Below are 72,089 nucleotides of genomic sequence, written 5' to 3'. Positions count from 1 at the left end.
CTTTAGGCAACTCAACCAACTCCCATGTTTGGTTGCGATGTATTGAGTCCATCTCCACTTGCATGCTCTTCGTCCATTCTTCTTTGGATTCATGTTGCATAGCTTCTTCATATGATTCCGGCTCTCCAGAATCTGAGATCAAGAGATGGTTGAAGGAAGGAACAAACCTTTCTGGAGGTCTACTTGATCTTGTAGATCTTCGGGGAATAGGTTGAGGCTCCTCATTTGGTTGAAGTTGTTGCACATTGTCACCGTTTGCAGTCCTTGAGTCTTCACCATCCTCAAGCTCCATGTACTCATCACTTGTTTCTTTTGTTTGTTTTCTTTCCAAGTACTCTTTGTACATATTTTATTCGTTAAAAATTACATCCCTAGTCCTTAAGATTTTACCATCTTCAGGATTCCATAGGCGATACCCAAAGTCTCCTTCTCCATAGCCAATGAAGAAACACTTTTTGGACTTTGCATCTAACTTTGATCTTAGGCTTCTATCTATGTGCATGAAAGCCTCACACCCAAACACTTTGAGAAATGCATAATTCACCGGTTTACCTGTCCATGCCTCTTCTGGAACTCCCCCATCCAATGCCGTTGAGGGTGACCGATTGATTAAGTACACAGACGTACTTACAGCTTCCGCCCAAAGCTCAAGCCGTAGGCCTGCATGTAGCCGCATGCTTCGTTCTTGTTCCATGATTGTCCTGTTCATCCTTTCCGAAATCCCATTTTGTTGAGGTGTCCTTGGGGTTGTCCTTTGCCTCCGAATGCCATTGCTAGCACAAAAGCTTTCAAAAGCTTGGCTGCAATATTCGCCTCCATTGTCAGATCTGAGGCATTTAACCTTGGTACCTATTTCATTCTCCACAAAGGCTTTCCACCTTTGAAATATGGAAAATACATCGGATTTATTCTTCATGACATAAACCCATGTTTTTCTAGTTGCATAGTCTATGAATGTTATATAGTACAATGAGCCACCAAGTGATGGTGTACTTGCAGGACCCCAAACATCAGAATGAACCAACTCAAGTTTTTTATTTTTTCTTTCATTTCCTTATTTTTGAAATTTTACCCTCTTTTGTTTACCATAAACACAATCTTCACAGAACTCTAAGTCCACTTCTTTCAAACCTGGTAGAAGCTTCTTTGTTTGAAGGATTTGCATTCCTTTGGCACTCAAATGCCCGAGTCGGTAGTGCCACACCGCACTGTCAACTTCTGTAGTTGCTGCACAAGGTGAAGGTTTCGTGCTAACAATACACAAGTAAAGTGTACCGACTTTTTCACCCTTGACAACCACCAAAGATCCCTTTGAGATCTTCCACCGTTTGTTTCCGAATGCAATTTTGTGACCTTCATCGTCCAATTGTCCTGTAGAGATCAAATTTTTGCGAAGAGAAGGAACATGCCTAACATCTTTAAGCTTCCATTCATTTCCGTTAGCAGTTTTGACAGAAACTGTACCTTTGCCGACAATCTCACAAGCTTCATCATCTCCCAAGTATACATACCCAAACTTACCTTTGGTGTAGTCTTGGAAATGTTGCTTGTGTGGTGTCGCATGGAATGAAGCCCCGGAATCTACTATCCAAGAATTAGACACATTGTCTAATGAGAGAATTAGAGCATCTTTCTCTACTTTACCTGCCACATTGGCCTCCGATGTTGGCTTGTTGTCTTGAGACTCTGTCTCCTTCTTCTTCTTGGACCAGCAATCCTTCTTGACGTGGCCCTTCTTGCCGCAGTTCCAACATTCAAGAACTGACTTTGTGCGTGACTTGCTCCGCCTTGAGCGATCACGACCCTTTTGGTTTTTGAACCTCTCCTTAAGCCTTCCTCTTGTTTCCACTGATAGTGCAGCACTTGATGATTCTCCTGTGCTTCTCCTTCGCATTTCCTCGCTTAGGAGAACACCCACAACATCATCAAACTTAAGAGTATTTGTGCCAGAGATAGAATTACTTACAGCCATCACAAGGCTGTCCCAACTATCCGGTAGAGATGATAGTATAAGGAGAGCTCGCACTTTGTCATCGAAATTGATTTTCACTGATCGAAGTTGACTTATGTTTGTGTTAAAGTCATTTAGGTGTTCTGCAACTGAACCATTCTCTGCCATCTTTAGATTGAACAAGCGCTTCATAAGAAATACCTTATTGGATGCCAATGGTTTCTCGTAGAAGTCGTCAAGTGACTTCATCAAGTCCTCCGTGGTCTTCATCTCCGAAACATTGAAGGCCACCGTTGACGCCAAGCTTAACCGGATTGTTCCTAGTGCCTTTCGATCAAGGACAATCCATGCTTCATCTGCCATTGTTGCGGGCTTCTTCGCAAGACCGCCTAGTGGCAAATAGAGGTCCTTCTGGTAGAGATAGTCTTCAATCTGCATCTTCCAATGTTGGTAGTTTTTTCCGTTGAACTTCTCAATCTTGAGCTTCCCTTCCTCCGCCATAACTCCCACTCAATTCCAGGAATCCTTTCCTTGAGATAATTTAGCTACGAGCAAACCTTGCTCTGATACCTGTTGTTAGGAAATAAGACGTAGCTAAATAGATAATTGAGTAGATTACTTAATGGAGAGAGAGAGAGAGAGTACACACGATATACGTGGTTCACCCAATGTGGGCTACGTCCACGGGAAAGCTGCCACTCAATGGCTTTAGTACTTCAAAACAAGAAGTAGTTTACAAAGGGATTATACCCTTAATGGAGCTCCCGCCTTGCTTCACTCTCACCACCTCACACTCACCTTGTTGCATCAACTTCACACTATGAAATGTGTGTAGAAATGGCCTCCTTTTATAGGCCAAAAGGGCTGCCCTCTCTTATGAGAGACAGCCATGTGTAGCCGCCCTTGTGCGAATAAGTCCAAATCGGACCCTCCAATCCGCCCATGTGTGGCCGCCCTTGAGAAGACAAGTCCGCTTTTGAATTCGGCCACCAGCCACCGGCCATTGACTTCCGACCACCGGCCATCGGCCATTGACTACCGGCCACCGGCCAACCGACCGGTTGTTTTCCGACCACTTTTCGATCGCCGTCCGGCCATAATATTCCGGCAAAAAAGAATATTCCGGCCATTGACTTCCAACCATCGGCCATTGACTACCGGACACCGGCCAACCGACCGGTTGTTTTCCGACCACTTTCTGGCCGCCGTCCGGCCATAATATTCCGGCGAAAAAAAAGTCTCGGGGGCCTCCGCCCCCGAGGCCTTTAAAGTTGCCCCTGATTCTTGTCCGTGAAAATTTTGGTTTCCGGTGAGTGATTTTCCTTCACGCACGATGGCTTCTCCTCCTAATGGGGGCCTTACAAATGTGCGCTTTTACCACAGAAAATTACAAGGGTAAATCAGGCTCCATACTTAACAGGTGAATCCTCCAACAATTGCACCATACTTTTTTGAGGATCAGTAGCCTAATAAACAATTCAACATTCTAATCCTTCATCAAATTTATTTTGAAACTCCCGTAGCAACTCTAGTGAAGATAAATTTTTATTTTTCTTCTACACCCACTTCATGACGCTCTGTCTGGTTATCCTTTTTGCAAATACTCAAGAAAATATTTCTCCTATAGCACCTTCTTGAATTCCTACCAATTTGGTCCTTCAGCTGCCTAAATCTGTTTAATTTGGTCCCTAAGTTTTGGCACCGCAATTAAATGAAACCCTTCTACTGTATTTCAATTATCCATTCCATTATCTTCCATTGCTTGCTCGTAGATATTGCAAAATTTGCTAATATCCCGATATCCCGAATTTCAAATCACTGTAATTTATATGTGACTGTCTGCCGAGATTTACAAATCCGCTCTTGTAGATTATAGTGTTGTAGTGCAGACAGTTGTTGTTGTATATATGTTGTAAACTACTGCATCATCTATTGCATGGCTGCCTCTTGCGGTGTAGACATCTTTCTCCACAAGTTCTTCCCACCCCGGCTCAGTTTTGCGTCGAGTTCACCAAGTTGTTAGAGGATTAAGGGTTCGAAGGCGAGCCAGGTCAGTGCCATGCTGCTAGCTGTGGGAAAAGAGAGGACAAGAAGAAGCACCACACCGTACAATAGACCAATAGTTGCTTTTAAATGAAATTATTTACGAAAACAGATGGATTTGCTAACATGAACGAGATAAGATTCACATTGCCCAAGCAACATCATTAACGGCACCACAATGTAATTAAATTGTAGATTATGGAATTTAAACTCCCTTACAATGGGTTAACCCGGTTGAATATAGATACAATAGAGAAATAGCTAAAGAAACTACATAGAAGAAGTGAAAGTAGATGGAGAGACCACTGCGATCTTAATGGTGGTCCGATTAGCCGTCGTATCATCCTCCCAAAAACTCCCTCCTCTTGATCTTCTGTGTCCTCCAAAAGCTCTTTGTTCTTGATCTCTCTAAGGAAAAAAATTCTCTGCTCAATAATTCTCCAACAACACCCAAAAAAATGCCAAAAAAAATTATTTTATAGCCCATCTACTCATTTTTTGGTACACCTTAGGAGCACCGGACACTTGTCCTTTCAATTTTGAGTTTTTGCATGTGGAAGTGCCCCTTATAGGGGAGTGGAATCCTTCTCCCTCTCTCCGTACATGACTACTCCCCTCCTTGACCATTAGCGATATTGCTTGTGGTGGGAGAACTTTGCCCTCAAAAAGGTTAGTGCCCCTTAGGGAGCAGGACTGAACCTCAGCGGGCTCCCACGTCAACAACGGTGCGACACCAACATAGTCGATGACAGCTGCAAGACCACACGGCCACGTGCCGCCTTCCAGTGCCAAAATCACGATCGACAAACAGCTCACACGGTGCGCACATCTCTATCGCCATGACCACCACCTGAGAGAGCTCTCTATCCTCTTCACTTCCCTACAATGGGTCACAACTTTAGCTATAAACCCTTCCACTACACGTTTTGGTTTTTCATGTGAGATTATCTTCCCTCCTTCCTTGCCACATGGTTGCAGCCCATGGAGGAACCTTTCAAGCCCCCAAAATCACCACAAGAAGCAAAGAAAAAAAAAAGTTTTTGTCCCCAGCTTCCACTTTCTGCAGAGATATGCTCAGAAACTAGATAGTTGAGCCATCATGCCCCGGTGAAACTCTATCACCCCAACTTCAAACCACTTGGCCCTTGCTGACTTCCGACTTTCCCAGACCCGCCAACTGGGCAAACAAAATCGAGAAAAGTCATTTCTTCACCCCGTTAATAACTGACGGCGCCTTCAACTCGCAGTATCTTGCCGATCGGCACTTTGATTGACAAGTCGTAAATTCCTATAGCCGTCACTTGCCACATTCTTTGCATACAAACCCTGACAAGGCTTCAAATCCTTCAGATGACACATTAGCCGAGGCGACCAATCTGGTACAGAACTGGCCCCCTATAAAACTTAAACTGGTAGTATCTTGGTAGCCAAAACTATTGATCTAGAAAGACCGATGCGCTCCACAAAATGAACACTTAAGTTCCATGCATTCGCTTCACCTTTAATCCCTCATCTGTAGTTGCCCAATCCGGTACAGATCTGCAAACCTCTCAAACTTCAAATTGGCATAACTTCCTATCCATAGCTCCAATTGACAATCCATAAAGACAAGCTTGTAGAGAACCTTGAGTACTGCAATTCTAGTCTATAAACTCCCATTTGTGATCACTTCCACCATACTCTCTTTTAGCATTAACAAAATAACTTTTTGGCTCTTTAAAGCCGCATCTGGCATACTTTTAGCTTAAAATTGACTTGTTATCAAGCCCTGACCACTGATCACTAAATACATAGCCTTCAAAGAAGCTTAATCTTCATCCCTCTGCTCACTTTTCCTCAATGGAAGGGAGCTACACGATAGTGCTTTAAAAAAAACTTTTTGGCCAATTTTTTGGCACTAGAAGGCCAGTAAGATGCCTCATTGACATGCACAAAAGGAGTGGGAAGTTGATCCATACAACATTATTGGCATCTCATCCAATGAGAAGGCCCACATCTATTAGAGGGTCACCGCGATGAACGTCTATAGCATAGCTATCGGTTACTAACATAATGTCAATACTCAGGAAAGTGACTCGGATGGGGCACGAAGACTCTTTGAGATCATCAATCTCAAGAAGTGAACCTTAACAACCTAACTCACCAACTCAACAAGCAAACCAACACTCAATGATTAGGAAATCTGCTTATGTCCTTTCTCACAGCTCTAGGTCATCACACCATTTTGGCAATCGAACGGACTCGAAATGCAATGGAACTTTAAGAGGAGGTCTAGGGCACCTAGGGGATCTATCCTACCAAGTATGGTCGCAATCCAACAGGGTACCAAAAACACACTTCATCATCAAAAAGGTCTTGAAAACTGTAACAGAACTATCCAAAAAGGTTGCCTTGTGGTCTAGGAACACTCTCCTATGGTCAAAATGTCATAAAATAGTGATTTAAGCACTCAGATTTGCAATTAAGGCTCACAAACGTGTAGTCACGAACCACAACAAAAGTATTGACAATGCTTATACTTAAATGAAAGAGCAAAGAGAGAAGAACACAATGCAAGTTTCGAAATAAAAACTGATTACCCAATCGTTAGAAAAGTTGATTACAAGTTGGAGCAGCTTTGTAGCTTGAGCGTACGTTTTTCAGAGCTCCTTTATTAAAGATAAGCCCTCTTTCACATTAAAGTTATTGACCTTTATACCTAGGATATTCTAAATGGCCAGTGGCCGGTTCACATGGACTTTTACGAATGTCATGGCGGCATTACAACTCATGAAATTGACCTGCTAAGTCTCTGGAATTAGGATTTACACATAGTATCACTACACTAGCTCAAAAAACTAATAGAGTACAAATGTGGTGTCCGGCTACACCGTGATGGACGTCTATAGCATAGCTATCTGGCACTAACGTAATGTCAATACTCAAGGAAGTGACTCGGATGGGGCACGGAGACTCTTTGAGATCGTCAATCTCAATAAGTGAACCTTAACAAGCAAACACACCAAATCAACAAGCAAACCAACACTGAATGATCAGGAAAATTTGCCTATGTCCTTTCTCACAGCTCTAGACCATCACGCCATTTTTGCACTCGAACAAACTCGAAATGCAACGAGACTTTAGGAGGAGGTGTAGGAAACCTAGGGGCACTATCCTACCAAGTATGGTCGCAATCCAATAGGGTACCAAAATCACGATCCATCATGAAAAAGGTCTTGAAAACTACAATAGAACTATCCAAAATGGTTGCGCTATGATCTAGGAACACTCTACTATGGTCAAAACATCATAAAATAGTGATTTAATCACTCAAATATGCAACTAAGACTCACAGACGCTGATGGAGCAAAAGACATCGTGTGCACACTCACACACCCAAACATCTCAACACCACACAAGGAATTTGCTTAAACTCCAACCCACACACAATTCAACTTCCAAACACCTCGAGCTACAAGCCCTTGGATGCCCGCAAACACTACAAGGTGAGCCGAGTTGATCAACACTTGATATCACACTTGATGGTGACCAAGATATACAAGAAAAACCATCCAAAACTCAAAAAATACAACCACAAAAGGCCTCTCTCAAACCATTGCAAAGCCTTCACCAAACTCCAATCTGCTGGATTCTTTGGAGTGGCGTCAACCCTAATGGCAACGATACAGGGTCACATAGTCTTGCAAAAAGCCACACCTTCTTCCCTCAATTCCTCGGAAACACACATCCATGGAAATCTCAGAACTTCCATAGACTCTCCCAAGTGCAAAATTGAAGTGAAGAAACTCTCATTCACTCCTCCACACACTCAAAAACAGGACGCGAACGCGATGGGACTGCATTAGACCACCTGTAGGAACCGTGCTTCCTCCCACACATAGAGAGGTGAAATTGTTGAAATTACACATCAAAAGTTCCCTTGCCTCAACATTCAGAGCACTAAGAGTGATGTGTCAATTTGAAGCCTTTTCACACCATTTTTGGTCATTTTTTGACCTTATTAGCCCCAATTTTGACCGTCGACGGACATTTTTCGCGGGAAAAACCCCAAACGGACTCCAAAATTTAACAAACTTTGTACACTTGTTCCTTAATACCCAAAGTCATTTTCCACATCCCCATATTGCATTTTTGACCACTTGTAGGGTGGTGCATGCATTACCGTAGATCAGGCACCGCAAATAGATAGTTGCCATTAGGGTTGACGCCACTCCAAAGAATCCTTGCACACATAGAATTCATCTGTATCACCTTCATAACCGAACACCTCTTCATCATGACCACTAGAGGGTTGCCCAACCCCGAGCGCTAGTAAAGAACGTGGACCCAAGGTCACATTAACCATCATAGAATCATCCTCTCCTACATCATCTTCACTTAATGTGGAAACTCCATGGCCATAGCCCATGATCTCAACGTCAAAGCAAGCATCCATGTCCTGTTGCTACAAATCTCCTTCCCAAAACATACGTCGCTCTTTGTGCAACACTACCATATCCTTCAGTGGATCTAGTGACTCTATGTCAACATCGCATACATCATCACACCAACTCTCACAAGCATTAAATGTGTCACCATTGTAGGCCGTCTCATCCTTGTCAATTTCACTCTCATTATCTTCACTTTCCATGCTAGTGCTCAAATGTTTGCATTCATCTACTATGTCCTTTCCATTTTGCACCATAGGCATGTGTATGGTCTCCACAACTAAGTTTACATACTTCATTTGCATCGACCTTGAGCATATGGGCATTTGCACCTGTCTCCAAGCTATTATCCTTGCTAGCATGAGCATATACAATCATGGATTTATGCACATAAAGGTCATCCACACTATCAATGCTGGGTATAGAAAAAGGGCACTTCATGCCTGTAGCAACACACAATTTTCTCTCTTTTTGTAGCACTATCTTCAATGCTTCACACATTGATTTGGGCTCTTTCTCTTACATTTTCATCTTAAAGACCGGTCTCAACAAACTCGTGAATACTTTTACTATTTGGCTATTTGCAAAAGGAGAATGAAATTCCTCTTTAGACATGGCTTCCACATGCAATAGATAATCTTTCCAAACTCTCCAAGCATCATCAAACTCTTCACCAAAAATCTACAACGGGCTCCTGCTCTTGCATAAACAAACTAGTGACCTATTTCCATGCATCTTGGTGAGGGATCACCTTCTTGAACCGCTTCAAAAAGCATCTCTTAAACATGTCCCAATTGCCCTTCTCATCTTGTCACAAGCTATCATACCATTCTTAAATCACCTCTGACCACTAGATTGATGCCTGCAAGCTTTTGCGCCTCACTTGGAACTTTAAGTCTCTGGCTTTGGTTTGATGAGATTTGGGTATGGGGTTTGTTCGTGGTCCAAGATTGTGGCATTTTCTTCAGGCTCTTAGGGTCCTAAATGACATAGATGTGAATGTTCTCCACTTTGACCACATAGGGGTGATACAAGGACTCATGCCCACAATTGCCTGGGGTCAAATCCATTATTATGGGGCCGCTGGTTGCACTATGTGGGAGAAAATTACCATTTTCCACAATTGGCTTATGAATTCTATCAAACTTGGTAGGCTCGTTTCTCTCGGTGTTTAGAGGTTACTGACACATCTGTAGTCTAAAGTTGAATTATTGGGCAATATGTAAGTCAATTTCAGTCTTTTGACCAAGTAAAAAATAAATAGGATGAGATGTATATTTCTAATGGGTGTCAAACCTTTTGGGTAGGGTTTGATGGCATAGAGTATCATATGTGTAGCTTCAAAACTCACTTTGATGTCACATTGGCACTTCATAAGGGAAAATCACAATTTTCTCCCTGACTGCCACATCAGAGCTCTGAATGAAATCATATACTTGGTCAACCTCTTTTACTTGATGATTTAAGATTGTTAATCCTTTTACCCTTTAATTTGGACTACACACACTAGATTAGGGCTAGTTTCAAACTTTGATTCTGTGAAAATTCCATTCTGAGACATCTGTAGACTCTTTTTTCATGGGGTTTCCTCTTACAGCTGGTTTTTACCCTAGATTGGACATGGGTGTCACTTTCATAGCCTAAGTTACTTATTAGTGACACAGAGTTAGGAGGAAAAAACGTGATTTTTGCTCTATTTAGCACAAAAACAAACTTTTTCAAGATTCATTGGTTCAAACATGGTAATACATCCTTTGAATCATTTCTAACGTTGATGGATCAAAAGACACCGTGCGCACACTCACACCCAGATAACTCAACACCACACAAGAAATTTACTTGAATTACTCACCACAACTCAAGAGCTCTCTAAAAAATCTACCCTCAAGCTCGATTCAAACTCCAAACGCCTCGACCTACAAGCCCTTGCCTGCCCGCAGACACTACAAGGTGAGTCGAGTTGATAAACACTCAAAATCACACTTGATGGTGACCAAAATATACAAGAAAAACCATCAAAATGTCAAAAACTCCATCCAAAAAAGGCCTCTCTCAAACCATTTCAAAAGCTTCACCAAACTCCACTCTGTTGGACTCTTTGGAGTAGCGCCAACCCTAATGGCACCGATACAGGGTCACGTAGTCTTGTAGAAAGCCGCACCTTCTTTCCTCAATTCCTTGCACACACACATCCATGGAAACCTCATAACTTCCATTGACTCTCCCAAGTGCAAAATTGAAGAGAGAAAGCTCTCATTCACTCCTCCACACACTCGAAAACAGGACACGAACGCAGTGGGACTGCACTAGACCACCTGTAGGAACCCTGCTTCCTCCCACACACAGAGAGGTGAAACTATTGATATTGTACTTCAAAAGTTCTCCCTCAGCCTCAACACTCACAGCACCGTGAGTGATGTGTCAATTTTCAGCCTTTTCACACCAATTTTGACCAGTTTTTGACTTTTATGGGCCCAGTTTTGGCCAATTTTGACCCCGAGCAGGCATTTTTTGCGAGAAAAATCCCAAACGGACTTCAAAATTCACCAAATTTTGTACCCTTGATCCTCAATACCCAAAGCACTTTTCCACATCTCCACGTTATATTTTTTACCACTTCTAGGGAGGTGCACGCGACACCGCAGATCGGGCACCGTAAATAGACAGTTACTGCATGTCCCAAAGTTCTCGGGCGGGTTAAGGGTGCCCATACCTCCCACTTGCATTATTACATTCTAGAAAGATCAAAAATATTCCCTAGAACCAAAAGAGGGCACTTGGAACCTTATCCAAAGCCCCAATACCCTATCCAGGCATGTACGTGTGTCCGATTGTGCTGGCACACGAACCTGACTATTCACAATGTGTACATGCTGCATCATTTTTAAAACTTGAAACCGCTTTTTAGATCTCCCAAATGCATGTATTTACATCCTTTTGTACATATGACCATGTATATACGCACTAGTTTGTACAGACCAAAAGTGGTTTATTATCATTGACCAACCCCTAGTTAAGCATTTATGCTCAACACTTGCATGAAACTGTGACAAAAACCTATAAAAGTGATTGCAAACTTTCTATGGATCATAGGGAAACTTACACATCTGCATAGAACCAACTAGATGCTCCAGCAAGCCACCCCTATCAAACGGAAAAGCATCTTTTTTCTTGCCAAAATTCCAGCGCCCACCTAGATCCCAACAATAATTTGAATCTTCTCCAAGGTTGGCACATGCCATGTTGTACCATACTTTGTTCCATTCAAGAAAACCCACAAATACCTCAAAATGCATCTCATAACTAGAGCCCATTCAATTGACAACCATAAGTATCACATTATCTTCATGATGCATTGACTGCTCTTCATACCCCACACCCAAGAGATCATCACTCCAAGCATTAACAACTCCACTCCGAAATTGATGCTCTTCAAAAACACTATCACCAACACCTTCTTCTTCCATACAAGGCATCTTCCACTTGGAAAGCTTGAAACATGCATACAAAGCCACACAAAACATCATAACCAAGACTTCATCATGTCCATAAGATCACTATGCAAGCAAAAGGTCACTTTAACCTCCTTGTCGTCCACATCCTCAAGAAGTTTATACTTAACAATCGCATGGCGCATATCATCATGGACATCCCTTGGAGATGGAACTAGCATCAAATCCTTGCACATATAGAACTCGTTTCTATCACCTTCATGACCCAATACCTCTGCATCACAACCACTAGAGGGTTGCCCAACCCCCAGCTTTGGTAAAGCACATGGACCCAACATCACATCGACCATCATAGCATCATCCTCTCCTGCATCATCTTCACTTGTCGATGGAGAAAGTCTTTTTCCATAGCCCACCATCTCATCATCAAAGCAAGCATCCATGTCATGTTACTGAAAATCTCCTTCCCAAAAGATATGTTGCTCTTTGTGCAAGGCTACCATATCATCAATGGATCTAGTGACTCTATGTCATCATCGCATACATCATCGCACCAACTCTCACAAGCATCAGATGTTTCACCATCATAGGTTACCTCATCCTTGTCAATTTCACTCTCGTCATCTTCACTTTTCACTCTAGTGCTCAAACTTTTGCATTCATCTACTATGTCCTTGCCATTTTGCATCATGGGCATGTGTATGGTCTCTAAAATTGCTTCACATACTTCATTTGCATTGAATTTGTGCATATGGGCATCCACACATGTTATCCAAGCTATTATCCTTGCTAGCATGAGCATCTGCAAACTGTGACTTTATGCACATAAAGGTCATCCACACTATCCATACCACGTATTGACAAAGGGCACTTCATGCCTATAGCAACAAAACAACTTTCTCTCCTTTCTTAACGCTAACTTCAATGCTTCATGCATGGAACTAGGCTCTTTCTCTTGCAATTTCATCTTAACAACTGGTCGTAACAAACTCGTGAACACTTGTACTCTTTGGCTATTTGTAAAACCAGAATAGAAATCCTCTTTAGACATGGCTTCCACATGCAAAAGAGCATCTTTCCACACTCTCGAAGCATCATAAAATCTTGACCAAAATTCTGCAAGAGACTCATGCTCTTGCATAAACAAACTAGTGACCTGTTTCCATGCATCTTGGTGAGGTATCACCTTTTTAAACCGCTTCAAAAAGCATCTCTTAAACCTGTCCCAATTCAATTTTTTATCCTGTGACAATCCCTCATACCAATATCTTGCATTACCTCTGACCATCAAATTGATGCCTGCAAGCTTTTGCGCCTCACTTGGAACTGCACGGCATAAACATGTCAAATCAAACTCATATGATGCAAGCCAATCGTCTGCATCATCTCAACCTGTGAAAATCGATGGTTGGAATGGCACCACCATCATGAAACACAGATCCAAAATGTGCATACATCACTGCTCAAAATCCCAATTCTGGTTGCACAACTAGCAATTTTCGCTCCCCAGCGAGATCGCCAAAGGATGATGGAGCAAAAGACACCGTGCGCACACTCACACACCCAGATAACTCAACACCACACAAGAAATTTACTTGAATTACTCACATCACTCACCACAACTCAAGAGCTGTCTCAAAAATCTACCCACAAGCTCAATTCAAACTCCAAACGCCTCGACGTACAAGCCCTTGCCTGCCCGCAGACACTACAAGGTGAGTCGAGTTGATCAACACTCAAAATCACACTTGATGGTGAAACAAATATACAATAAAAACCATCAAAAGGTCAAAAAATCCAACCACAAAAGGACTCTCTCAAACCATTGCAAAAGCTTCACCAAACTCCACTTTGTTGGACTCTTTGGAGTAGCGCCAACCCTAATGGCACCGATACAGGGTCACATAGTCTTGCAGAAAGCCACACCTTCTTCCCTCAATTCCTTGCACACACACATCCATGGAAACCTCAAAACTTCCATAGACGCTCCCAAGTGAAAAATTGAAGAGATAAAACTCTCATCCACTCCTCCACACACTCGAAAACAGGACGTGAATGCAACGGGACTGCACTATACCACCTGTAGGAACCCTGCTTCCTCCCACACACAGAGAGGTGAAAGTGTTGATATCGTACTTCAAAATTTCTCCATCAGACTCAAAACTCACGGAACCATGAGTGATGTGTTAATTTTCAACCTTTTCACACCAATTTTGACCATTTTTTTACTTTTCTTGGCCCATTTTTGGCCAATTTTGACCCCAGGCGGGCATTTTTCGCGAGAAAAATCCCAAACGGACTTCAAAATTCACCAAATTTTGTACGCTTGATCCTCAATACCCAAATCACTTTTCCACATCTCCACATTCTATTTTTGACCACTTCTAGGGCAGTACACGCAACACCACAGATCACGCACCGTAAATAGACAGTTACTGCATGTCCCAAAGTTCTCGGGGGGGTCAAGGGTGCCCATACCTCTCACTGGAATTATTACATTCTAGAAAGCTCAAACATATTCCCTAGAACCAAAAGAGGCCACTTGGAGCCTTATCCAAAGCCCCAATACCCTATCCAGGCATGTACGTGTGTCCGACTGCTGGCACGCGAACCTGACTATTCACATTGTGTACACGCTGCATCATTTTTAAAACTTGAAACCACTTTTTAGAGCTCCCAAATGCATGTATTTACATCCTTTTGTACATATGACCATGTATATACGCACTAGTTTGTACAGACCAAAAGTGGTTTATCAACGTGCCATTTCATTAATCATGTAGTCACATTGAGTATGGGTCATTGTCCCATCTACAAGAACCCTTTGACTCTTATTTCCAATCACCAGTCATTGTGTGTCACAGTCTCTTATGCCAACTTGGTTGGAGTGGTCTTTAGAAGCTTTATGTAAAATCTTTCCGCAACCTGACATCCCCTTAATTACTGCTTTAGTTTCTTGAGTACAGGAGTTTTTTACTATGAAAAACTTTTTAACACTACCACCAATGAAGTTCCTGAACGAAAGTACATTTCCTTAGTGTTTCGTCAAGTTTGGCATCATTCTGACCGCGGGGGGGAAATGCGATTTTTTGCTGCAGAGACTTTCTAGTGTTGCCAAAATGAAGTTGGAGGTTAGGGGCATGTTAGTAGAATCAAGGGTGACCTACCCATCAAGTATTGTCATTATTGGATGGTCCTACTCGGTGTAGACATTGTTTTTTCCTGCTAGTTGGCCTAGGTCTCCCCTGGTTTGCTATCTACTGATTTTGACATGCATTGGCATCAAATCATAATATATTAGGTAGGGAACATACCTCTCAGATCTGGTTTCAAAGCTAAAAGCGTGTAGAGTGTAGGGATTGCAAGAAAATTGCTCCAAAGTAGCTCTCTCTCTCTCTCTCTCTCTCTCTCTCTCTCTCTCTCTCTCTCTCTCTCTCTCTCTCTCTCTCTCTCTCTCTCTCTCTCACACACACACACACACACACACACACACACACACACACACAAGAAGAAATGAGACTTCTAATGACGTCCAATTATACATACCCTACGTTCTCGAATCAGCTTTTGTCCAAACCTCGCAGTTAGTCCTACATCATGTGTTTGATGACCTCCGTGTCAAAAAATTTGAAAAAATATACGCCGTCGTATGACCCCAAACCGTCCATTTTGTCGATTCAAGCCTTTTTAGCTTAAAAAGCAATCTCCACAACTCATCTAAATTCGATCATAACTTGGTCATTCCTGCCTCAAATTGACTTTTGAAAGTTCTTGTCTCTTTTGAAATTCCCTGTATCTGGTCTTTTCTTGTAATTTTTTTCTTTTTTGATATTTATTGCTTAGACAATTAGTAAAAACATTAGAAAATAAAGAAAAATAGTAAAATTAACTAAAAGTACTTAAAAATAGCTAGATAATTAGAGAAAGTTGACTTCTAAAGAAAGGTTTTTATTTGTAAGTTTTTGGCAGATTGCTCCACTTTTTCTTATTAATTTTAGCAAAAAAATATTATTATATACATATTTTCACACACCTAAGGACTCATCTTTGGCTTTTGTCTCTCTTAAGAAAAAAATTAAAAATTGTGTCAAAAACAAGAATTCAAACGCAAATTATAACACAAAAGTCAAGAAACGATGCCCTTTTCTCTCTGATTTCTAAATTTGCATTCAGAATGTCTCCCCCCCCCCCCCCCCTCCCTAGTCGGAGTACTCTTGGATGACGGTATGTCATCAACATTGTGTTGTGCAAGGTCATCAAAGTAGTACCTTAAGCAAGGCCATGTAAGGGGCCCTACGTATGCATACACGATTCGTGCATGAAAACAATAATGATGTGCGAGAGGCTAGTCTTTGAAACTGCTGGCCAATTCTTTGGTTATGTTATTGGTATGCTTGAAAAGATACCTGGTATCTTTCATGGAATAAAAATTGACATATTCTATATGATGATCAGTTGTAAAGTAAACTTGGTTTTTGGACCGTGTATATTGGTTTTGTATTTGTGTTGCCATGGTCTACCAAGTATTAGATAATGATTAGGGGAATTTGGAGGTAGTACAAAGCAATTATGGGGACATGTGTATCCATTGATGTGTATCATAAGCTTCACATAACCCGTAGCAATATTAATGGTCCCATTGAATCCTGTAAAATGTTCTTTTCAACATTTGTAGGACCAATTCTATCATTTACTCGTATAGATTCCAACTGATGGTATTCAAATGTACATCAAGGTCAACCAACACGTAAATAGGTAACATATTGGTTCATAGTTTTGCAAAAATGTATGGTTCCAAACTCTCTTCATATTCCTCAATGCTTATAATTTGATGAATCTCCACGGTCTTATGCATCTCAAAATGTTCTTTTCTCTATTTCCTTTTTGTTGCATCCTCTTTGGCTTCTTGTTGTGCTTATTGAATCTCAAAGTCATGCTTTTCTTCTTTATTTCTAGCTGCATGTGCCCTTTCAAGCATCTCTTGGGTTAGTGGCAAGTGATACCTCTTTAATCTACATCCGTTGATCCAATTGGGCATTTCCTTTCCATCCAATGTAGCAAGCTTAATGGACCTACTCGGTGATATAGAATGAATCACAAATGGTTTCATTCCTCGCTTTTTTAATTTCTTTGTTTTTCGCTTCAGAGTGTAAACAAGCACATAGTATACTAGAGCAAAGTCTTTGGACTCTACATGCTTGTCATGAAACTCTTTCATGCATCATTTTTGGGCATATCTTATGACAACTACCTTTAGCTTAATTTCATACAACTTCTCGAGGTTCGTTTAAACGGTTAGACCATTTATGTCCAATCTAGTCAAGTTTATTTGTTATATACAAGGTTGGAATAAAAAACTCTATGGCTAAAATTGCATTAAGTCCAAACACCGTGTTATAAAATGTAGTCTCTACAACATTCTTGTATGCAACTCTATAGGCCCAAACAACAGAGTGCAACTTTTGATCCCAATTCGACCTATAGTCGCTCACAATTTTGATTAGAATTGTGCACAATACTTTGTTGGTACTCTCGGCTTGACCATTAACCTGTGGGTGATATGGAGCTGATTTTCTATATATGACCATGAACTCATCAAGTACGTACTCAATGACTTTGCTAACAAAATGAGTCCCTCAATCATTGACAAGCTCAATAGGAAAATTCTGCCATGTGAAAACATTTTCATACAAAAATTGTGCTATAGTGTGTGCATCATTCTTTCGTGTGGCCTTGGCCTCGACTCACTTGGTTAGATAGTCCATAGAAACTATAATATACTTTGCATGAGTTCTATAAGCTGGTGGTGCTATGGGACCCACAAAATCTAGAACACTTGGCAAACGTATGTACTCCTATTATTGGTCTCATGGCATCTCATCCTTTTTGAGTGGATTTTTTGTTCTCTGGCATTCATTGCACAACCTGACAGTGTTGGCCACTAAATTCCAATAAACATAATAGCCTTAGATATTTTTTAGCAAAAAATGGCCTCCTACTTGCCCCGAATGTGCTTCTTGCAAGGTCGGTAAGTATTCACTTTTTGATGCACAAAGTCTGAGTTGATTATCTTTGCAACACTTGTATAATTAGTTTCCAATCAGCTCATATGACTGTGCTTCAGTTTTGATAGCTTATATCCTAGTTTTAGACATGTTTGCAAGAAAAGAAACATGGTTTAAACAATCCAAAATGTACTTACTCCATTGGGGTGATATGTTTATCGAAAATAGTGTAGCATATTCCTTAGGTGGTCTGCATGTACATGACTTGCAAGTTTTAACATACATGTGAGCATCAAATTTGATACAAGGCTAGAAAACTCTGATCCTCATTAAATTTTGGTAGGTTTTGATTTTTCCATGATGGAAAATTTCCATTGTAACATGTGCTTCTCTTAGGTACAAAGGAATATCAGAGGCTTCGATACACAGTCGTAGGATGCCATCATCCGAACCCCTAGGACATAGTCATCCGTTGAGTAGTTGAAAAGGACTATTTTGCTCAATTTTTCATCAGCCATCTATCCTCTCTCGCTCTAGCGACAATTTCCCTATAGTCAATATTGGAATTATACTCTCACTCCACCCAGGTCTCATTGCTAGGTTAAAGAGATGTGCATTTCGCAAGTCATCTTCAACTCCTTCTAGTTCTTTGCATTTACTAGCCAAGAAAAGTGGTTAGTCCATTGATAGGTGTCCCCTTCTTTACCACAACTGTGAAATCAAATTCAAGCAAGATGATGAACCATCTTACTATTCGTCCTATGTTGCATGGCTTTTTAACAAGATACAATAGTGCTTGATGATCCACAAGGAAAATGATATGATTGGCTAGGAGATAATTCTTGAATTTCTTCACACCATAAACTATTTCCAATCCTTTCCTTTTTGTAGTTGTGTGATTTCATTCAGCATTGCTCAATTGACGGCTAGGATAGCATATGTGAAAGTCCATAGTCCCTTTTCGGAGGTCGTGACAGGATACATCCAATGGAAAAAACAGAGGCACCCACATGGACATGAAAGATCTATCTCCAATCTGGTGCTTTAAGGATTGGTGTTGATACCAATGCTTGCTTCAATTTTTGAAATGATTATTCACAATCTTTAGTCCAATCAAAGGTGACAATCAAAACATAAAGAGGCTTAGCAATGATTGCATTCATGTAGATAAACTTTTTTTAGTATCCACAATGTCCTATGAATGATTGAACCTCTCTCACTGTCTCAGGACATGGCATGTCCACAATCACCTTGATTTTATCCATATCCATGGATATTTCGTTGGTGGATACTATATGTCCAAGGATTTTGCCATGTTTAACCATGAAAACACATTTTTTTGGATTAAGGCAAATCCAATAGATGCAACATGCCTAAAAGCGATCTGGTATTATTTTACGCTATCTCGGATTTTTTTAGATTAGCTTCTCCTTGCATGTAAACTGTTAAAGGACCAGTATTGTATTGTTTGTTTATTAGCAAGTTTCCAAGACAGTAAGGAAAGAACCACAAGAAATGTCTCCATTTGCTAGTGTCTCCCTTTCCAAGAGCATGCCAATTAGCATTGTTCCATCACCACTCAAAACAACATCTAAAGAGGGTGCAAAAGGAAAAGAAAAATTTCAAGAAGGAGCCTCTTGTAAAGTTGTAGCTGATGTTGAATACTTTGAAGAAGAGATCGATGACAAAGAAATGGAGCCATACATGTGAGGAGGAGCAAATTTTGGAGGTGAATTTCCAATTAGCAAAGATTTATAGTTTGCCAAGACATGTATCAAAACATCTTTAAAACTTAAAGGTACATAAGAGAATTTGAGTGTAATGGAGAAATAATTGTTGCAAAGTGTGGGTTTTAACATATTTTGGACCATGCAGGTGGAGCATGATACTCCATTACCTTGGGTTCCTCTTTGCCGATTGATTAAGTTGGAGAAAGCAAGACAAGTTAGTTGGAACCCTAAACGGCTAAAACCTTTGGCAGATACATTCTTGTTGGAGGGGTATTATGAGCCCAAGGGATGCTTTATATGCTCTCTTGATGCATCGGGACATCCTTTCATCGATGTAGATGATAATATCTTGCAAACATGGGATCCCTTGTGGCAAGCAGCTAACAACGAGTTCGAGACCGAAATCAAAGACACTTGCTGGGTTGACTCGCTCGGTAAAATGGTGTACACCTGGGACGGCAATCATAGGCTAGACGCATGGATGGGAGTTCTAAAAGAGAGTAAGTGATATTGTTAGTGGTTTGAAATTGCATATGTTTTAACTGCACTTACTATGTGTCCTTTTCTTTGGTTTTAGGTGTTGGCTACGAGAAAGACGTCAATTTGCACCCAAGAGTTTGAGTTGAACTGGTGACAATAGACTCTTCGAACAAGGCTGACATGTTGATCATTGTTATGCGTATAAACATGTAAAATCCTTTGGTTCCTGTTGTATGAGCAGCTTTGATAACATTCTATCTTAACGCTTTCTTTTTCAATATCATGTAGATTGAACCTCTTACACGGCATGTTGTGGATGGTGCAAGCAGAGGGACTTGCTTTGAAAGAGGCTATCATGGAGAAGCTATCGTGTGTTTTCTATGGCTGGATACAGGAAGATATTAATAGGAGAGCTGGCAGGAAATCATGGTACAATGTTCCTATTGCTCTGATGTCACAACTTCTTCATCTTGTAAGTAGCATCAAACTGCTCAATTAATAATTAGAACAATTTGTTTATGTCAAAGAATTGGATCGCCATTGGTACCATGTGTGTATAAAAAGTATACTCTTACTCTGAAGAAGGTTATGTCTGAGAAGGATACAATGTTGCCCTTAGAGTTTCAATCCCAATAGAGGAGACTAAAATATTTACCTTGATGGATGGCTAGTGTTTGAATAACAAAAAATTGTCTTTGAGCTCTAGGGTTGTCAAGAGCTGCATAAATATTTGCTCTATCTTCTTCTTCACCAAAAGTAGGCTCTCCTACGGCTGCATGAGCATGGGCATTCCTACCTTGACCTCTTCCAAAGGCCCTTGCTGCTCTTCCTCTCCCTCTACTTTGTCCATTGTTATGTCTCAAAGGTGGTGTCTTTGGTCTCCTTCAGTTGCTACAACTTCTCTATTAGTTAGACGTGGGTATATATTCCGATAATGTCCCAACTCTTCAAATTCAAAGCATTGAAGGAGTACGAGCGGAAGTGCAACGCGAGAGAGAGAGTTCGAGAAGAAGAGCACGACGATGTGGTGAACTCGCTCTACTGTAATGTGTAGAGCATAGTGAGTTCTTATTAGGTTTTAACAAAAGAATATGTGTACATACCTGGCGGCCCGCCCACTTACCTGGGAGACCACATTGGGCTTTATACCCCAACAACCTCCCACTTAAAGTCCAATGTGGTACTTTAAGTGTGAGAGAAGCTACTATACAAGCTAATATACAAGAGATGTAGAGAAGTGATGTACTACCCTACACCTAACTGCTTGCGAAAATGCGCAAAGCTCTCTAAGGGAAGTCCTTTTGTAAGTAGATCAGCAGGATTTTCTGTGGTGTGAACTTTGACAAGCTGAAGTTGCTTATCCTCGAGCATTTCCCTGATGAAATGATACTTCACATCCACATGCTTTGTCTTTGAGTGATAAACTGGATTGCGAGCCAATTGTATAGCACTTTGACTATCACAATATAACACAGGCATCTCTTCTTTGATTCCCAAATCTGTTACTAGTCGATTAAGCCAAATTGATTCTTTGCATTCCTCTGATGCTGCAACATATTCAGCCTCTGTAGTATACTGAGTAACACAATCTTGTGATCTAGAACGCCATGATATTGCTCCACCAGCCAATGTAAAGACATACCCTGACGTAGACCTTCGGTTGTCTAAGTCACCTGCATAATCTGAGTCTGTAAAACCCTTTACACTTAGCTCCTGACTCCCATAGCATATACGCATACTCTTTGTAGCTTTCAGGTATCTCAATATTCCTTTCACTGCCTCCCAATGTTTCTTGCCTGGGTTTGACATGTATCGACTTACTACTCCCACTGCCACTACAAGAGGTTGTGTGCTCTTGTGATGCTATTAGCGACGGAAATACACTCAGTTTATAACCCCCGGCTTCGCTGAAACAGTCGCTAATAGCGTCGCTACGAGAGCGTCGCTATATGCGTTGCTATATAGAGACGCTCATAGCGACGCTCATAGCGACAGTCATAGCGATGGTTATAGCGACGTTTACACAGAAGTCTATAGCAACGCTTATAGCGACGCTCCAGAGCCATAAATAGCGACGGTTATAGCGACGCCCGAGAGAAATTTTTTTTGGTGACAGAGTCACCCACAAGACGCATTGTTTGCAGAATTGAAAAGCGTAAAATTGACAATTCTACACATCATAGGCAAAATGAATTGATTGGCAAATGTAATAATGACAATTGTACAACATCATAGGCATAAAGAATTGATTGACAAAATGAACTGCGGTGACAAATGTAATAATATACATGGTTCAAAAAGACGTATAAAATCCGTCTCATGATACATAAGCTATGAGAAACCCTAAACTAATACTATCTAGCTACGGCTAAACTGACGTCGTCTAGTCAGACGTCTCATCGCGTCCAAGCGGCGTATCTGTCGGATTCTGCAAAAAAAGACAATCAGACAGCTTTCAGTAAGTATAAACATATAACGACATTTATAAAACAATACAAAAAATAGAAAAGAGTAAACCCTAATACTAACCATGCCGCCGCGAGAACTGAGAATGTCCATCAGGGCGTTTAAGCCCTTGCTGCCTGCGTACTCGCGCTTGTACGGTGTGGGATCATGTCCTGTCATCGACCACTGTCAAAACATACAAAGATTTCATTATATTAGAATTAAAAAACTCATAAACCCTAAACTATCGAACATAAAGAGCAATGCGAAAACACTTACAAAATCGGCCTCAAATGATGCCCATCCACCGCTCCCCAAGTGGTGCGAGCTCCCTACCTCTACTCGCGCTCTGGCTGCATCCTTTTGTTGCTTCCACTTGTCGGGATTCTCACGCGCTGCTTTCTTCGCATTCTTCCAATCTTCTTTGGCCAGCCAATCTGGCCTGTTCCACCCATTCTTGATTGCTTTTTGCACTTCGGAATGCTTGTGTTTGCAGTATTCGCGCATTCGAATCTTCATCAGGTCTTCATTGAAGCACTGATCCCGTGTTGGAACGGGAAACTCATCATGAAGTATGCTGATGACTCTATTTTTTAAATCACTTGGTACTTCACTCCATTTGTTTAGTATGTAGTGTCTAAACAACTGAGAGCAAAGACCACGCATGCGCGAGATCACCTTCTTGCCATCATCATCCATGATGATGCCGCCGCTGAAGTCGACGGAGTAAGGCAAGCCCTTTGGCCGGTGACGCGTGAACCTGGGTGTCCCGGCAAGGGTCTCTAGCGGCGTGTCGATGGGGGTATGGACGTCATGTGTCTCCACCGGCGTCTGGGCCCCGAAGCGAGGAGTGTCTAGGTAGAGGTGTGTAGCTGCTAGGAACAGTCAGCCGAGCAAAACCTGTCGTAGATGGCGATGCTGTGGCTGGTGTGGGGGCGGGCAAAGAAGGGGAGGGTAAAGAGCCTCGTCGAACACGAGGCGGTGTGGAGGCATCGGCGGCAGAATCCCCACAACAACCGCCACTGCCACCACTAGAGCGCCGGTGTCTAGACGAGTGTGAAGATCGTCTCGTCGACACCGAAGCTTCGGAGCGCGCCGAATGCTCGGAAAGAGAGGGAGATGCGGATGGACTAGGAACGCGCGATGATGCGCGAGAGTAATGACGCTCCACGTACCACTGTCTCTGCTGCGGTGACAAAGAAGAAAGAAACTCCTCATCATCCATACCTGCATTAAACACACGAATATTTAAAGTTAATATTGAATGAATAGAGTAGACAATGACGCAAAGACCATTAAATACAATGACGTAATGACGCATATAAATACAATGACGCAATGAATTGAGTGATAGAAGAGGCAAGTCGAAAACTAAAAATTTTCAATCAAAAGATGTGAGCGTGAGTAGAAAAGAGCGTTATACACCATGGAAGGTACTTAGAGAGCCAGAGCTTTTACAACACGGAGCAAAATTGTTCAAATACAATATTTGTGGCTTTAAGAGATCTCTCTCTCTCATCCTCACATAACTCAGCATAACTTCCTATATCTATATAGAGCTCTCCGTTTAAACACATATCCTCTGTTTCATTTTGTAGCTCCTCTGCATGCACCCCATATAGAGTAGTAGCATCTTGATGCTCGTCTGGCACCACCGCAGCGGCTTCTGATTGAGCATCTTCTCTGATCTCCTCCATTGATGCCATTGTGATTGGCACATGGTAGCCTTCATACGTCCTTGCACTACGAGGGGCTACCTCTATGACATACCACCAGTTTGATGTAGACTTTGTAGGATGAAATATTACCTGCCAGAGCCACATAACTTACATGAGAGCTTTCAAGCACATAACTTGTAAAAGGGGGATGTTAACTATTTACATACTTACTTGTTCACAATGCTCGGGTAGTATGAAAGTGTCTCTTAGGTCAGTCCATTTCTTAGTAGAATCCACCTCAAGAAAACCAGACTCTCCTCTACGCACAGTAGCGTTGCGACCCTCCATGATTATCTTGAACCATTGCACGTCGAACAAGTCAACAAAAAATCCTCTGTAATCGATCCTCAAAATCTCTTGTAGCGTGCCTAAGTAAGTGAGTTCCGCCACCACAGGATCTGCATCAGAGGAACGTCGTCGACTAGACTGTTCAAATTTTGCCATGATTCCACAATCTTGAGTAAAACGCTTTTTGTCGATCCGTTCCACCCTAAAATGTCGACCTTTACACCATGCTGCTGTGTATGACTTATACTACAACGAACAAAGATTATGAGTGGCCGTTCAAACGTTTAGAAATAAAGTCACTAGCTTGTTGTACATTGCAAACTTACCTTGGTCGCGCAACCCCGAGAGTACTCCCACTCTTCCTCGATCACTTCGTCACCGCATTGTTGTGCGCTTTTCAATTGGTTGTGCAACCATCTTAAGCTCATGAATGTTGGTAGGCTCTCCAGACCCGTCGGGTAGTGCATCAGTGGTCGTCTTCCCCGTCTCCACTCGATTCATGCCCTTTGTCACTCTTGCTTTGCATCCTCATATTGTGAAATCCACTTTTGCATCACCTGATTGTGAAGCATGCAAAATCGGTTGATTTTAGCCTCTAGATCTTCCGTCATCTTCTTCTCAACACCGAGATTGCACATGACAATCCCAGATATGCGCTCATCATCTATGGTTCGCCATAGCGTGTCCCGGGCTTTATCAAATCCTTCTAGCCACTCTCCAATGTACACTAGGGACTCTGATACCAACCAACCTTCTGCCATGCTACCCTCTGGACGTGCCTTTTGACGCACATATCCCTTAAGCGTTTTCATGAAACGTTCTAAGAAGAACATCCATCTCGAATGAACTGTGCCAGCTATTTCCACCTCATCAACTATGTGAACAAGAAGATGCACCTGAATGGTTAGCATGGTAGTAGGAAAATGTTTCTCAAACATGCACACAAGCTCCGCAGCATTTAGTTTGGCGAATGCTATGGAGTCTACGTTGATCTCCTTTTGTGAGATCCATTGCACCAGCTTTGCAAGTTTGTAGATTGTGTTACGGATGTCGAGAGACAAACATCCCTCAATGGCAACAGGTAAAATAAACTGTAAAGTATGTGCAGCAATGATATTAAAGTCCACATTTTATGCAATGATATTAAAGTCCACTATGAACATACCTAACACATTTTATGCCAATCATGTGACTTCAAACCGGTAAGCTTTCCTTCTTTAGTAAAACACGTTCGGAGCGAGTGCATTACGCCAGTGGCAGTCCGCAAAGATCGAATGGTCTCTTTTACTTTGCGTTCTTGGGCTCCTGTGAAAATCCATGGTGCTTTAGAGAGTTTTATCGATCCATCAGACGCTGTTTGTGGCCAATATTGCTCCATACGATCCACATTTCTAAGGTCAACTCTGGCTCCCAAAGTATCTTTCTTGCCGGTCAGATGGTCCCATAGTAGATTACCCACATTCTTGAATATGTGCATTGGATCAAGCAAGTGATTGATCATGAGTCGGGGCCAGTATGGTAGCTCGTACCATAGAGATAGTCTCTTCATCCCTGGAGGCAATCCGTCATCGCACATCTCCTTGTGCTCTAACCATGCTTATGCAGACATCCTTGGTGGCTCTCTTCCCAAAAAGCCGTCGCGTAACACATGATTCTCTGGAAGATACGCTTGATGACCTTCGTAGATTTGCTTCTTCAGTGAGGGCGCCCTACGTGCATTCAGTCTAGGTTCCATCTATATGTTTCCAGGCTACGCAATCTGCAGGAATTCGTAGCACACCATCCGAAGATTTATTCTCCTCATGCCATGATGCTAGGGTGGCCATGGACTTACATTCGAAGAAATGCTTAATGCGAGGAAGCAGAGGAAAATATCGCAAAACCTTTTGTGGAATTTTTGTCCCGTGGAGATCTACTCGATATCTTTCGGAATCACATTTTGGACACTTCTCCATGTCTATGTATTCCCCTCTGAAAACAATGCAGTCATTAGGACAAGCGTGGATAGAATTGTAATCCATCCCCAAGTTTCGCAAAATCTTTCTTTCTTCATCTCGGGAATCTGGCATCACATTGTCAGCTGGTAGTATGTGCTCTTTAAGCAATCCACACAACATAAAAATACGATACAGTAGTGTAAAAATCTATCAGATCATTATACATTTAGAGTTTTATTAAAGTAAACTAATTGTAATAGATCACCTAAAAAGCGTTGTGATGCTAGTGTCACTCCATCCAAACTTTGCCTGCATGTTGAGAAGAACTAGGAGTGCTTTCAATCTAGACATACGTGCTCCATTATACAATGGCGTATCGGCTTCACTTTTCATATCATCATAGATAAGCCTTTCTGAATCCATGATCGTCTCGATCATTTCATCAATCTCGGGCTCAAACATTGCCTCGTTGGGAATGTGCTCTGCATGATCATCCCCCGAGCTATCAGAGGCTACATCTTGTGGCCTCACATATGCTGCTTGACCAAAGTGCCTGCGAACACGTCTATTGGGTTGCAAGATTGCTGCTTGTTGGCCAGCGTCAGAGTCCGACGAGTTATAATTGGCAACAACTCGATCTATAATAGATGGATCGAACTCGCAAAATTCACGAACGTGCTGCAAAGAAACACGTCTTGTCCGTCGCACAGCATGCTTACATTGATTACAAGGACATAAGACCCTCGTTGAGAGATAGGTGTTTCGGTTGGACGGTCCCACATCCTCGTCACTACTCATAATGAGGATAAAAATCTTATAACCTGGACAACAAATTTAATATTTTATTGGCATTCTTCGTCTTATCTCTCTCTCTCTCTCTCTCTCTCTCTCTCTCTCTCTCTCTCTCTCTCTCTCTCTCTCTCTCTCTCTCTCTACCTCACATTCTCTAGTCATGTCCAATCCCCGCACACCTCGGTCTAGAGGTGCACGGAGATCAGAACCACCGGGTTATAATCTCATCTTTATTGGTCAATACCTATATTTGTGGGTACAAGAAATCTACAGACCCACGTCTACATGATACTGCATGTAGTGGACAAAACCCCTTTGCCTCTTCTCTAGCTGTAGCACTTCACAGCATCTTAACATCTTTTCACAGTAGATCTTTTCACTGTTCGTCTAACTCTAAACCCTAAACCGTAAGTAATTCTTGCGTGGACTCGATCTAACGTAAATAAGCGTAAATCTAACTAAAAATAAACCTTTAACGTAAGTCTACATCTAACCTAATCTTTAACGTCTTTTGGGATAGTTTCCTACGACATTAAAACTCTCTTCTTCTTGTGTGTGTGTGTGTGTGTGTGTGGGTAAACCTAAATAAACCTAAGTCTAATCTAATATAACATAAATCTAAATCTAACGTAAATTATGTTATATTAAAAACAAAGAACTAAACTAACAGGGATTATAAGAACCTTAAAACTGATTTAACACATAATTTTTCACATAACTCGGCAAGAGTTGGCATTCTCATCACTAAAGATGTGAGAGTTAACTTCCGGCGGTGACGCTGCCTCATCTCCATCCACATCTGACGACAGCAATTGGCCCTTTGGACCGTTCTTGCTCTTGTTACTAACTTTGAAGTTGTTGTTGAATGACTAGAGGTTGTCTAGATGGTCATTGTCGGGGATGTAGTGACTCTTGCCGCCCTGAAGATCCACCTTCTTCCCTATCTTCTGAAGACATTTCACCAGTACTTTTGGATCGACGGAGCCCACCATGATTGAAGGCAGCAATACCCTATATTTCATTGAGGGCTTTCTTCACCCGCTTCATGCAGGCATCGCAGTCTATGGAGACCTAAATCTAATCTAATATAACGTAAATCTAAATCTAGCATAAATAAACGTAAATCTAACTAAAAATAAACCTAAATCTAATCTAATTTAACTTAAATAAACCTAAATCTAATTTAACGTAAGTCTACATCTAACCTAATCTTTAACGTCTTTTAGGATAGTTTCCTACGACGTTATAACTCTCTTCTGCTTGTGTGTGTGCACGTGTGTGGATGTGTGTGCCAATAAAAAGAGATAAATGGTATAACCTTTCTATCACCCATGCCAAGTATGATAGATTGGTTATGCCATTTCCCTCTTGAATAATAGGTCTTGAGTTCAACTCCTCGTCGGCTAGATCTTTAGGTCTTTTAATTTTAATTAGTTTCCTACGACGTTAAATTAGTTTCTCTCTCTTTCTCTCTCAATGTGTGTGCGTTTTTTTGTTTATGCATGTTTTCTCTCTCTTTTCCTCTCTCAATGTGTGCGTTTTTTGTTTATGCATGTTCTCTCTCTCTTTTCCTCTCTCAATGTGTGCGTTTTTTGTTTATGCATGCTCTCTCTCTCTCTTTTCCTCTCTCAATGTGTGTGTGCATTCTTTGTTTATGTATGTGTGTGTGTGCGTTTTTGTTTATGTTTGTACTCTCTCTCTCTCTCTCTCTCTCTCTCTCTCTCTCTCTCTCTCAAAAACACTATGTGTGTGTGTGTGTGTGTGTGTGTGTGTGTGTGTGTGTGTGTGTGTGTGTGTGTGTGTGTGTGTGAGAGAGAGAGAGAGGGAGAGAAAGAGGGGAAGGGAACATGAGAGTGAGGAGAGGGAAGGAGCATACCTGGCTCTCCTTCCTCTCCTTGTGTGTGTGTGTGTGTGTGGAGAAGAAAGAGAGAGAGAGAGAGAGGGAGAGCGTTACCTGCTCCTTGCTTGAGGGCGCCGAAAAACTCAGATCCGAGATCTGAGTTTTTGGGCGCTCTCTGTTATTTTTTTTAGCGACGCCGGGAAAAAATTTTTTGAGCGTCGCTAATATGAATAGCCTCTTGTAGTTTGCAAATGCAATGTCTGGGCGAGTAGCAATCATTGCATACATCAAACTACCCACTGCAGATACATATGGAATCTTATCCATTTCAGCCTTTTCTTCCTCAGACACAGGACAATCTTGTTTGCTAAGTTTCACATATGGTGGCAATGGAACACTCAATCCCTTTCCCTTCTTATACCTGTAAACCCATTTACAAGGTAGAGCCTTTTTGCCCTGTGGTAATTTAACTAGCTTCCATGTCTTGTTTTTATGCAGAGCTGTCATCTCTGACTGCATGGCCAATTGCCAATTCTCGGAGTCCTTCATGTACACTGCTTCCTTGTAACATGAAGGCTCATTGCAATCAGTCAACATGACATAATTCATAGATGGAACAAACCTATCAGGAGGTCGCGTGACACGTCCAGATCTACGCACAATATGTGGCTCACGCTCAGCCACAACCTGTGGTTCCACTCTATCATGTCCTTGCTCCTCTTGAGCCCTGACATTTTGTCTTGCACGTGCAGGTCCATCTTCTTGGAAGACAACTCTTCTAATCTCCTCAACCCTCTCTGGTTTAGAATGATATTTGGATTCATTAAAGTGAACATCATTGCTGCGGACAACCTTTCTGGATTCGGGATCCCAAAGTTTGTACCCCATCTCACCAGAATTAACATAGCCTAAAAGATGCACTTTCTACTCTTTGGCTCAAGTTTGTTCCTAAATTCCTTTGGAACGTGAGTATATGCCTCACAGCCAAAGACTCTGAGATGTTTGTATGAGGACATTTTGCCTGACCATACCATCTCTGGCACTGAATCCTTCTGCAAAACCTTGCTAGGAGATCTATTTACAAGATGAACAGTTGTTGATACAGCTTCAGCCCAAAACCCATTTGGCAGCTATGCATTAGACAACATACTTCTGACCTTTTCTTGTATGGTCCTATTCATCCTCTGAGTAACACCCTTTTGAGGAGGATTGTAAGGAGCAGCAAGTTCACGTTTTATACCTTTTGACTCACAAAAGTCCTGAAAGGCCTTCGAAACATACTCTCCACCATTGTCAGTGCGTAAGCATTTAAGCTTCTTGCCACTCTGATTCTCCACAAGTGTCACAAACGTTTTGAAAACACTAAATGCTTCATCCTTGTGCTTGAGAAAGTAAACCCATACTTTCCTCCAGTAATCATCTATAAATGTCATAAAGTAAGAAGCTCCCCCTAGAGATATGTTAGGCATAGGTCCACACAAATCACTATGAACAAGTGCCAACTTTGTATCTCTTCTATTGCTTCTATGCTTATGTGGCTGCTGTGTTTGCTTACCATACAGACAACGTTCACAGAATTCAAAATCATTAAATGAAAAGCCAGGGAAATAACCAGAACGAGACAAGATTTCCATTCCCTTCTTGGACATATGTCCTAACCGGCTATGCCACAAAGAAACGTTCGGCTGCTCGGTTACATTGATTACATTTTTAGAGACATTTGATACATAGATCATGTAAAGTCCTCCAGACTTTACTCCATGTGCTACTGTCATAGAACCCTTGGATATCTTCCACATGCTCTGTCCAAAAGTGGTGACGTAGCCAGCATCATCAAGTAAACCTGTGCTGATCAAGCTCTTTGTAATTGCGGGAACATGTCTCACATTCTTCAGCGTGAAAAAAGAGCCATTCTGAAACTTCAATTGAACATCTCCAACACCTAAGATCTCACATGTCTGCCCATTGCCTAGCCGAACATGATCTTTAGTGGTCACATAAGAGGTAAACCACTCCTTGTTTGGAGACACATGATGTGATGCCCCTGAGTCTATAATCCAGTCACTCAGTGCATTTCCATCAGATGCTGTAAGAAGAGCTGAGTCCATTGTATTCTTCAAGAAGTAGATGTCTCCTGACACTAGACTGTCATCCTCTGCAACAGTGTTTGTCACATTTATTTCTTGAATCTTCACTGAGGACTTGTTCTTCTCACCATGGTCTTCAGCTTTCTCTTTGCCTTTTTCTGCTTTCCATTCTCTGCAGTCTCTTTTCATGTGACCCTTCTTGCCACAATGGTAGAATTCTATGTCACTCTTGCCTTTAGCACTGCGGGACTTGCTACGAGACTGATTCCTCTTTCCACCTTTGTACTTTTCTTTGGTCCTTCCCCTGACAACTAAGGCTGTTCCTTTGCCTTTGTCCATTGTCTTTCTATTGGTTTCTTCAGTAAGCAAACTTCCTTCTACATCTGCTATGTTCAAACCATTTGGAGGTGCAGAATTACACAAAGCTGTGCGAAAAGTGTCCCAACTTTCTGGCAATGTGATCAACAGGAACATAGCTCTAACAGGTTCATCAAACTTGACACCTTGAGTTGACAACTGACTGTAGATTGTGTTGAATTCATTCAGATGATTGGACATAGGTGTCCCTTCTTTCATCTTCAAGTCAACAAGCTTCTTAAGCCAGTATACCTGTGAATCTGCACTCTGCTTCTCATAAAGATCACTCAGCTTTAACCATGCTTGATAAGCCGACATCTCGTCTGCTACATTGAAGTAAACGCTTTCTGCTAAAGTCAGCATAATGGTAGAAAGTGCCGATTCATCCATTTCGCTCCATTCATCTTCGTCCATATCTTCTGGTTTTATCCCCTTGAGCTTTATAGGTTTTATCTGCTTCTTTTGTACCAACACGTGCCAAATCTGCTTCTTCCACAATGGGAAATTGGTTCCATCCAGCTTCTTGATATTGTAAAGAGCAGTGTCCTGTGATCCAGCCATAGCTACGCTTCACAGTGGTTTACTTTCCTGGGAAAAATTCGGTAGAGTTTCCCCTGTAAACTGACCTCTGAACCAATATCAACTTGTCAAATGAACCAAGAAAACTTCAGATTCTGCATAAATTTCAGCAGAGTCTCCTTTGTAAAATGGCTCTGGTGTACTCAAAAAACAGACCAAAAATAGCTCAAAAAACAATGTCTCTCTGACACTGTAAGTTGCGGGTAAACCTGTCCTGCACCTGTACTGTCCTGTCACTGTCCTATAAGCATAGACTACGACAATGCCTCAACGGTATTAAAGCAAAGATGCAATCCCAACTGTCTAACTCACAGTCAATACATCCTAGCTGCCTATCTGAGGGTGCTCGAGGGATCGCTCCAAGACCTGTATCACCGAAAGGATCTCAACATTCGAGAATCCCCCAGCTCAATAAAACCTCACTCGACCCTCAACAAAGGCTGCAGTAAATCTGACAGTACATAGACTTCCCACAAAGTCATACATCCACAAATTTCCCACTGTATGCTGTAACCGCTGCTGCGGTTGTTTGCTGCGTGACTCACAGCCAGCAAACCCTCAACAAACATACATCATCTCTGACAATACATCCCATGTGGAAGTACCTGCAATGTCAGGATGAAATCTGGAATATCAAGCAGCAAACACAAGCTACCTGATGAACTAGTGGATGTCGCCTACAGTCTGTGTGTAGATGCGCCCGTGTCGTATGTGACACGCCTCCAAGAACTGTGAGCCGTCCTTCGATGTGTAGACAGCCACAAATCAACACTCTGGGAGTGTCGATATCCTCAGCACCTGCAGTCGTAGGCCGAAAACCCCAAATTTGCAAAGTCGGATCTGCACCTGCTGAGACCACGTAGTCGAAAATGGCCTGCACAGACCTTTGTCGAAGCCGAACGGTGGCCGAGATGACCTCAGAATGAAATTCTGAGCACACCAAGCCTTGCGGGACTACCCACAAGATTTGGGGCCGTGTCTTTGCCTGTCGAATTTCACTCCAATATGAGTTGGTGACTCTAGCCTCCTGCAGTGCTGCCCCGAGCCTCGATCTGAGCTCTGATACCAGTTGAAGGAGTACGAGCGGAAGTGCGACGCGAGAGAGAGAGAGTGCGAGAAGAAGAGCACGACGATATGGTGAACTCGCTCTACTGTAATGTGTAGAGCATAGTGAGTTCTTATTAGGTTTTAACAAAAGAATATGTGTACATACCTGGCGGCCCGCCCACTTACCTAGGCGACCACATTGGGCTTTATACCCCAACAAGCATCGAACATCCAAGCGTGGAGGATTTTGTGCATTAGAGACATAAGCTCTTTGAGGTTTTCCATTATTACTTGGAAGTCTTGTTGGTCGTCTAGCCCCATTAAAACTCTGATTCTTTTCTACCCTCCTTCTAATCCCTTGTTCCTTCATGAAGGGCTTAGCTCATATTAAGACATCTTTCACAGTGGTAGGTTTCATGGCTTAAACCTTGATAAAAACGGGTTGCTCTATGGTCATTGGCGGAGTGTAACGCCTAAGCCTTACAAACTTTGAGTCATACTCTTCCAGGGATAAACTGTATTATTTTAAGCTAAATAACTCATTCATCTTTATCGCTTCATAGGCAGGAGGTAAGTATCTTTCCTTCACTGCTTGTTTAATCTCCCTCTCTATGTTTATGATAACTTAAAACACTAGGGTATTTTCCAAACTTAGACTTATCCAATCCACTAAAAGCTCAATCATATGACTTAACCAGTCAAAACTTATCCAGTCCATTAGAACTCAATCACATGACTTAACCAGTCACAACTTATCTCAATCACATGACTTAACCAGTCATGACTTATCTAATCCACTAAAACTCAATCACATGAATTAAACAGTCTTGTTTTTTGGGAAGAAAAACAACTAAATCTTCTATTCATAAAATCATCAAAAGTTCATATAGGGGTCTACAAAATTCCTCCATGAGAAAATATAATAGAGATTTCAATCATAACTCTGATACATATCAACTGGCACATCGTAATATTTTGGTGGTTTATGATATGGGTCCAAAAAATGATAAACACAAGAAATCTTGGGATCCATGGCTAGCTAGTAAGCCCACGGTTTGAAGCACCACACTAATGGAGGCTATGTAAGAAAAGTCTTACAGTTAGAAAAGCCCAAGTTGAGCTCGTTGGGATGTTGGGCTTCAAGGTGGGAGACACTTGGCCAAGTATGTCTCCGTATAGGTAAATGGGTTGGGCCACATGCTTGTAGGCCGATGCAAAGACCGGGACATGGAGGCGGTGCCTAGTAGATAGACCAAAATAGACCAAGGCACATGACCATAGAGAGAGAGACTACACAACACAATCGGCTCGTTGATCAAGCTTCGATAAAGGTAGGGAGAGGTGTCCAAACAGAAGTTCGAACGTCATGCTAGAGGGACCCCTTGGTTTTTTAGGCATCAAGATTTGATAGAACGGGGAGGTGAGCATACCAAAATGGAGCAAGGCACATGATCATAGAGAGAAAGTAGGAGGAGCCCCCTTGGCATTGCAACGTTGCGTGCATTTTCATCCACATGGCCACCCGAAATAAGCTTCTCCATAGTAGAGTAGCATAGATAACTCTCGCTTTTAAGGGGTTTTTTTTTTTTTTTTAGAAACAAATAGAAAAGGAGCTTCGGGTCTGTGTTTTCCAAGCATGACATTGGTTTTTAGTGTTCTCCATTACCATTCTCATGAAGAATTTGTTTGCCTATGTCAATGTCCTCATAGATGCCAGCTTCTTTTTTAAGAGCTGTAAGCATAGGTGGTCACATAGGTAGCACAGAGATGAAGCTTGCGATGCTACACTTTTTGTGCTAAAACAAAGTACGCATGTGTATATTAACAGGTCACAAAAAGTGATACAATCTATACTACATATTAAGGAGACTGGTTTTCAGTGCCATGTGTCAAACTCTGCTTGAGTTCCGACATCCAAACTCAGCCATACTCGCCTGAGTGAGGGGAGAGGGCGAGTGTGCTCTGATTCTCACAAGTCGCACGACACACACACGACGCACACACAATGAGCGCCACTGGTGACTGAAAGACATCCTCATGCTCTGCAATGAATGAATGCTTCAAGGGAGAGCGATCGACGATGAGCAGGCCCGGTCCAGCTCAGCATCGAACGTAGAGAGAGAGAGAGAGAGAGAGAGAGAGAGAGAGAGATCGTGCAATAGGCGTTGCCCACCGACATTGAGAGAGAGAGAGAGAGAGAGAGATCGTGCAATAGGCGTTGCCCACCGACATTGAGAGAGAGAGAGAGAGAGAGAGAGAGAGAGAGAGAGAATGTCTGCGTACTATTCGTGCATGAGAAACTGTGTGTGTGTGTGAGAGAGAGAGAGACGATTGAAGCCAAAATAATATAACAAAAACTACTACTCTGTGGAAATTCCCAAAATACCCCTCAAATTTTATAAATTCCCAATATACCCCCACTATTTTGTCAAAATGCCTTTCAAATTTTCCAGATTTCCAAAAAAACCCCTTGTTGTGAGATTAAATTTCTCCAAAGATAACAAAAATTTGTAGCTTTTCATAAGAAGATTGATTGTCTATCAATTCAAGATGCTATAACAAAATTTGAGTTGGTTATGTAGGCTTTGGAGATGAATTGCTTCATATATTTCGAACACAATTGCCTTTTTTTGTAGGATAATTTGTGACAAATTACATGCTATGCACTCAAAAACGAATCTCAATTGTCAAAAAAGCATAATGATTAGAAAATCCTGATCAATCCAACCAAAATATATACAAGGTATTTTCTAAATTTCCACAAACTAGAGGGGTATTTTGGTAATTTTCCCAATCTATAGTTCCGACGTCCTTATGAGAGAGAGAGAGAGAGAGAGAGAGAGAGAGAGAACAAGAAGAAGAAGAGAGTTTTAACGTCGTAGGAAACTATCCCAAGAGACCTTAAAGATCTAGCCGACGAGGAGTTGAACTCAAGACCTGTTATGAGAGAGAGAGTGAGACACCTAGCTATGGGTAAACCTGTCTTGCACCTGTACTATCTCTCACTGTCCTGTCACTGTCCTGTAAGCATAGACTGCGACAATGCCTCAACGGCAGTAAAGCAAAGATGCAATCCCAACTGTCTAACTCACAGTCAATACATCCTAGCTGCCTATCTAAGGGTGCTCGAGGGATCGCTCCAAGACCTGTATCACCGAAAGGATCTCAACATTCGATAATCCCCCAGCTCAATAAAACCTCACTCGACCCTCAACAAAGGCTGCAGTAATCTGACAGTACATAGACTTCCCACAAAGTCATACATCCACAAATTTCCCACTATATGCTGTAACCGCTGCGGCGGTTGTTTGCTGCGTGACTCACAGCCAGCAAACCCTCAACAGACATACATCATCTCTGAAAATACATCCCATGTGGAAGTACCTGCAATGTCAGGATGAAATCTGGAATATCAAGCAGCAAACACAAGCTACCTGATGAACTAGTGAATGTCACCTACAGTCTGTGTGTAGATGTGCCTGTGTCGTATGTGACACGCCTCCAAGAACTGTGAGCCGTCCTTTGATGTGTAGAGAGCCACAAATCAACACTCTGGGAGTGCCAATATCCTCAGCACCTGCAGTCGTAGGCCGAAACCCCAAATTTGCAGAGTCGGCTCTGCACCCGCTGAGACCACGTAGTCGAAAATGGCATTGTGCAGAACTTTGTCGAAGCCGAACGATGGCCGAGATGACCTCAGAATCTCACTCCAATCTGAGCAAGTGACTCTGGCTACCTGCAAATGCTACCCCGAGCCTCGATCTGAGCTCTGGTACCAGTTGAAGGAGTACAAGCGGAAGTGTGATGCGAGAGAGTGTGCGAGAAGAATGAGCACGACGATATGGTGAGCTCGCTCTACTGTAATGTGTAGAGCATAGTGAGTTCTTATTAAGTTTTTACAAAAGAATATGTGTACATACCTGGCGGCCCGCCCACTTACCTGGGCGACCACATTGGGCTTTATACCCCAACATATGTAGGGCGTGCGTGCGTTGGGCGGAGTGCAGGTGAGGCCCTGCTAGTGTGAGTTGCTTGTTTTGAAGGTGTTTTCAAGAGGACGTTTCTTAAATCAGATTGCAGTGATTTTGGTAGGACCACAATCCTGTAGCGCAATGGGTTGACGAGGAAGCCACTATCTACACGCACATAGTGGGTGAGTGCAACATAGCCTCTCTTCTTTACTTTGTCTCTTCATGGGTTGAAGAGGAAGCCACTATCTACATGCACATAGTGGGTGAGTGCAACATAGCCTCTCTGCTTTACTCTGTCTCTTCATGCTCGGCATAGCTTCATCATCAATCTTGAATGGATGCCTGTAGTCTGTTAGCGAGAGAGAGAGAGAGAGAGAGAGAGAGAGAGAGAGAGAGAGAGGCTTTGATGGTGTGTAACCCCGACGTCTATATTGATGGTGCTCCACGCCCAAAAATTGGCAGTATAAGTAAAGTAATTCTACAATTGCCAGGAGCCCATGAGGCACAACTGGAAGTCCCTTGATGACAACAAAGAAGAGTGGATAGGTGAGAGATGAAGAGTGGACCAAGAACACGATCGACCATCCAAGCTGTGGACACCGTTAGTGAGGTGCGCATGAGGTATATCTCTCATCTCGATAGCTTTTAGGGGCAAGTGGATCTCTGCTTTACTGCCCAAACTTCTCATAATATGGATTGTGGTTCAGGCACTCCAACGTCTTTTGCAAGATCTACCCAAACCACTGATCCAACTTCTCATATCATTATTCATGTTCACGCGACAAGTAGTCCTCGAGCATGTAATGGATGCAAACAACCCTATCATCGGGTCTATCTTTCAATACTTTGATGAGAAGGATATTCATATGTTGATCCTTAGGTAGCCATTCCCCATAGGCGGAGGGAGTATCACTCGTAAAAGAGAATGCAAGGAGATGCTTGTTCAGGCTACACGCATATCTCTCTCTCATAAGGAGCTTTTGCCATGTTACCATATAGAAAAAAATATAAATTTGCTAGATAATTCACTAGTTTGAATGCACACAGCTAGTAAAAGTGCAAACTAGCAACTATGAGACACTTTCTAGTTGGTCAATCTAGTAAGTTTGTTACTATATGGAAAATGATACTACCATATAGTAACTAAATTGCTAGATCTAACTAGAAACTCTTCAGGCTTGCTAGTTTGACCTTGCCATGTCAAACTAGTAAACCATCTAGCAAACCCAAACTAATAAATCACCTAGTAAATTTAAACCCATCGCCCGAAGTGGCGTTGTAAGCTTCCACTTGAAAAACATAAAAATTGAACAATAAATAGACGTTAACTCAGTATAGACTCATTTGATCTGATTGTCGTTGGACATCAAAATCTGACAATCAAACTCTGGTGTATTGCAACATAATAAGAGAGCAGCTACCATTAAATGGATTGCAGCGAATCTGACTTTACATAGAAGACAATCATCAACACAAACCGATCTTTTGTGCAGGCTGTTCAAGGTCAAGAAAAACAAACAACTGCACTTTTGTACAAGGAAGAAGCAGGCAGTTCTAGCAAGCAGAAGACTGATCACATTCAAGCTGTTCATGAGCTGCTGAGAGACTCCGGCAATAAAAACTTTACAGAGTTTGAGAGTATACATGCAAGAGGCACAGTAGCAATAGGTGTTCATAATCCCCTTTAGAAAGATGCTAGTTACATGAGTGATCTACAAGCCTTGATAATTGCTCAAGGAAGCATCTCTTTGCAGAGATTCCTACCTTCAAATGACAAAGAGGAGGCAAGAGCTACTGACATACAAAAGAAACACTTCTGAAAATCATTGTTGGTAGGTTGCAAGAACTACTCACATACAAAAGAAACACACACATATGTGAGCACAACAGCCATGTACCTGGTTCAGCAAAGCCAAGGTCTTCTTCAACAACAAAGCACTCTCCAAGAAGTTAAAAAATTGAAATTCTCAACAACAATTTCGAGGATTGTCCTTGCCCTAAAGAAAACATAGTTGTTTGGGGACATGAAGCCATGGTAATCATCCATATGATAAAACACCAACAACTCCATTGACTATTATGTCTTTCAATATATTTCGTGTCCTCGGCCTACATATACCTGCATTTTAAGACACCATTAAGATATATGCACACAACTCAAAGAGACATGGCCAACACGCATCCAAACTTCATTCATAAAATTACGTAAAGCATGTATAGATGTGTATTTTATAAATGAGAGTATGAGAGCATTACCTGATATACCGAACTTTGGCAAGTTGACCAAGTTGTTTACCTTGGTTATACTCGAATTGGCATCACTGAAATGAAGATTGCATCAGTGTTAGACAGTGCAAGGACGGCATTGATGGCTTTGCCAGCAACTCCCCAGTCCGTCCATGCATCCTACAGAGGTCACTCAGGAAAAAGAAACATACGATATGTAATTGCAACACGAAGGCCATTCCTTACAGTAATCCTATTCCCAACCCTTTGGAAACCCTGCTTTGATTCCCCACTGCTTGGTACATTTCACAGCATCTGAATAGGATTGAAATTCTTTATTCTCTTCAAAAAAAGAATGCAATGTCCTCATTTGTGCCACGCTGCCTAACCCTACGCATCGATCTCTGCTATGTCGGTGAATCCTCTGCTCTTGATGGCGACTCTCATTATCCCTGCTGTACGCTTGACCATACACTTCCCCACCAAGCTGCTGCTCCTCTTTGGGGACGTGATTTTCAAGATCTTGCAAATGACTTTGCGGTCGAGTTCTTGCCGACTGATGCAGCCGTAGCCGTTCCTGCTGAAGAATCCCATGAGGAGGATGCAATTATAAACACCTTCCTCAAATCCCTGATGGAGCCTGTACATCAAACGAATGGGGTCAACCTTGCTGCCTCACTTCAAGGAAAAACCTGATGCAGAAGCTGTTAAAGAAGATGAACTAAGTCTGACTTGCTACTGCAACAAGCCAAATCTTGCTAGTTTTTTCCTTTTGGCAGCAAATGCTCAATTTTGGCTCCTGCATGAAGATGTTCCTGATTTCGTGCATGTAATCAAAGATGTAGCCACTCCAGCAGATGATGTTAATGACCCACATCTTGAAATCGATAGCCTGCACCTGCTGAATAATCCACTTTAATCCCTAAATTTGCGTCGGCAGAGACATTATCCCTGGTTGCAGACGGTGGCCTACAAGGTTCCCGCATCTTGCTAAACTTCTTGGGCCTGATCATCCCAACTATTTGTGAGGCAGCGGTCTCTAATGTCCCATGGGAACTCTATCCAATCTGCAGAATTGACGATGCCGATCAAGATGAAGATTCACTAAACACAGCACATTGTTTCCCACTTTTGATGGAAGTTTTCAGCCGAGCTCTCTCTTTTTATACATTGGATATTTCTCGGGCTTATGATGTTGTGCCTTTTCATACTGAAACCTCTTTCCCTCCCTCGCGAGCCACAGATGGTGAAATCCTTGCAGCCGACTGAAAAGATCATATGCTGAATGCGCGTGATGATCCAATCAGCCCCTACTTTGCCAACTCTGAGCGCAAATATGATGCATCATCTCTCCTTGTAGATTCTTTCATCTGCTGCCTTGTGAAGGCCATACAACTTTTTTGGTTAGTGCAATGCCTAAAACTCTGCAAGCCTTTGATGGCCCTGGACCCTAAGCATTTTGAACCTGCCGCACTCCCTGCTGCTGAACAACCACCTGCAGGCGACTTCATTACACAGTTGCCTCCTGATGTTGCTTCTTACAATGTCGCTTGCCAATCAACTCAAGTAGCAATTGATGGGCCAAATCAATTACTGGACAAGCCTCAAGATCACTCTTGACCTCGCATGCTATGCACAGATTTTGAAGCTACAGTCGAGGCAACCAAAGCAGCTGACAATACTGAGAACGAAAACCTCCATGCTGAGCAACCTGATCTTGCTAAAGAAAAAGCAGTCGATCCCATGAAGGCCTTTACTACAGCTGTGGAGGAGTCAATTGCTGGTCTCTGTCCAACCCATACTCTTGCCCATGCACGCCAAGGATATGTTGCCTTTCCTTGCAAATATAGGCCAGCCCAAGAAGGCACCGAGTTTCCCCACTTGAGGACCCATTTGCCCATGTGGAAGAAAGAACTGTTGGCCCATCTTGTCCTGAACATCTGGCGCATACAAACCTTTCAAATTCAAGTGCAAGAGAAGAACATACCAAGGTAATGACACACACAAACCTTTTGGCATCCCTGGGCATACATGAGCCTTACAATGGGCATTACTTACAATCTTCTCATGCTGCCGAAGCTTTGCATCCAGATCCTGTGCAAACTGTCGCAATTGCCACTGGCACTAACCTGCAAGTGCATCAAGTTCTCGTGCCCTTTGCCTCCTGGAGAGATGGACAATTCAAGTACACATCTGAACTAACCAAGCCAACCAGCCCCCCTTTGGAAGATGATGGCCAGTCTCACAGTTTTCGTCTCCCAGTACCCACCTTCAGCTTGAGCACTCCAGCCTTGCTCCCAATCTTCCCAACGGTTATCTTATCTGATGCTAGTGTTCCTATAAATGAAGTCTAGCATGCAACCAGTGCTATTACTTACCTTGGAGACCTGCTTGGCCATGCAATCAGATTCTGAAAAGCTGCAGATCGAGTCCACGAGCTTGTCGCAAAAAAGAAGAAACATGGGCATGGTTGCGCCATGCACTAAAAACGCCAAAGCCACCAGCCAGCATAGTTACACAAAGGCAGCCTGCAATTCAGAGCCTTGTAGATGCTTTCATCTGCTGCCTTGTGAAGGCCATACAACTTTTCTGGTCAGTGCAATGCCTAAAACTCTGCAAGCCTTTGATGGCACTGGACGCTAAGCATTTTGAACCTACCGCACTCCCTGTTGCTGAACAACCACCTATAGGCGACTTCATTACACAGTTTCCTCCTGATGTTGCTTCTTACAATGTCGCTGTCCAATCAACTCAGGCAACAATTGATGGGCCAAATCAATTACTGGCCTAGCCTCAAGATCACTCTTGACCTCGCATGCTATGCGCAGATGTTGAAGCTGCAGTCGAGGCAACCAAAGCAGCTGACAATACTGAAAATGGAAACCTCCATGCTGAGCAACCTGATCTTGCTAAAGAAAAAGCAGCCGATCCCATGAAGGCCTTTACTACCGCTGTGGAGGAGTCAATTGCTGGTCTCTGTCCAGCCCATACTCTTGCCCATGCACGCCAAGGATATGTTGCCTTTTCTTGCAAATATAGGCCATCCCAAGAAGGCACCAAGTCTCCCCACATGAGGACCCATTTGCCCATGTGGAAGAAAGAACTGTTGGCCCATCTTGTCCTGAACATCTGGCGCATACAAACCTTTCAAATTCAAGTGCAAGAGAAGAACATACCAAGGTAATTACACACACGAAACTTTTGGCATCCCTGGGCATACCTGAGCCTTACAATGGGCATTACTTACAACCTTCTCATGCGCCGAAGCTTTGCATCCAGATCCTGTGCAAACTGCCGCAATTGCCACTGGCACTAACCTACAAGCGCATCAAGTTCTCGTGTCCTTTTCCTCCTGGAGAGATGGACAATTCAAGTACACATCTGAACTAACCAAGCCAACCAGCCCCCCTTTGGAAGATAATGGGCAGTCTCACAGTTTTCGTCTCCCAGTACCCACCTTCAGCTTGAGCACTCCAGCCTTGCTCGCAATCTTCCCAGCGGTTATCTTATCTGATGCTAGTGTTCCTATAAATGAAGTCCAGCATGCAACCAGTGCTATTACTTACCTTGGAGACCTGCTTGGCCATGCAATCAGATTCTGAGAAGCTGGTAATCGAGTCCACGAGCTTCTCGCAAAAAAGAAGAAACATGGGCATGGTTGCGCCATGCACTAAAAACGCCAAAGCCACCAGCCAGCATAGTTACACAAAGGCAGCCTGCAATTCAGAGCCTTGTAGATGCTTTCATCTACTGCCTTGTGAAGGCCATACAACTTTTCTGGTCAGTGCAATGCCTAAAACTCTGGAAGCCTTTGATGGCACTGGACGCTAAGCATTTTGAACCTACCGCACTCCCTGTTGCTGAACATCCACCTATAGGCGACTTCATTACACAGTTGCCTCCTGATGCTGCTTCTTACAATGTCGTTGTCCAATCAACTCAGGAAACAATTGATGGGCAGAATCGATGACTTTTAGCATATGTTCTCACATATGTTGTCTTTAGCATTTGCCTTTCCTTAGTGCTTTCCTTCCTCTAGGTATTGCAGACATTTTAAATTTATTGCAAGTAGTAGTGCTTTTACTTTTGCCAGATTAATGATGCTGGTGTTGCTATGTCCCTTTCTTTCTTTATGGTCTTCATTTGAGTTTAGTCCCTATTGATCTTATATTGTTTTCTTAGGAAATGGATTCACAAAGTCCTTCTAGTTACTCCCAAGCGAGTCAGGATTGTGAGTTCACTCCCCTATTGTCCCAGTATTCTCAAAGCCCATACTCTCCTTCACTTGGTCAAGGCGGCTTTCCCATCTCCCGTTTTGGAGGATCTCCATTTGGCTTCAGGCCATTTCATCCACCCATATGACCAGCGACTCAACACATCGCAAAACTGAGTCCTTTTCCTTCACCTCCGTAGGCTGATACAACAACAATAACAATGGAGGGAGATACCAGTAAGGGCATAAATGGGGATGAAGGTAGGCTACCAAAATTGCCGGCCAAGCGAAGGATTCAAGCAGTAACAAGCGAAGTGGTACCAGTGATGAACACTACAAGCCGTGGAGGGAAAGAAAGAAAGAAGAATCAAGCCAGCATGGCTAGTCCAGATGAGGGCAGCAAAGACAAGAAGGGGAGAGAGAACTAGAAGGATGTTTGGGTTGTGCATACATTTTGTACATACTTGTGTGGCTACCTGTTAATTGTGGTATATTACAGATGCACACTCAGCAAAAGGGATGAGCAAGGCAGGCAAAAAAACTCTAGAGGTTCAAGCTGTAATGTTGTTATATCCACTTCTGTGTCTGTCCTCACAGATGGTGCTAGATACAAAGTCCAGGAATGTGGCAGTGGCAAGATAACACAACCCTTCAAGACCTGATGCACTTCTCTCATAACAGGTCTCACGTCGGGATCAGCTTGGTAGCAAAGAAGGCCCAAATGCAATACACTTCTCCATTTTTGCAACTCCTCATTCTCACTAACAGCCCCTATTTCTACTAAAAAAGATGCAATTATGTATTTTGATATTTAATGCTGTGACATGTGACATTATTTTTTGGTTTTTCTTCTATGTCTCGAGCTTTGTTGTCTCTATTTTTTGTTCATTAAATCCAAATAACCATATGTATCAATGTCTTCTTTTGGTTGAGTTCAAAAAGTGATATATACTTCCAGGCTATGGAGGATGAGCTGGTGGTTCTTGCTTGCTTCTTTTCATAAATTATTGGTGCAATCGTAGCTCTAGAGCTTGTAGAATATGACGATGCTGGCATGGTTGACTACATGTACCAAGTTCATGTTCTTACTTGTTTCATTGGTCGAGTAATCCCAGCCAGAGCAGCACGCACAGGGAGGAGAAGGCATGAGAATAGAGCATGTTAGCCACACATAGGATTATTTAATACAAAAGATGTTGTGAAGAGAGATCAAGAGGTATTAATTAAGGTTGTTTCTAGGCATTGCTCTAGAGATACAGGGTAGACTCAGTCATAATGCAACCTAGCACTAAGCAAAATCATTAGACAAAAAAAATTCATCCAGCATGGATGACATAGCATATGGACATTTAGACATAAGAAGAATTAAAACCTATCAAGTATCATAGCTCATGTGCTAGAGAAACTACTCATCGGATCCAAGAAGTTGGTTAATCCCATGATTTTAGAGAAATTAAAAGCTTACAGTCACTAGTACAACTAAAAAACCTAAAAGAATCCAAGAAAATTGCAAATTCACTCATCAAAGGTATGTTTTATAAGCTCTTTGTGAGTCCTTTGGTCACCATCCTTGTGGTGATGATTGACATGGGAGAAGTTATGAAAGACAAAGAGACCATGATAGAGGAAAAATATCCCTATGGTGATGATCCCTTCTATATTCGTCATCTATCATGGTCTCTTCAACTCACACCTTCTCCCGTGTCAATCATGTCTTCTACGATCTCCATCATTGTGTCAATCATATTTACTATTTTCAATTTTGCACGACCATCTTTTGATACACTCAATTGTCAATGTAGTTTAGCCTTGCTTGAGCGATAGAAATGAGCGACGCTTGTACCGACTGTTGCACACTGCCATGCCGTCTCTCATGCGAGGCACTTTCATAAAATACTCCCTCCCGCCTTTCAAACCTACTCGCGGGAATCTTCATTCACAACAGCGCCGAGTGAGCATCAAGCTAGTCCAAACGAGCAGGTATCCCCACCCCACCCCACCCCACCCCCAATGTTCATGACCTACAATGTGTGTGTGCATGTGCAGGTTCGAGGTCTCTCCCTTCGGCCCTCTCTCTCTCTGGACCATCAAGTATATTTACTGGTAATTGTCTTGGCTATCCTCTTGCCCACATTTTCTTAGGGATGTTTTTTTCATGGTAACTGTAATATACCCTTTTTTATTTTTTAGTTTTTACTTCTAAAAACTAAGGCATTTTGATCTTATAGCACTCTTGTGCAATTATTTAAGAATATAAAAGAAAAATCACAAGGGACACTAATCTTTCTGTTCAGTTGTTGTTATTCTGGTTTTGGGTCACCGCCTGTGGCTTTTCGCCCGGTCGGTTTACACATTGTTAAAAAGGTTTCTAATGCTTTTTTGAATATGAAGATTTGAACTATGACGTTTCAAAGTACCAAGCATCATACGCTCCAAGTATCAAGTTACGTACCGTGTACCATGTACCATGTACCATGCACCAACTACAAGTATCAAGTTTCATTATGGAATGTGATACCAAACCCTAAATCAACTGTCAACTCTAACACGAACAAGTTTTCTTGGTTTCTATGTCAGGCTCTAATATTAACAAGCTTTTGAATTCCATGCTTTTTGTAAAGGCAGTAGCTTTTACGCTAAGTGTCAGATTCTACATACCTTGTATCAAATCAAGTACCAAGTATCAAGTAGCAAGTACTAAGTACCAAATCAAGTACCAAGTACCAAATCTAACACTAAAAAGTTTTTTTTGTTTTCATGTTAATTTATTACAGTCCGCAAAGTTACACCGACCAATTAGTACCATGGACATGGATCTACGTCGAGCCATCAACAACTTTTGCATCCTTAATGCAAAGGTTATGACCAAGGGGGTGGATTTGTGGAAAATTGCAAAGGCAAGGCGTTTGCAAGAGAGGGAAGCGTGGAAGCAATCTCGTGGAGGTAGGAGGGCACCCCCAGTTCCTCGACACCTTGCATGTCTCCCAGATCTTATTAATGCCGAGTGGATCCATGCAAGAATGGTCAAAGCAAAGGCATGCAGAGAGGACATCACCGATAAAGAATGGGACTATGCACGAGTTTGTGTGTCAAAGGTATATATAGTATATATCTATCTATCTATCTACCTTCTTTGCCCTTATTTTCTTGTAACATAATACCAATGTCACTCATTACTCTAGATCACTCATATAGTATATATATATATATATATCTATCTACCTTCTTTGCCCTTATTTGCTTGTAACATAATACCAATGTCACTCATTACTCTAGATCCCATCAATCCACCAACCAAAAAATTAATTTGTAGTTTCCATAAGACCTCGGGGAAGAACCATTTTTGCCACTAATGAAGTAGAGCCATTTTCGATCCTCTCCCACCTACGTAACTTTGGATGAGAATGAGACAGGGGACGGAGAGATTGATGATTTGAGTCCCAACGTCATCAATCTCAGCGAGGATGATTCCCATGATGATGATGACATTGCCCCTGGGAAGCTCTACTTAGTCAATCATCAAACAACAAGTCAACAAATCGAGAGTCAATTCCAACTAACCTAGCCCTTGATCACATGTCTAAATGGCTAGTTCATGATAGCAAAGTGTGAAAACATAATGGGTATGACAATGAAGGCAAAGGGCTCCTTGCAACTGCTAATTAGCTAAGAAATGTTGGTTTCCATGTCCCCTCCCATTTACAAGAGCATGAGGAAGGTTCTTGGAAAAGTGCAGGCCACTTGCACATTGTTGCAAGATAGAGCTTGAAGAAACTAACATACATGCCACCATCTGGTAAAATATGGGCACACTTCAGTCTATCTTGGAGGATGTAGGTAGAAAACGAGGGGTTCCACTTGTAAAAAAAAGCTTTGTCTATGTTTTGCTATAACAAGATGAATCGGCTACCTCAATTCGTGAGAGCCAATCCAAAACATGATGGATGATGTTGTGGAGGTCGCTCTTGTGGGCATATGTGAAATCCAAGAAAGTAGTGCTCATGCCTCGGCAGAAGATGTTGTCCATGTTTTACTTCTCATCTCTGACGGTGTTTGCTTTGCATGTTGAGGCGCATGCATAACTCTAGGATGGAGCTTCCTCTTTGTATTTTCATGTTTATCCATCTACATAGCTATTGTTTCATGTTTTAATCTCTTTTTTTTTCATTTTTCAAAAATTTGAAATACTGTTCTCTATTTTTTTCATAAACAAAATAGTGGAAACTCAAAAATTTGAACGTTTAAGCGCTAAAGCGAGGTCGATAATCAGCACGGCAATGTGTGCGGCAATATGTTCATGGTAATATTCGCGGTATGTTTGTGGTAATATCCTCGATAATACTTGAAATGAAAAAAATTGTGCTCCTGTCCCCCTCTCTCTTTTTTTATCGTCCCATTTTGGACTATCACCATCTCGCAACTCAAGGGCAAGCACAGCTCTCTCTCTCTCTCTCTCTCTCTCTCTCTCTCTCTCTCTCTCTCTCTCTCTCTCTCACTCACTCAGAAATGCGGTAAAAGGTCGTTGTAAACGTGTTGAGAATTTCATAGTGATAACTATATAGTAATTGCATTGGACTTAGGATTTGCTACTTTTAACTAGCAAGTCAACATAGTTACTATATAGTAAATGTATTAGACTTGGGATTTACTACTTCTAACTAGCAACTCCACGTGGTTGCTATATAGTAATTGTATTAGATCAAGGATTTACTGCTTCTATGTAGCAACTCCACACAGTTACTATATAGGAAATCTAGAGGTACTTGAAAGTTACTAGTTCTATGTAGCAACTCCACACAGTTACTATATAGTAAATGTATTAGACTTGGGATTTACTACTTCTAACTAGCAACTCCACGTGGTTGCTATATAGTAATTGTATCAGATCAAGGATTTACTGCTTCTATGTAGCAACTCCACACAGTTACTATATAGGAAATCTAGAGGTACTTGAAAGTTACTAGTTCCATCTAGCAGTTATAGACCTATCATATAGGTAGCTATGACTTTGCTAGTTCAATCTAGCGAAAAGCTCATTACTTCCTACTTCACTACAAGAGGTTGTGTGCTCTTGTGACGCTGTTAGCGACGGAAATACACTGGTTTTTTATAACCCCCGGCGTCGCTAAAACCGTCGTTACGAGCGTCGCTACGAGAGCGTCGCTATATGCGTCGCTAAAAGCGTCGCTATATAGCGACGCACATAGCGACGCTCATAGCGACGGTTATAGCGACGTTTACACAGAAGACTATAGCGACGCTCATAGCGACGCTACAGAGCCATAAATAGCGATGCTTATAGCGACGCCCGAGAGATTTTTTTTTTTGGTGGCAGGGCATTGAATGCCCTGCCGCCCATCAACCATATTGTACTTGATTCACTTTTTAAAAAAAGTGCAAGGGTAGATAATAGACCCAAAATAGTCACCCACAAGACGCATTGTTTGCAAAATTGACAAATGTACACATCATAGGCAAAATGAATTGATTGGCAAATGTAATAATGACAATTGTACAACATCATAGGCATAAAGAATTGATTGGCAAAAGGAACTGCGGTGACAAATGTAATAATATACATGGTTCAAAAAGACGTATAAGATCCGTCTCATGATACATAAGCTATGAGAAACCCTAAACTAATGCTATCTAGCTACGGCTAAACTGACGTCGTCTAGTCAGACATCTCATCGCGTCCAAGCGGCGTATCTGTCGGATTCTGCAAAAAAAAGACAATAAGACAGCTTTCAGTAAGTATAAACATATAACGACATTTATAAAACAATACAAAAAATAAAAAAGAGTAAACCCTAATACTAACCATGCCGCCGCGAGAACTGAGAATGTCCATCAGGGCGTTTAAGCCCTTCCTGCCTGCGTACTCGCGCTCGTACGGTGTGGGATCACGTCCTGTCATCGACCACTGTCAAAACATACAAAGATTTCATTATATTAGAATTAAAAAACTCATAAATCCTAAACTATCGAACATAAAGAGCAATGTGAAAACACTTACAAAATCGGCCTCAAATGATGCCCATCCACCGCTCCTCAAGTGGTGCGAGCTCCCTGCCTCTACTCGCGCTCTGGCTGCATCCTTTTGTTGCTTCCACTTGTCGGGATTCTCGCGCGCTGCTTTCTTCGCATTCTTCCAATCTTCTTTGGCCAGCCAATCTGGCCTGTTCCACCCATTCTTGATTGCTTTTTGCACTTTGGAACGCTTGTGTTTGCAGTATTCGCGCATTCGAATCTTCATCAGGTCTTCATTGAAGCGCTGATCCCGTGTTGGAACGGGAAACTCATCATGAAGTATGCTGATGACTCTGTTTTTTAAATCACTTGGTACTTCACTCCATTTGTTTAGTATGTAGTGTCTCAACAGCTGAGAGCAAAGACCACGCATGCGCAAGATCACCTTCTTGCCGTCATCATCCATGATGATGCCGCCGTTGATGTCGACGGAGTAAGGCAAGCCCTCTGGCCGGTGACGCGTGAACCTGGGTGTCCCGGAAGGGGTCTCTAGCGGCGTGTCGATGGGGGTACGGACGTCAGGTGTCTCCACCGGCGTCTAGGCCCTGAAGCGAGGAGTGTCGAGTGGGGTGGCTCCTGGCGGAGTAGGTAGAGGTGTATAGCTTCTAGGAACAGTCAGCCGTGCAAAACCTGGCGTAGATGGCGATGCTGTGGCTGGTGTGGGGGCGGGCAAAGAAGGGGAGGGTAAAGAGCCTCGTCGAACACGAGGCGGTGTGGAGGCATCGGTGGCGGAATCCCCACAACAACCGCCACCGCCACCACTAGAGCGCCGGTGTCTAGAAGAGTGTGAAGCTCGTCTCGTCGACGCCGAAGCTTCGGAGCGCGCCGAATGCTCCGAAAGAGAGGGAGATGCGGATGGAGTAGGAACACGCGATGATGCGCCAGAGCGATGACGCTCCACGTACCACTGTCTCTGTTGCGGTGACAAAGAAGAAAGAAACTCCTCATCATCCATACCTGCATTAAACACACGAATATTTAAACTTAATATTGAATGAATAGAGTAGACAATGACGCAAAGACCATTAAATACAATGACGTAATGACGCATATAAATACAATGACGCAATGAATTGAGTGATAGAAGAGGCAAGTCGAAAACTCAGAATTTTCAATCAAAAGATGTGAGCGCGAGTAGAAAAGAGCGTTATACACCATGGAAGGTACTTAGAGAGCCAGAGCTTTTACAACACGGAGCAAAATTGTTCAAATACAATATTTGTGGCTTTAAGAGATCTCTCTCTCATCCTCGCATAACTCAGCATAACTTCCTATATCTATATAGAGCTCTCCGTTTAAACACATATCCTCTGTTTCATTTTGTAGCTCCTCTGCATGCACCCCATATAGAGTAGTAGCATCTTGATGCTCGTCTGGCACCACCGCAGCGGCTTCCGATTGAGCATCTTCTCTGATGTCCTCCATTGATGTCGTTGTGATTGGCACATGGTAGCCTTCATACGTCTTTGCACTACGAGGGGCTACCTCTATGACGTACCACCAGTTTGATGTAGACTTTGTAGGATGAAATATTACCTGCCAGAGCCACATAACTTACATGAGAGCTTTCAAGCACATAACTTGTAAAAGGGGGATGTTAACTATTTACATACTTACTTGTTCACAATGCTCGGGTAGTACGAAAGTGTCTCTTAGGTCAGTCCATTTCTTAGTAGAATCCACCTCAAGAAAACCAGACTCTCCTCTACGCACAGTAGCGTTGCGACCCTCCATGATTATCTTGAACCATTGCACGTCGAACAAGTCGACAAAAAATCCTCTGTAATCGATCCTCAAAATCTCTTACAGCGTGCCGAAGTAAGTGAGTTCCGCCACCACAGGATCTGCATCAGAGGAACGTCGTCGACTAGACTGTTCAAATTTTGCCATGATTCCACAACCTTGATTAAAACGCTTTTTGGCGATTCGTTCCACCCTAAAATGTCGACCTTTACACCATGCTGCTGTGTATGACTTATACTACAACGAACAAAGATTATGAGTGGCCGTTCAAACGTTTATAAATAAAGTCACTTGCTAGTCGTACATTGCAAACTTACCTTGGTCGCGCAACCCCGAGAGTACTCCCACTCTTCTTCAGTCACTTCGTCACCGCATTGTTGTGCGCTTTTCAATTGGTTTTGCAACCATCTTAAGCTCATGAAGGTTGGTAGGCTCTCCAGAACCGCTGGATAGTGCATCGGTGGTCGTCTTCCCCGTCTCCACTTGATTCGTGCCCTTTGTCGCTCTTGCTTTGCATCCTCATATTGTGAAATCCACTTTTGCATCACTGGATTGTGAAGCATGCAAAATCGGTTGATTTTAGCCTCTAGATCTTCCGTCATCTTCTTCTCAACACCGAGATTGCACATGACAATCCCATATATGCGCTCATCATCTATGGTTCGCCATAGCGTGTCCCGGGATTTATCAAATCCGTCTAGCCACTCTCCAATGTACACTAAAGACTCTGATACCAACCAACCTTCTGCCATGCTACCCTCCGAACATGCCTTTTGACGCACATATCCCTTAAGCGTTTTCATGAAACGCTCTAAGAAGAACATCCATCGGGAATGAACTGTGCCAGCTATTTCCACCTCATCAACTATGTGAACAAGAAGATGCACCTGAATGGTTAGCATTGTAGTAGGAAAATGTTTCTCAAACATGCACACAAGCTCCGCAGCATTTAGTTTGGCGAATGGTATGGAGTCTACGTTGATCTCCTTTTGTGAGATCCATTGCACCAGCTTTGCAAGTTTGTAGATTGTGTTACGGATGTCGAGAGACAAACATCCCTCAATGGCAACCGGTAAAATAAACTGTAAAGTATGTGCAGCAATGATATTAAAGTCCACATTTTATGCAATGATATTAAAGTCCACTATGAACGTACCTGACACATTTTATGCCAATCGTGTGACTTCAAACCGGTAAGCTTTCCTTCTTTAGTAAAACACGTTCGGAGCGAGTGCATTACGCCAGTGGGGGTCCGCAAAGATCGAATGGTCTCTTTTACTTTGCGTTCTTGGGCTCCTGTGAAAATCCATGGTGCTTTAGGGAGTTTTATCGATCCATCAGACGCTGTTTGCGGCCAATATTGCTCCATACGATCCACATTTCTAAGGTCAACTCTGGCTCCCAAAGTATCTTTCTTGCCGGTCAGATGGTCCCATAGTAGCTTACCCACATTCTTGAATATGTGCATTGGATCGAGCAAGTGATTGATCATGAGTCGGGGCCAGTATGGTAACTCGTACCATAGAGATAGTCTCTTCATCCCTGGAGGCAATCCGTCATCGCACATCTCCTTCTGCTCTAACCATGCTTGTGCAGACATCCTTCGTGGCTCTCTTCCCAAAAAGCCGTCGCGTAACACATGATTCTCTGGAAGATACGCTTGATGACCTTCGTAGATTTGCTTCTTCAGTGAGGGTGCCCTACGTGCATTCAGTCTAGGTCCACATGTGACACATGCTCTATATCCGCTTGTTTGAAGCCCTGCATGTATACACATGATAATAGATCAACTATGGGAAAAAACAAGATTTACAGTGTCTGAGTGAGGAGTGTCAATAGAACACCTAAGCATTCTGTTAGCCCGGGATAGTCATGCATGGTCCACATTAGAATGCCTCTGATCAAAGCATTCCGTCGTCCTATGTGTCGGCTCATATCCACCACCTCTATGCCAAACCACAATTGTTGTAGCTCTTCCAATAGTGGACGAAGATACACATCCATATTCCCCACTTTATATCGCCCTGGCACAATCAAGCTTAGCCATAGGTGCCCCTTCTTCGTAGTCAACCACGGGGGAATGTTGTAGTTGACGATGACAACGGGCCATACACTGTAAGATGTTGATCTTTGACCAAATGGATTTACGCCATCCATAGCCAGGCCTAAGCGCAAATTTCGAGCTTCCCTGGCAAAATCCGACCATGTTCCATCTATATGTTTCCACGCTGCGCAATCTGCAGGAATTCGTAGCACACCATCCGAAGATTTATTCTCCTCATGACATGATGCTAGGGCGGCCATGGACTTACATTCAAAGAAATGCTTGATGCGAGTAAGCAGAGGGAAATGTCGCAAAACCTTTTGTGGAATTTTTGTCCCGTGGAGATCTACTCGATATCTTTCGGAATCACATTTCGGACACTTCTCCATGTCTATGTATTCCCCTCTGAAAAGAATGCAGTCATTAGGACAAGCGTGGATAGAATTGTAATCCATCCCCAAGTTTTGCAAAATCTTTCTTGCTTCATCTCCAGAATCTGGCATCACATTGTCAGCTGGTAGTATGTGCTCTTTCAGCAATCTACACAACATAAAAATATGATACAGTCGTGTAAAAATCTATTAGATCATTATACATTTAGAGTTTTATTAAAGTAAACTAATTGTAATAGATCACCTGAAAAGCGCTGTGACGCTAGTGTCACTCCATCCAAACTTTGCCTGCATGTTGAGAAGAACCAGGAGTGCTTTCAATCTAGACATACGTGCTCCATTATACAATGGCGTATCGGCTTCACTTTTCATATCATCGTAGATAAGCCTTTCTGAATCCATGATCGTCTCGATCATTTCATCAATCTCGGGCTCAAACATTGCCTCGTTGGGAATGTGCTCTGCATGATCATCCCCCGAGCTGTCAAAGGCTACATCTTGTGGCCTCACATATGCTGCTTGACCAAAGCGCCTGCGAACACGTCTATTGGGTTGCAAGATTGCTGCTTGTTGGCCAGCGTCAGAGTCCGACGAGTTATAATTGGCAACAACTCGATCTATAATAGATGGATCGAACTCGCCAAATTCGCGAACGTGCTGCAAAGAAACACGTCTTGTCCGTCGCATAGCATGCTTGCATTGATTACAAGGACATAAGACCCTCGTTGAGAGATAGGTTTTTCGGTTGGACGGTCCCACATCCTCGTCGCTACTCATAATGAGGATAAAAAACTTATAACCTGGACAACAAATTTAATATTCTATTGGCATTCTTCGTCTTATCTCTCTCTCTCTCTCTCTCTCTCTCTCTCTCTCTCTCTCTCTCTCTCTCTCTCTCTTTACCTCACATTCTCTAGTCATGTCCAATCCCCGCACACCTCGGTCTAGAGGTGCACGGAGATCAGAACCACCGGGTTATAATCTCGTCTTTATTGGTCAATACCTATATTTGTGGGTACAAGAAATCTACACACCCACGTCTACATGATACTGCATGTAGTGGACAAAACCCCGTTGCCTCTTCTCTAGCTGTAGCACTTCACAGCATCTTAACATCTTTTCACAGTAGATCTTTTCACTGTTCGTTTAACTCTAAACCCTAAACCGTAAGTAATTCTTGCGTGGACTCGATCTAACGTAAATAAGCGTAAATCTAAATAAACGTAAATCTAACTAAAAATAAACCTAAATCTAATTTAACATAAGTCTACATCTAACCTAATCTTTAACGTCTTTTGGGATAGTTTCCTACGACGTTAAAACTCTCTTCTTCTTGTGTGTGTGTGTGTGTGTGTGTGGGTAAACCTAAATAAACCTAAGTCTAATCTAATATAACATAAATCTAAATCTAACGTAAATTATGTTATATTAAAAACAAAGAACTAAACTAAGAGGGATTATAAGAACCTTATAACTGATTTAACACATAATTTTTCACATAACTCGGCAAGAGTTGGCATTCTCATCACTAAAGATGTGAGAGTTAACTTCCGGCGGTGACGCTGCCTCATCTCCATCCACATCTGACGACAGCAATTGGCCCTTTAGACCGTTCTTGCTCTTGTTACTAACTTTGAAGTTGCTGTTGAATGACTAGATGTTGTCTAGATAGTCATTGTGTCGGGGATGTAGTGACTCTTGCCGCCCTGAAGATCCACCTTCTTCCCTATATTCTAAAGACATTTCACCAGTACTTTTGGATCGATGGAGCCCACCATGAGTGAAGGCAGCAATACCCTATATTCCATTGAGGGCTTTCTTCACCCGCTTCATGCAGGCATCGCAGTCTATGGAGACCTAAATCTAATCTAATATAACGTAAATCTAAATCTAGCGTAAATAAACGTAAATCTAGTTAAAAATAAACCTAAATCTAATTTAATGTAAGTCTACATATAACCTAATCTTTAACGTCTTTTAAGATAATTTCCTACGACGTTATAACTCTCTTCTTCTTGTGTGTGTGCGCGTGTATGGATGTGTGTGCCAATAAAAAGAGATAAATGGTATAACCTTTCTATCACCCATGCCAAGTATGATAGATTGATTATGCCATTTCCCTCTTGAATAATAGGTCTTGAGTTCAACTCCTCGTCGGCTAGATCTTTAGGTCTTTTAATTTTAATTAGTTTCCTACGATGTTAAATTAGTTTCTCTCTCTTTCTCTCTCAATGTGTGTGCGTTTTTTTGGATCGTATGCATGTTTTCTCTCTCTTTTCCTCTCTCAATGTGTATGTTTTTTGTTTATGCATATTCTCTCTCTCTTTTCCTCTCTCAATGCGTGCGTTTTTTGTTTATGCATGCTCTCTCTCTCTCTTTCTCTCTCAATGTGTGTGTGCATTCTTTGTTTATGTATGTGTGTGTGCGTTTTTGTTTTTGTTTGTACTCTCTCTCTCTCTCTCTCTCTCTCAAAAACACTGTGTGTGTGTGTATGTGTGTGTGTGTGAGAGAGAAAGAGGGGAAGGGAACATGAGAATGAGGAGAGGGAAGGAGCATACCTGGCTCTCCTTCCTCTCCTCGTGTGTGTGTGTGGAGAAGAAAAAGAGAGAGAGAGAGAGAGAGAGAGAGAGAGAGTGAGGGAGAGCGTTACCTTCTCCTTGCTTGAGGGCGCCGAAAAACTCAGATCTGAGATCTGAGTTTTTGGGCGCGCTCGGTTATTTTTTTAGCCTAGCCGGCGTCGCTATGAGCGTCGCTATGAGCGTCGCAAATTTCTTTGTAAATTTGCGACGCTCATAGCGACGCCGGGAAAATTTTTTTCGAGCGTCGATGTGTGAGCGTCGCTAATATGAATAGCCTCTTGTAGTGCTTCAATCTAGGAAGTACATGGAACCCAAAGCTAATTTCTATATGGTAACATGTCAAAAGCTCCTTGTCTCTCTCTCTCTCTCTCTCTCTCTCTCTCTCTCTCTCCATGTATGCGTGTCCCTTAGTTTCCACGGGGAGTCCTCTGTCTCCTTGCTCTGTTGCTTTAACATTTTAAATCAGCTCTTCCATTGGGAGGCCTTCACCCCTTACTAACGATCTACGTCTCATCTTACGTGTTCTCTATGTGAACTAGAGAGCCCACTGCATTGCCAGAGAGTGGATATTCATGATGTCTGTGGAGAGGTGATTGTGTGTGTGTGAGAGAGAGAGAGTGAGAGAGAGAGAGAGAGAGAGAGAGAGAGAGAGAGAGAGAGAGATCAGAGCCTAAGCAATAATCTCGTCATCAGATTATTGCACGCAAGTCTCCTGCTAACCTGCATGTATATATACGCAGGTTAGCAGGAGACTTGCGTGCAATAATCTGATGACGAGATTATTGCTTAGGCTCTGATCTCTCTCTCTCTCTCTCTCTCTCTCTCTCTCTCTCTCTCTCTCTCTCTCTCTCTCTCAGCTACAATCTCTACCTTGCTTCAGCCATCGGTTCATGGGTATGAATTGAATCTTGAAGCCGTACTAGCTAGGCAGTAGCTGTTCAATAGTTTAGATACAATGCTGCACTCTAAATGGGTACTACTATGTCAATCCATTTGATACCATCCCATGTTTTTCTTCTCATCGTCAGAGTGAACACGCAAGCTCTCAATTTTCTTTTGTTCACTGCTGGGAACAAACTCAGGTTTTTGCAAGACATGATTTCTCCGCCAGCACCCCCTCTACATACAATTTGTGCTGCATGATCACAAGTCCACCTGTAAACCCTCAATCTTGAGCAGGGAGGTAGTCGATCTTACCTGTGGGCAGATTACAAAAGTAACCAACATGCATGGCTTCTTTGATAACTGCTTAATTGCATGGCACCAAAGGTTGGCAGGTTGCATCATCTTAGCAGGATCCATGTCAATGCAGTTAACTTCCTCCTCAAGGTCGAGCTCGGAAACAGAAGGACGAGGCTCCGGTCTGTAGTTTATATGGGGGAATGAGTCGTATGTAGCTAACACTTTCAATGCAGTGGAAGGAAGTACCTGGGGGACGAGGGTACAGTCAAACCATAGTTAGGCAGGACGAGCCCCCGCACAGGAATACCACCTTCACAGAGCGATGTGCCTCACAGAGATGCTGAAGTTAGCTATGGAGTTGAGAGACCTCATCATCGTGCCTGTTCAAATGCGTCCTCCGCAGATGACTACTAGAATCTGCTCCAAAACATCTCTCCCTCTCTCTTTATATATATATATATAATAAAAATGTAAATATAATATATATATATAAATAATATGATGTATGTATGTATGCATGTATAGACATATTAGCTGCGATGTGTGACGCTCTCCTTCGGGGCGTCGCGGAAAAGGGGCCGCGCCGGCTCACCTGCGATGCAAACAGGACCTGCAGGCAAGCAAACGCATGTAGAAGAACGCAACTTGAAAACTGAACGCAAGAGGGACACGAGAGTGAGGGACGCGAACGAATGATCGATATCATAAGAAAGTGCCGAATACAAGGGACGCAAGTAATCACATGAAAACGGGGCTGGCAAGTTGGGGGAAGTGGCACATACTTCCCTTATATACACCCCCGGGTTGAGAGAACTTGACGCCCACGTCAAGCCGGGGTTTTGAGAGGTGCCGATACAAAATTTGATGCCGAGGTTTTGAGGCGGATATTTACAAGGGGGGGAGTAAAGTGTTGCCAAAAATGTCTAGCTACCTAGGGTGATGCTAGTTACAAGTGGGGGGGAGGACTACTCTATGTTGTTGTCATGTAGTGTGTTGTCCTCCTCTTCTGTTGGCATGTTGTAGAAGCACAGCACAAGGGGTCTTCCAAGTCGAAGCATGATTTCTTCAGGTACCCAAGTGCATTTTGTCATGGGGCGATTGCACCATTTGACATAGAAAAGTTGTCCCCGGCGCCCAAAACGCGACTTTAGGATGGCCTCCGGCTCATGTGGCGGGCCATCCTTTACATATTCGGGGAGGCTTCTACCATAGGTGTTATCCGGCACGAACCTTTTGAGTAGACTTACATGGAAGGCGTTGTGGATGTTGATGTGTGATGGGAGGTCCAGCTTGTAGGTGATGTCGTTGTAGGACTTGAGCACTTTGTATGGCCCATAGTAGCGGTGGTTGAACTTCGGGGAGAGGCGTGGAGGGAGGGTGATATTCTGGGAGCTGACGAGGACTAAGTCACCTTCATGGAAGAGTTCGGCAGGCCTTCGTTTTTGGTTGGCATATTTGGCGATGCGTACCTTGCTTTGCTCGAGACTCTTCTTTGCCCTTTGCATGCGGGTTTGCCATTGTTGAAGAAACTCTTCACATTCCAGATCCTGGGCATGCACATCGCCGGTTGCCAGTGCAAGAGGTGTGATGACTTCTTTACCTGTGGAGAGCTCGAAGGGGGTGTAGCCAGTGCTGCTATGTATGGAGTTGTTGTAATGGAATTCCAGGATGTCCATGTATTCGGACCAGTCCTTCTGATCTGCCTTGACGTAGCTGCGGATGTAGTCTTCAATGACTTGGTTGACTCTTTCAGTTTGGCCATCGGTTTCTGGGTGGTAGGCGGAGGAGAAGCGGAGCTGGGTGCCTAGCAGCTTGAGGAGCTCGCGCCAGAGGTCGCTGAGGAAGCGGGTGTCATGATCAGAAACTATGGCTAAGGGGAGGCCGTGGTATTTGAAGACTTTCGCGAAGAAGTGTTTGGCGACTTGGTAGGCGGTGACGAGAGGCTTTGCAGGTATGAAGTGGGCTTGCTTGGTGAAGTAGTCGACGACCACCATGATGGTAGTGTGGCCGTGGGAGGGGGGAGGTCGACGATGAAGTCCATACTTACCATGTCCCAAGGCCGGGAGGGTGTTGGCATGGGGTGAAGGAGGCTAGCAGGCTTGACTCTTTGAGCTTTGACCAGTTGACAGGTTGGGCAGGTGCGCACGTAGTCGATTACGTCGTCCTTCATTTTTGGCCACATGTAGTGTTGATGGAGTTTGTCATAAGATCAAGTACTTGAGGGAGATATTATCTGTGTAGACCTTTGTGTGCTTGTCTTGGACATAGTGTCGCCACTTTCGGAGGCAGTGGACGACAGCGAGCATTTCCTTCTCATGTGTAGTCCATCTTGTTTCTACATCTGTGAACTTATGAGATTCGTAGGCGATGGGTTGATGCTCTTGCATGAGGACTCCACCAATGGAACCATCGGAGGCATCTGTATGCACTTCAAATGGTTTGGTGAAGTCGGGTAGTCGGAGGACGGGGGTACTACACATGGCTATCTTCAGGTTTTCAAAGGCTTCTTCTTCTCTGGAGGTCCACTGAAAGGGTTTGTGGCCTTTGGTTATCTCTGTAAGTGGGGCCGCAATCTTGTTGAAGTCGCGGATGAAGCGGCCAGTGTACTGACAGAAACCCACAAATTCTCAGACTTCTTTGATGGATGTCGGTGGAGCCCACTTGATGACAGCGTCGACTTTCTTGGGGTCCACCATAATCCCTTCTGACGTGACAATAAAGCCAAGGAACTCGATTTTCTGGACAGCAAACTCACACTTCTCTAGCTTGGCATAAAGTTGGTGTTCGCGGAGGCGTTGGAGTACTGCGGCGACATGCTTCTGGTGCTCTTCTAGAGTCTTGCTGTAGATGAGTAGATCGTCAATGTAAGTAATGAGGAAGTCATCGATCATGTCCCGGAAACTTTCATGGATTATTCTGCAGAAGGTGCCAGGACCGCCGGTGAGACCAAACCCCAGGACCATCCATTCCCAGGAGCTGTAGCGTGTGCGGAAGGCGGTCTTCGGGATGTCTTTAGAGGCGATGCGGACTTGGTGGTAGCCGGAGCGGAGGTCGATGCGAGTGAAGTATTGGGCACCCTGTAATCTGTCCAGCAGATCTTCCATGAGGGGGACTGGGTACCTGTTCTTGATAGTTATCTTGTTGAGGGCCCGATAATCCACGCATAGTCGCATCAAGCCATCTTTCTTCTTGACAAACAGGACTAGGGCCCCAAAAGGAGAGCTACTGGGCCGGATGAAACCTTGGTCCTGCAATTCTTGGAGTTGCTTCTTGAGCTCTTTTAGCTCGGTGTCGTTCATGCGGTAGGGGGCCTTCGCCGGGGGTGTGCTTCCTGGGATGAGGTCAATTTCATGTTGAATTTGACGGGGAGGGGGTAGGCCGGGGGGAAGTTCTGGAGGCATGACATCCTTGTACTTCTGGAGGATGGGGGTAAGGGAGGGGTCACCCACTTTGGCCTGCTCGATGGTGATGGAGTTGAGCCTTGTTGTGGGCTGTTCCTTTGCTTGCATGATGCAGAGGTGAACCTGAGCTCCTTTCTTGAGGGCCCGCTCTGCTTGCTTTGCGCTCATGAGGTTGAGTCTGGGGGAAGATGTCTCTGGGACTTTTTGTTTGCCTTTCATCGCTGCCAATTGAGCAGGATCTTGGCGGTTGATGGGAGGGAGGTTGGTTTGAAGATGCGCCTGGCGGGTGAAAGCTTGGTTTGTTGTGAGTCTGGCACCTTGTACTGTCACTGCTTTGCCTTGATTATTCAGCAGTAACTGGTCCACCTTCATGCCTAGGAGTGCAAGGAGGTACTTGTCGTTGAAGGATAGACCAATGATTGCCTCAAAGTCCTCCATTGGGACCACGATGAAGTCAAGGCGACATGTGAATTCACCCATCTCGATCCTGACTTGCCGGGTTTCCTTTACGTTGCTATCCTTTCCTTGGGCAAACTTAACTGTAGTTTCATTGACAGTGGTGAGGCGTAGGCCCAGGCGAGCGGCGCACTGCGGGGATAGAAAGTTGTGTGTAGTGCCTGAGTCTACCATGATCCATTGTGGCTGGGATCCGATTGTTGCCTGGACATACAGGTTCTGGATGTCCGTTATCGCTGCTGCCATGCATTGAGGGTGGAGGGATACCGCTCCAATCCGAAGTTGTTGGTCAGCAATAGGGTCATCCGTTTCTTCGATTCTTCGTTGGGGGGGGGAGGGTGGTTCTTCGATTTGGATGGTGTTGGCTCTGCTAGATGATGTTGAGGCCTGATTTCTCTTGCGGACACATGCGTAGCTGGGTCCATGAGCGATCCTGTAGTCGCTGCACCAGACGCGATCAGGGTGCGGGTTGTTCTTATTGCCGTTGTAAGTATTGGAGGCAAAACTGTTGGGTGTGGGGTTGTAGGAATTGCTCGCAAGAGAGCTGCGTGGGATTAAGGCAGCATTTCCGCGGCCTAATCCAGGGTTGGCATTGGGTGGTGTTGGGCGGGGAACATTGCTTCTGTTATTCTGTACAAATCCGCGGCCTTGCCCGGCGGGTGGGTTAGGCCGGTGGTTGGGGGCAAAATTGTTGTTGCGAGGGTTATTTGGAGGCAAACCTTGTGTGGGGTTTGTGTCGCATAGCTTTTCTGCCATATTGGAGGCCACTTCCCAGGTGTTGGGACTCTGTTTTTCGACCTCTCGACGGGCCCAGTGCTTAAGGCCGTACAGGAACCCATGTAGCCTGTCTGCTGTGTGCATCAATGGGAGTTGGAGCATGAGTCGACGGTATTTGACAATGTATTCTGATATGTGGCCGTCCTGGCGTAGATCGCGCCATGAATCTCTCATTTTGTTGCCCTCATTCTCTGGGACAAAGTAGCTGAGCATGTCTCTTTGTAGGTCCTCCCAGCGCTTTGATTGCTGTTCAGTGAGGAACCATACATAGGCGTCGTCGGCCAGAAAGGTTTTGGCCACTTGCACATATCTGTGTCTGCCTATGTTGTTCCACTGCATGTAGTCTTCTACCTCGCTGAACCACTTGTTGAGTTCCAGTGAGGTGCGGTTGCCTTAGTATTTCTCTGGGGGACTGGGTTTGAATTTTCCCAGTCTGTTTTCGTCTTCTCGATGTCTGTCAGGGCTGTAGTAGCGTCTTTCACTTTAATCATCCTGATAATCTTCGTCTTCGGGTCGCGGTCGTCTTTGTGTGTTACGCCGCGTGTTGACATTACTGGTGCCTGGTCGGTCTTCGTATCATTGGCCTAGCTGTGTTTGAATCAATTCGCCCAGGTTAGCCGACATCAAGTTGATCTGTTGTTCCACGGAGGCCATGATGCGGGCCTCCAATCTCCTTTCTATTGTGTCTTGGGCATCTTGTCTTGTCTTCGTTTCCTTCTTCTTCTTCTCCTTCTTATTCAGATCAAGCTCGGTTTTGTATCCGTCATCGTATTCTTGATCTCCAACCATTTCTGTACTTTTGTGGCCGAAGCCGAAAAGAAAAACTCAAAAATGTCGAAAACTGAAAAACTGCGAGAAACGGCTTGAAAACGTTGAAAAACTATGAAACAGTGCAAAACGGGGTCCAAAACGACGAAAACCACGAAAAACGGCTCAAAAACGGTGAAAACCGGTCCCAAACGGTGTAAGACGGGGCAAAACGAGGTAAAAGGTTGAAAAACGATGGGGAACGTGGAGAAAACGCGTCAAAACGGGCAAAACGGGCCAAGAATGCGGAGAACGCGGTGAAAACGGAGCGAAACGCGGGTCAAACGAGGCAAAACGGTGAAAAAACTGTGGGGAACGTGGAGAAAACGCAAGGAATGGGGCAAAACGGGGCAATCACGCGAGGGACGTGGTGAAATGGGGCAACACGGGCCGAGAACGCGGAGAAAACGTGGAAAAACGAGGCAGACGGGCCGAAAACGTGGTGACAACCACGGGCCACGGGCCGACGTCGGGTCGGCGGGGACTCGAGCCGAAGCTCTGATACCAAGTATGACGCCCTCGTTCGGGGCGTCGCAGAAAAGGGGCCGCGCCGGCTCACCTGCGATGCAAACGGGACCTGCAGGCAAGCAAACGCATGTACAAGAACGCAACTAGAAAACTGAACGCAAGAGGGACACAAGAGTGAGGGACGCAAACGAATGATCAATATCATAAGAAAGTGCCGAATACAAGGGACGCAAGTAATCACATGAAAACGGGGCTGGCAAGTTGGGGGAAGTGGCACATACTTCCCTTATACGATGCAAGGATCCACACCCCCAAAAAATGCATTGGAGAAGGTAGAAATTAGAATAGACCATTTGACAATTTGTACATGCAACATGGAGCAACATGGGACTCGGGAGCCTCTCGTATGCTTTCAGATGAGATAGGGTAAAGCGCCCAATAAAAAGTCGGGTACCTGTTAGGGGACCCTGCTACCCCCAATTTTAAAATCACCTTGCGCCAATTGAGGGACATGAAGAGCCCATTGGTAGAGTGATTAGATCAAACTCCACCGTTGGATCTTGAGATCGAGCCTTGTTGGCGAAATGGCGCATTACTTCCGTCGGGGTGTTTCGCTTGAAGCCCCCAATTTTGTTACACTAGAAATTTTTGGCAGTGTTGTAAGCCGTCCCCGCAGTCTCGATCGCGCTCAAATTTTTCATGCGCTCAAATCTCACCTTTAGCTTCGTTTTGCGCTCTTCCTCGCTTAAAACGATGTTAATGGTGCTCTGCAATCCCTAATGCGGCTTAGGTGGCCGCCTTAACTTGGCCCCTTTACCCTATGCCAACATGGGCCTCTCTCTTTCTCTCTCTCTCTCCCCCCTCCTTGTTCTCGTCGCTTCTCCTTGTCATTCTCGCGTGGTAGTTGCTTTCAAGAAAGTCGAGAATTCTTTTCAAGTATTTTAAAACAACGGCTGAAGGGAGTTTCGTCTGAACCGCATTAAAAGGGTATATTCAATCTGAGGCATGCGGTGAGATCGCAGAAGCAGAAAGGACCCGCGGAGGAGCACTATCCAAGCGGACAGAAGACGTGAGGGAGATCGTGCAAGCAGGAGAGGGCAGAGGTCGCACAAGCACGAGGCAAAAGAGGGGGGGAAAGATCAACGCAAACTCCAAATGCTGATGGTCGCACATGGGGGGAGTCCACTACCTGCCATGGGCTGCGCGCTGTGGTGCCGTGCCAACTCTTTTTTTTTTTTAGTTTTATGAATTGCATCGAGAGCTACGAGATGTGTGGGCTCAAGTGGTTACGATATCACGCACGAGCATCGTTAGAGATCAAGTTCGAAACTCTCCTTGGTCTTTTTATAGGTAAGAGAAGTGCAATGGTAAGCTCCTCCAGAGTCATGAGGAAGAAAAGGTGGGATTCACAAGTAGGGTAAAGGGGCCAATATAGTGCAAGCTAAGAAAGGGAGGTATTTTGGGGAGGTAGATCTCAAAATTTTGGACACTTAAGGTATTGGCAAGGATCGCTAGGTGCTTCCCTACATGTGGAAGTAAGATGGGGGTTAAATGGTGAGGGTAGGTGTTGTCAATTGTTGTTTTAAAGATTTATGTGTTAAAAAAATTGGGGGTGAATGGGGTGACAGCAGGTCCGTGCATTTTGTCACGTGTGAGTGCCAATCATGTTCCCTTTGATTCTCCTTAGGGAGCCAATGGGATGCTAGCACCTGGACATCGATTATCCAGGTGGGCTTCTCCCATGAGCCTATTAATCAAGCTTCCACCTGACCTCACTCTACACTCCTAGCTCAGCGTCCACATGACCTCACTCCTCTACGTGCTCAGCTTGTCACCTCCTTTGCTTTGCACACCTAGCTTAGCTTCCACCCATCGACCATTCTCCTCTATGTGCTCCTTTAGTTCACATAATACTCAAGCCCGTGTAGCTTGGGATACACTGATGGGTGTATGCAAGATAGAGTGTACCCACTTCCCGCAATCTGCACCCAAGCGTAACCTCCGAAATGCGGCGAACTCGCCAAGTTACTCTCGTGCCCAAAGCAGGAACTTGAGACGTGTGGCATACTTCTAGAACTCGACGAGTTAATGGTAAGAAGCTCCATGTAACTCGCCGAATGACATGATCATGCCACAAAGGCGACAGGTTATTTCCACGTACATGGACACACAGCATTGCCACGTAACTCACCAACTAACGTGGCTATGCCAACATAGACAAGCCACGTAACTCGACGAGTTACGTGGTAAATCCTACTAGATTGTCACATAGGCAAGCCACGTAACTCGGCGAGTTATGTGGATGCCTTCCTGGAAGAACTCTCGACAAAGACGTGGCATACATGTCAGATGTCAACGTAACTCGACGAGTTACATGGACACGTCTCCAACCTTTGTCAAGAAGTGTGCATTGCGATTAGGAAAGCGTCGGGCCTTAGACTGTGAGGAGCAAAATCAAGCAAGGCGTAGATGATTTGAAGCTAAAAACACACTAAAAAAGAACAAAACTCTTGCCATGAAAGCTCCACTTTGAAAATGAACCAAGATCAACTCAAAACTCTTGTGTGTGTGAAGATTAGGTGTAGCCTCGCTCCAAATTGCACAAATGCAGTGCTCATTCGACCTGTTAAAAACCCTAAATTTACGCTTCGATTCTTCATCGTGACCATTTCATGGAAGCTTCAATACTTCATTGGAGAAGCCCAATTAGTTATTTGAGAAGGGGAAACCCTAATTGGAGGCCTCACAGCCTCAACCATGTAGTGGAAGCAGCACGGGATTGCACTAGCACCCTGTAAAGGAACGGCTGTATTTCCTTTCTCATGTACCCAAATGAGGTCATTCTTGGCTCTAAAATTTCCCACACAACTTAGGCAACGACAAAAATATCATTGATGTGGCATTTTGAGCTATTTTGAGCTATTTCAAGGCTATTTTTGACCATTTTATGGCCATTTTTAGCCCAAAAATGCCCCTTTTTGTTCGTAAAAAGTCCAAACAAGCTGAGAAAAAACCCTAAATTTGTGGGAAAATCCCATTGGGCTCAAATTTTATTTTGAACCTCATTTTCCCACTTGGTAAGCACTTTGGACACGTCTTTTACACCCGCGCACGAAACCTGCTATTTTTTGCCGAGATTGTCCGCATTCAATTTTCTAGGCAAAACGAGCGTGCCACTTCGATACCCTTGACATTTGTACATTTTAAAAGCAAAATAGGAATATATGTATGTGAAAAAGCATGCCATAGTGCCACGTCTAGAGCCTCGCCCACCCGACAAGGTATGTACACAACTGCAACCATGGCATTTATTTTCGCATATATCACACTATATACATTATAGCATTCGGTCCCACATAACAAAAGCATTGAGAGTGAGGTAGATATTCTAGTTTCATATCATGAACGTTCCACGGCACGACATCCACCCCCTCTAACCCTACACATCCTCCAGCATGTGCCACACATATCTTTTGCAGGTTCAGTCTTCATTTAAGTCCACATACATGCCGATTTCATCATTGCTTTCAACGAAATTTAATGCATCATCCTCTTGTTCTTCATCCACATCCATAACATTTTCATCAAAGCCTTCATTCTGACTTTCCTGTGAATGAAAGGGATCTATATCACCTCTTCTTTTGAGTAAATTAATTCTTTTCCCTACGATGTTTTTGTCCCATCTAATTCATGCAAGGTATAAGTTGCATTCCCATGTACATGCTAAACCACATAAGGACCAACCATCTCTTTGAAATCTTTCTTATTGTTGAATGTTGGTTGTCAAGACTGCTGTCATACACCAACACCCAATCACCTTCCTCGATAGCTTTAGGTCTGAACCTATGCCTCTTATCAAATTTGTCCTTATTCTTTAACCTTGCATCTTTCAATCGTGCTACTGCATTCTCAATATCTTGAGGCCTTCTTTCTAGTTGTTGTATGCGCAAAGCAAGAAGGTCTTCCCTACTCATTCCATCTTCCCAAGGTAATCCATTCCATGTGGTAATTGCATCCTCAATTGGCATTATAGGTTTCTGACCATACATCAACTCAAAAGGCATGTAACCAGTAACTGAGCTATGAGTCGTACGATCATCCCATAAAGCATAAGGCAATAACCTAGGCCACTCTCCCATTTTACCTTTGCAGGCCTTAGCCAAAGCTTTAATAATAAGAGGATGCCCACGCTCTGATTTACCATTTCCCTCATGATTATATGCAGTAGCGACGGGGGCAAGTTTAATGCCCAACCTAGAGAAAAACTCCCCTGCTTTGTCAGCATGCAACTCACCCCTGTCCGTTGTTATTTTCCCAACACATCCATAACGGCTAATTACATCATCCAAGAGGAACTTACATACCCCTTCTGTGCTTTTCGTTCTTAGAGCACGACCTTCAACTTGGTTGGTTAAACTTCCCGTGCAAGCACTATGTATCTCATTTGCCATAAGCCCAATGGCATTGTAAAGAGATCTACTACCCACTTATAGTGCACGGCCAATGGGTAAGTGGGGTGCAATATTTGACAGGTTTCACAAGACTCCACAAAGTGATATACATCTTTATACATACCTTTCCACCAATACCTCTCTTTCATTTTAGTAAAGGTGGCCCATACGCCTCTATGTCCAACATAGAGATTCTCATGAAACGTTTTCATAAGCTCATTTTGAGTGTCCTTATCATTTACAACTCTCAACAGAATTCCATTTCTTTGTTTTGGACGCTTCCATAAGTACCCATCTTTCAAAAAGTATCCATAGGCCTTTCTCCGTATTCTTTTGAACTCTTGATCAGTCCACCCTTCTTGCCTTTTCAATGTGCTCAGATAGCATCCAACGAGCAACCGGTCACCTTGATATAGGTCCTCTGTAGATGACTCAAGTGCATTTGATAGGCAAACATGATCAACCTTGACATGAGAGATACTATAGAATTGTGTGCCTATATGATCTCCCTCGACAACCATGTCTTCTTCATTTTCATACCTTGCTCTTGAAAGCATATCCGCAACTGGATTATCTTTCCCTGCAATATGCTTAAATTCTAGATTCAAGGACTTTATGTAGGCAATCCATCTCAACATAGCAATGTCGGGAGTTGAGCAGCTTGTGATCATTCCAAGATGGGGTAGACAATCAGTCTCCACTATTACATTTGCTCCTATCAAATACTCTTTGTCACATTTCAAAGTTGTGACCACTCCCCATCACTCTCTTTTTACCTGTGGATAGTTGTGTTGACGAGCACTTAGGACTTTTTCTCCAAATCTCACACATATTGCTTGCCATCATCATAATCTTGCCCAATCGCCCATCCAATTCTTGTGGGGCTAGTATCCATTGTCACAATTACATATCTTCCACATTCATAGTTTGCTTTTCTCAAAGTTGGAGACATAAGCAGCAACTTCTTTAATTTTCTCATGGCATGGGTATGCATTTCTTCCCATTGAATCTTTTGGTTCTTTCTCAAAACTTGATACAAAGGTTCTGCCACATGCGCATAATGTGGAATCCAGATAACATAGAACACGCATGCACCCAAGAACCTTCGAACCTCCGCGACATTTATACATTTCTCTTTCATTCTCTGAATTACATCAATCTTTTCAGGACAAGGCCTTCTACCATATGGCCCGCACATATGTCCCACAATAAGAACTTCATTCACACCAAACACTGACTTTTTGCCAGACAAGGTAAGGTTCACCTCTTCCAACCTCAACAAGATATTATCACAATCATTGATATGGTTTGCCACATACTTGCACCACCCCCTCGAGTTTAGAGCCACATCTATATCACTTACATCACATCCTTTGACTGGCACATCATCAAGGAAAGGTATTATAGTTTGAGGTATGAAGTCACGTAGGACTTTGTTCATACCATTCATCATATGCGCAACTGAAACAGTTGCTCCCTGAGGTAAGGTGCACATCCTTACCATGCCCAAAGGTGTCCTCATGGTAGTTGTTAGATAAAGGTGGTGTGCCTCACCGTGCTTTGGCCGTGTCCGTCCGCCAGTGTCCGATTGTCCACATTTATTTCCTTATTCTTTATACATACAAAGAATAAGGAGCTCTCACTCACATTTCTCACATAGTACTCATACAGTGAGATTTGGGAGCTCCACCCCACATCCTGTGTCGTGCTCTCTCTCTCCCTCTTTCTCCTTTTCACTCTCTGTGCACACACCTGTGCACTCACAATTGGTATCAGAGCTTTGGATTCGCGACAGATGGAGTGCTACAGAGAAGTGAGCTTTTGGCCATGGTGAGCTTGTTCTCGGTGGAAGCTTGAGATCGGTGAGCAACCACCAGATCTATGCTCATGGAAGCTTGAGGGACATTCCCAAGCTTGAGGGAAGAGTGTATTGCAAGTGTGTATGGTTATTTGCAGTCATACTTGCAGGAAGAATGCAAATTTTCATTTCCGTAGGTCATTTTTCGGGCTCCAAAACAGTGTTTTTTACATAACTTTTGCATACGGAATGCGATTTATGCAAGGTCAAGGTGTAACCTGGGGTTTTGGCATGCTCCGGACGCAATGGTCATGTGCATTTGAGCTGATTTTGACCTCTGAAATTTCTGCAACAGCAGCAAGTTTTTGCTGCGTTTTTTGAGACGAAAACAGTGTTTTTTGGCATATCTTGCACACTCGGACTCAGATCTATATAATCTAGGGATCTACCCTAGGGATTGTTGACGTTATGGACGCAATGGTGATATCAAAATTTTAAAATTCTGATCTCTGAATTTTTTGCAGCAACCTGCATTTTTTTGAGACACAAGAGATTTGACAGTGAAGGGCTTGTATACTGCAAATCATTGTGTAGATTGCGTTTGGGGATATGTACGTCATATTGTGGAGTCCATTGGGTGTTGGTTTAACTTGCAATTGCTGATTTGGGATGTGGTTCTTAGACTAAGACACATCCGTATGTAGTTTCTCGGCACATGGTTTTGTGTTGATGTATACTCTATGTGGGAACAGATGTGGAGATGTGGAGCCATCATGGCTAAGTATTTTGGATGCATGGTTGATGCTCGTAGTTGAGCACTTGTTTATGAGCATCCATTGAAGCTTGTTTATGCAAACAGGTTGACAGATTTTGTCAATATTCCGTTGAGTTGTACTCCGACTAGAGCGTGCTTGCTCTTTGTATGACTTTGTGAGGTGATTCCGGATGACTACATTCCCGGATTTGCCCATTTGGGCATTTTTTGTTGTCTCCATTTGGAGTTTACTGTTGGTTTTTTGCTCCAGTTACAAGGGAGACTCTGCCAAAATTTTGTCAAATTTGTTTGCCTATTGTAGAGGCTTGTGAGCTTAATAGTTTGCTTACTTTGTTTCATTGAGATAGTGGTTTGCTCTCAGGTGGGAGAGTTTGGTGATCTCGAGCATTGTTTTCCATTGTTTGGCATGGCCATGAGAGACGATTTTTGTTCATGGCGACTGACATGTTGGTATTGTGGCCACAAGGGACATAATAGGCGCCGTTGCTTCAGGCGTATGAGGCAGCGGAAGAGGCAGATGCATGGTTCTACTATGAGGACAGATGCTAGAGAGTATGCATGTGATGGGCATGTCACTTTTGAGTCTAGCTTGCCTTCAGACTACTTTGTGTCTTGGGATAGCACATTGTCTACGTGTTTTCTACTAGATGAGCATGCAATTTTTCACGTGACACCACGTTGTGATTTGTTTTGCTCTTTCTCTAGTGGGAGACTTGGTTGTGTGCAATTTGTTGATGGTTCAGCATATGACATAGAGGGTACTGGAGATGTATGCATGTCTTTACCTAGCGGTGCATTGCTTATGCTACGAGATGTACATTATGTACCACGACTCAGTCAGAGTCTCATTTCAGTAGGTCAATTTGCAGAATAGTGGACATCATGTACTGCTTGGAGAGCGGTCATTTCAGTTGCATAGGGGATCATTGGTGATAGCGAGAGGTGCTAGGAGTGGTCTGATATACCCTTTGCATATTTCTGACACACGAGGTGGTGTAGTCTCTGTGTATTTGCAGCCATGTTTGGAGCGAGAGACGAGGCGTGTCTCTTTTGCGGATGTGCTACATGGAGAGCAGGTTGTGCATTTGTCTTGTGGTGACGTTCACACAGACAGTGGTATCTCTTGGAATGCACAGCTTTGCCAGTCATCAGTTGAGGTGACATCAATTGAGCCAGAGATCGATGTATTGGTCTATGATGCGTCTGATATGTTTGAGGGTGACAGTGTCCTTTAGACAGTTGTGTGTGATTGCAGTGGTGTTGATTTTTTGATTTTGCAGTCATTCTCAGCGGACATGCCTTTGCCAGATGATGCTGACATGGTGATGCATAGTTAGGTGGTTCTTGATGAGGATGCATATGGCACTGAGCTTGCTGACAGGGATAGGTTGGCACACATAGTGCATGTTTCGTCGGCTTTCGGGTCTCTCATGTCTGACCTTTTGGTTTCAAGACCTGATCTTGCTTATGCGGTTGTGCATTTGCAGTGGGAGTTGTCAGTCGTGCGATGACTGACACTGGCATTGTGCATTGTGGAGCCATGCAGGTCATTGCTCGATACCTGCATCATGAGTATCATCGTAGCTCTAGTCCTAGTG

General features: G+C 43.3%; 2 protein-coding genes and 2 pseudogenes across 2 annotated transcripts; 1 reads left to right on the top strand and 3 right to left on the bottom strand.

Annotated features, from left to right (window-relative positions):
• Positions 1-39,069: 39,069 nt before the first annotated feature.
• Positions 39,070-39,815, bottom strand: LOC147423141 (uncharacterized). Its single transcript, XM_086501347.1, has 3 exons — positions 39,622-39,815; positions 39,406-39,470; positions 39,070-39,268 (listed from the first exon to the last, which is right to left on the bottom strand). Exons 1-3 carry the CDS (start codon positions 39,678-39,680, stop codon positions 39,189-39,191), a joined length of 204 nt encoding a protein of 67 aa, XP_086357473.1. The 5' UTR covers positions 39,681-39,815; the 3' UTR covers positions 39,070-39,188.
• A 256-nt stretch (positions 39,816-40,071) lies between these two features.
• On the top strand, positions 40,072-43,405 carry LOC147423140 (uncharacterized; annotated as a pseudogene).
• A 13,955-nt stretch (positions 43,406-57,360) lies between these two features.
• LOC147423139 (uncharacterized) lies at positions 57,361-57,933 on the bottom strand (annotated as a pseudogene).
• Positions 57,934-60,185: 2,252 nt separating this feature from the next.
• LOC147423138 (uncharacterized) lies at positions 60,186-62,531 on the bottom strand. Its single transcript, XM_086501453.1, has one exon. It carries the CDS (start codon positions 62,529-62,531, stop codon positions 60,186-60,188), a length of 2,346 nt encoding a protein of 781 aa, XP_086357579.1.
• Positions 62,532-72,089: the final 9,558 nt, after the last annotated feature.

This window comes from Adiantum capillus-veneris, chromosome 26, assembly GCF_014529385.1.
Source record: "Adiantum capillus-veneris isolate H3 chromosome 26, ASM1452938v2, whole genome shotgun sequence".
Lineage (NCBI taxonomy): Eukaryota > Viridiplantae > Streptophyta > Polypodiopsida > Polypodiales > Pteridaceae > Adiantum > Adiantum capillus-veneris.
This window is presented reverse-complemented; position numbering and strand designations above follow the sequence as displayed.

What these genes read in the sequence shown, in the direction of transcription:
- LOC147423138 (XM_086501453.1), bottom strand. Translation starts at nt 62,531, where the DNA reads ATGCAGTGGAACAACATAGGCAGACACAGATATGTGCAAGTGGCCAAA.
- LOC147423141 (XM_086501347.1), bottom strand. Translation starts at nt 39,680, where the DNA reads ATGTACCAAGCAGTGGGGAATCAAAGCAGGGTTTCCAAAGGGTTGGGA. An exon ending in GGGTTGGGAATAGGATTACT is followed by an intron (nt 39,471 to 39,621) that starts GTAAGGAATGGC and finishes TCTTCATTTCAG; the next exon opens with TGATGCCAATTCGAGTATAA. An exon ending in GCCAAAGTTCGGTATATCAG is followed by an intron (nt 39,269 to 39,405) that starts GTAATGCTCTCA and finishes CTTAAAATGCAG; the next exon opens with GTATATGTAGGCCGAGGACA.